General features: G+C 36.5%; 5 protein-coding genes across 5 annotated transcripts; 3 read left to right on the top strand and 2 right to left on the bottom strand.

Annotated features, from left to right (window-relative positions):
• Nucleotides 1–19090: 19090 nt before the first annotated feature.
• On the bottom strand, nt 19091–19636 carry LOC145619778 (uncharacterized). The gene has a single exon (XM_081674472.1). The coding sequence runs from the start codon at nt 19634–19636 to the stop codon at nt 19091–19093; it is 546 nt and encodes a 181-aa protein (XP_081530598.1).
• Nucleotides 19637–30704: 11068 nt separating this feature from the next.
• LOC145620583 (protein trichome birefringence-like 40) lies at nt 30705–45014 on the top strand. Its single transcript, XM_081675275.1, has 4 exons — nt 30705–31250; nt 31393–31567; nt 31724–31908; nt 44507–45014. Exons 1-4 carry the CDS (start codon nt 30727–30729, stop codon nt 45012–45014), a joined length of 1392 nt encoding a protein of 463 aa, XP_081531401.1. The 5' UTR covers nt 30705–30726.
• LOC145620584 (uncharacterized) lies at nt 36605–39259 on the top strand. The gene is made up of 5 exons (XM_081675276.1): nt 36605–36823; nt 36895–36996; nt 37087–37185; nt 37318–37368; nt 38740–39259. Exons 1-5 carry the CDS (start codon nt 36626–36628, stop codon nt 39046–39048), a joined length of 759 nt encoding a protein of 252 aa, XP_081531402.1. The 5' UTR covers nt 36605–36625; the 3' UTR covers nt 39049–39259.
• Nucleotides 45015–52024: 7010 nt separating the features above from the next.
• On the top strand, nt 52025–63682 carry LOC145619776 (protein trichome birefringence-like 40). Its single transcript, XM_081674471.1, has 4 exons — nt 52025–52563; nt 52693–52867; nt 53047–53231; nt 63178–63682. The coding sequence occupies exons 1-4, from the start codon at nt 52025–52027 to the stop codon at nt 63680–63682; spliced, it is 1404 nt and encodes a 467-aa protein (XP_081530597.1).
• LOC145620843 (RGG repeats nuclear RNA binding protein A-like) lies at nt 56653–59895 on the bottom strand. Its single transcript, XM_081675559.1, has 8 exons — nt 59792–59895; nt 58605–58864; nt 58397–58513; nt 57855–57900; nt 57359–57520; nt 57158–57265; nt 56991–57059; nt 56653–56866 (listed from the first exon to the last, which is right to left on the bottom strand). The coding sequence occupies exons 5-8, from the start codon at nt 57506–57508 to the stop codon at nt 56858–56860; spliced, it is 336 nt and encodes a 111-aa protein (XP_081531685.1). The 5' UTR covers nt 57509–57520; nt 57855–57900; nt 58397–58513; nt 58605–58864; nt 59792–59895; the 3' UTR covers nt 56653–56857.
• Nucleotides 63683–72089: the final 8407 nt, after the last annotated feature.

The following is a 72089-nucleotide window of genomic DNA, read 5'->3' as shown; positions in this document are numbered from 1 at the left end:
AAAATGAAATAAAATTACAAAAATACTTTATTAGTACTGTTTGGGGTATTTATACCCCTGACACTTGGACGAATGAGGGCATGCCACGTGTCAGAGGCTGGCAAGTCATCTCTGACCAATCTTCAGCTGACACGTGGCACTCCCAGATAAGTTCTCAGAATTGCGACCTTCAAGAGCCCAATTCCCCAAAACCCGCTCTTTTGCGGCGCAGCCCATCTGTCCTAGGTTAGAAATAAATAGGGAGATATTCCCCCATTTTGGGACATTTAGAAAATTACAATTATTTATTAGGAAATTTTGTCAACAACTACCAATTATAACCCCTGTTTTGAAAACAACTACCTTTTAAATTTTTTTTTTAAAACAATTACCACAAAAATTTTAAAAGTTAGAGTAGCACTACCACATTAGTATTTCCGGCTAGAATTTCCGGCTTGCAACTTAAAATTTTAAACTTGATCATGCTTACTTTTGCAAAATTTTGTAGGTTCCTGGGTACTCATTCGTCTTTCCCCTTTTGTCCTGAAACTTGACATACATGTACTCATGTACTTGTACAAAAATGAAGTTTCCTAACTAACACTTCATTACATGGGACACCATAGTAGTGATTATAGACAGGGCACGTACAAATTTAGTCTTGTCCTGGTTTAGAATTTTCCAAGGGATTATAAATGTTGCACAACAACCAAATGTACAGAAGAGCCATTGCCGGTTGAAACTAAAGTTAATTATTAATCATGGAAATTCTTTTGAAATCCCTCCGTGGCTCTGTCTCAAGATAATTGATAAAGTCGAACTTTGCACACATGTTGATGTACTAATTTGATCTTAACTATATATAATTAAATACTCCATTCGTTTTTAAATTAGTAGCTTATTTCTAACATTTATTACTCACATAATAAAAAGAATAAGTCTCTAAAAAAAAAAAACGGACAGACGCCGTAGGGAGTATCAATAAAAAATATAAAAAAAGTGGTATTATAAAATCATATAACTAATATATAAAGCTAAAATTTTAGTCAGGTCACGAGACAGTGACACTTGGTGTTCCAACGTTTTGCCAAGTGTCGCGCTACGTTGGCAATAGTTTAACTTTAATATGCCACATAGGATTTATTTGTACATATTTTTGTAAAATAAGATAAAAAAAAAGTTGGATAGATCCGATCCAGCAAGATAAAAAGTTATTTTAGAGTTTTGTATTCAATAAAAATTTTGGTTTAGAATTTTATTTTCAATAAAATACTAATCTTTTATATAAATGACGGATCCAGAAACGTCGTACAAAAAAAAAAAAAAAAAAAAACAGACATGTGATTACATATAATCGTTCTCGACAACCATTCTTTTTGGTTGAACATTATTAAAACCCATCAACAGACAAGACTGTCAAGTGATTATTAATCCATGACTAGAAAATTCAAATAACATATACAGTATATAAATAAAAAGTTTTATTCTAAAAATCGATAAACAACCTGTGCATCGCATGGGGAGAAAACTAGTTTTATATTAATATCTATCTTACAACAAATTTTTGATAAAATTTGTTTTTAATACGTTACCAAAAATCTATGGTCAAATTAGTATACTCGGTACGAATAGTGCAATTAAATCAAAGGTGTCAATTATTCTGAAATGGAGGAGTATAATAAAATAAGCATAATTTATATGTTCTCTTTGTCGTACATAAAAATAAGGTCCACTTTCATAATTTTGGAGTTTAGGTACTGCAGTTAGCTCATCCAAAAGAAGAACCCATAAGTGTGAAATTTAGTGGCACCACATGTTTCCCGACCCTCTATTATTTAGGGCAGCCAAAGGAGGCAAAAGTTCTAGTGTTTTGGACTGTTTGTATAAAGCTAAAGATGTATCAAAGTTCCATATATAATATGGTCATTTCCGTTTTTGATGTATATAATTATTAATTATAGATAAACTGATGTACTAAAATTAGAAGTCTTCACAAATTGAACTTAAAAAGGTTAGACCTAAGTAATACAAATTCTTAAATGGACCTGGTTCACACTAATTTATTGTGGACCACTAACATTAGAGAAACTATGATTGTTTTATTAATAAAAAAACAAAAGGTTTTGTGTGAGACCGGACTCACGTGAGACCGGGCTCAATAACAAAAGTCCAATAAAAAGGCACGGGCTAACTAAACCCGATCGCGAGGCCCGCAACACCAAAAACATGATAGTGGACTCACGTGAGTCCGTCTCACCCAAAACTTTACCAAAATATTTTATAAAAGTCACTATAATAAAATGAAGGTCACTATGTTGAAAATAAAAGTCATTTTGGTAATATATAGGCTATAAGAGGTTAATTTTTTAATAAAATATTTTATAAGGTCAATATTAATAATAAAGGTCACTATGTTAAAATTAGGGTCATAACGTCATACTTCAAGTTCACAATAGTATTAAACATTATACAACTTTTAATAAAGGTTACTATGTTAAAAATAAGGTTACTATGTTAAAAATAAAGGTCACTATGTTCAATATAATGTTAGTTGCGTGTGTATAAACCTCGGATCCACAATAATATTATTGTGAACCAGGTCCACTCAAGTATTTCTGCCTAAGTAATGCATAGATCAAAGGAGGTTTTCTTTTTTATTCCTCTATGATGTACTTTTCTAATTTGTTGTTTTGATGCAATTTCCAACATTGAATTATCCAAAATTGTTAAGCAAAAAATGACAGCTTTTTAGAAGATTTATGAAGTAATTCATCTCAAAAGATTGCATATGCACTTTTTTTTTTTTAATCCTTTTAGATGAGAAACACAATTCACCCAAACTAAAATCATCCTTAGGGTATGTTCTAAACATTCAATTTTTAATTGAGACAATCTGTTTTCATTTTACTTGTTCTAAACAGATTTTCAAATCATCTCCATCTTATATTCTTCAAATTAATTAAATGTGATCTTTTAGGATTCAAGTTGTATGCTACTTTAATTTGTAGAATTATAACCTAGTTTGATGTTCTTTTTTTTTTTTTTTGGGTGAAACCTAGTTTGATATTCTGAAAGAGGAAAAAAAAAACTAAAGCAATTTCCCACAACTATTAGGAAACAATGTGGACAATTTTGTCGTCCAATTATGGGATAGTGATAACAAGTTATGATGTATTATTATCATCTATTTGTTTGTATCTATTTTTCCTTAGGATGATAAAACAATCCCGTCGTTGTATAAATTTATACCTAGGACCACATAAATGCTTGCCAGATTAGTAGGTATAAGAAAGAGGATGAAAATAATTATAAGAGGCCAGGGGAGAAAAGACAATATATCGCCCTTAATCAAATGATGAAAGGAGGACATAGCTATTAAACGTTTTTATAAAGAAAAAAGACACCAAGGTTAAGAGAGCAATAAAATGATGTGTTGAAAATATTATTGTAAGATTCTCATCTCAACAAAAAATTAAGATATAAATGCTCTTTTTAAATGGAAGAGCTAGTGTACGTAAGGAATTAACCATAACTAACACTAGGGTTTGCTAGTAAAATTAAGAACAAAAGTCCTTTTTTTTTGAATGGAATGGAGGGTATTTCATTAAATAATAATTATCAGTCGACACTTATAATTATCCCTTAACAAATCTAAATTCTCAATGTAAGAATTAAGCACCCATTTTACTATTGACATCGCTTCCGAACTGCTCTTAAATAATTTTAGATATCTTCACATTGTTCTCGACGGAGCTCCATTGTTGTATAGTCCCAAAAGTGATAAAACTTTATTGGTCATCAAGATCTGCAAATTTGCAAGAAGAGTCTTTGTAGATCTGCACCCCTATACCAATAGACCCATAATTCCACAAACTTGCAAAACGAAATTTCAAATTAAATTTGTATCCTTGCACACACGAAAAACATGCAATACTAAACATTCTACCATTATGGAACCAACTAAACCCTATATAGAGGGACTGATTATAATAATCATACTATTGGTGAATTTTATTGGTTAAAAACTAAAGTCTTTTAATTTATTAGAAAATTACCTAAATTAATTTTGTCATAATAATTATGTAACTATTATACTAACCGAGTAAAGCCACTCTTTAGTCTTTATAAACCACAAATAAAAATATGTTTGTTTCCTTAACTACAAAAGGAAAAAAAAAAAAAAAAAAAAAAAAAGTGAGGCCAATTTACCAATAATTTAATTATATAAAATTATCGTTCCTTCATCATAATTGTCTTGACATGATTAGTTTCGTTTTCATCAAGAAGCTAGCCGCCGGGACAAAGGTCACATGCGGCTCACCATTGAGACATTCTCATTCATTCACAAATCCTTTCCTCCAAAAAAAAAAAAAAAAAAAAAAAAAGGTGAAAAAGATATCTCAATGAACCTTTTTTTAACCACTAACTATTGGTCAACGACCCAATAAATAATGAAGTAACATGTTATTGCAATAACAAATTTCCTCCTTTATAGTAGAAGTTAACACCGTTCTCATTTGACTATTTATTGTAATACTTGTATATAATAAGTAACATGTTATTGCAGTAACATATTTCCTCCTTTATAGTAGAAGTTAACACCGTTCTCATTTGACTATTTAGGGCATGTTCACATTTACTTAATTTCAGTTTAGTTCAGTTCAGTTCAGCTCTAATTTGTAACACCCCGACCCCAAACAAATTAGGGAGGGGCCTATTGTCACGAAATGCGCATCGAGGGCCAACAACTGTCCCACAGACCAACACGTGTCCTTCCGGAGCATTTTGTTCTCACTCATGCGCACCCCAGAAAAACTTCCCAGGAGGTCACCCATCCTAAGACTACTCCCAGCCAAGCACGCTTAACTATGGAGTATTCTTAGCATATGAGCTCCCTAAAAGGAAGATGCATCTTGTTGATATGAGTAGTATATCAAACTCCTTAAAAGCAATCATGAGGGGTATTACAAATTAGTCCAGTTCAGTTCAGTTTAGCTCCAATCAAATCAGTTTAGGTCAGCTTCTAATTTCATTCTCTTATAAAATATTCATTTTAGCTCCAATCAGTTCATTTCAGTTCAGCTCCAATCAGTTCAGTTCAGTTTAGTTCAGCTCATCTCCAATCATTTCAGTGCAGTTCAATTCAGTTAAGCTCAATTCAGTAAATGTTAACAGGCCCTTACTTTGTGATTTGAAATCTTGTTAGAATTATCTCGATTTTTACTTTCAAAAAATTAATTTTTTTGTACATTTTATTAGTTGAGAGGTTAAAATATGGTCAATATTGTGCCTTAATAAGCATAAAAGTCAACATGGTGTAAAATTTTTAGAACGGAGAAAATATAAGGTGTAGAATTGTCAAATTGAGTTTGCAGGTCGAGTTTGGACCATCTAGAAATGAAACAAATCGCGTTGAACGTTTGTACTACTTGATTATATTAGATTGGTTATTAAAGCTTATAAGATAAGATGTGAGTTTAAATTTTTTTTTTTTCTTTTTTTAACAACGGAGAACTATTTTATTTAGAGGACATTTGGTTGGGGGTATATATAAAAGGAAATGAATAACAATTTCCCTCATTAAGTCTTTTTTCCCATTCCCTTTACCTTTATCCATTCCCCCACACCTTTCCAAACTGATTCTCCACCCCCTCTAGGTAATTTCATTCCCATTCCTTAAGCCACCAATCCACCACCATATCACCACCCTTCTACCTACCCACACCACCGAAAACCCCAGCCACCGCCCCTCCTCCACCCCTGCAAAACCCTAAAAAAACACCCACTAACTTTAGATACCACAATAACTCAGACTCCTTGCTCAATGTTCCACCTGTTCATATTGCCTCATGGGCTCTCGTAGGCCTTATATGCCTATGCGGGGTGGTCGACGCCCTTGCCTTGGTCAACACCAAAGTGACTATGACACCCTACTATATATATTTACAATAAAATAAAATATAATTGCCTCTCAAATACTATCCTCAACTATAAAGTGAAGTCGTCCTTATATAATTGGGCTAAGAAAACGCCACATCGTTGGTCACTTTCCAAGTATAGAAAAGCCCAACAAGTCAAACGGAGGGAATGAATATGAATGTGAGATAAATAAATTGAATGACACCATTACCCAATACCCACTTTTTAGGCATCATGTCATTGCCCACTTGAATATACCATGATATATACATTCAAATACTCCACAATTCCATATGTAAACCCACTAACATAGATTGTGGTTAAATCCAGCTCAAGTAAAGAGATACTAATGAATAGTCCAACTACTCGTATTATCAAACCCCAACACTGCCTCATCATCTTCCTTATCTGTTTTCATGCGGTTTTTAACTCAAAAGTTTACTATGGAAATCCTAAGTTAAACTTAATAAGCAAAATATATGAATATCTCATTGAAAGAAATTTAATAACTCATTTATAGATCTTTTCTATTAAACTTTTGAATCAATACAAATAAGTTCAATAGGTTGCAATTTTTCTACACATAGGAGTCGACTATAGCTATGTAATAATAGGCTCACTTTTACAAAATTCGGGTAAAAGAATCGTGTCTAATCTAGTTTTGTTGATATCAATTTGACTCAATACTTGTAATTTTAAGAAATAGAATTTAGGTAATATTTATTTAGATATGTTTGGTATGGAATAATTTATACTCCCTCCATATTTTTTTCAAGTGAAACTTTTATCCCGTGCAACTGTGCAAGCATGTCAATACATAACTTTAACCAATAATACAAGTATTGTTAATTATTACAGTAATAAATAAAAATTATAACAGTTGAATATTCATCATCTATTTATTGAGATTATTCCAACAAAAAACCACAACACTTTATTTTTTTATTCCTTATATATAAATCCCTAAAACGAGTCAAAGTGCATTGGGTGAATAGTGCAAAAACTCAAAACATTCTACTTCTAAAAAACAGAGGGAGTAAGTCATTCGGCAACTATATAAGAAACTTAAAGTGTTGGATAATTTTTAAGAATGAACGTTTAATACCCATTTTGTGAGAAAGGATCTTTAAAAAAAAGAGGGTGTTTTTTGTTATGAAATGAGGGAAATGTCTTGACGCATCAGCCCTATGTATTAAAGATGCAAATAGGATGTTATTTTTGTAAATAATAGGAACTTGAGGGTGGTAAATATGATGGGAAAAAGTATTGTTTAGGGTAAAACTACCCTAGACATGTGGACCAATCAGAGAGGTCTACGCGTCAAGTCTGGACAGGTCACCATAGGCCACTCATCAGCAGACACGTGGCAACCTCAGATAAATCAGCAGAATTGTGGCCTTCAAGGCCCAATTCCCGAGAAAGCCACAATTGCGGCGCAACCCACCAAACCTAGGTCAGAGTGACTTAGGGAGGGGCACTTTTCCCAATGACCCTATAAATAGGGAGATATTCCCCCATTTTAGGGACACATTCAATCATTTATTACAACCATTTTCTCTCTCATCAGAAAACACCTGATCTCGGAATCCAAGACGATCTCACCTAAATTTCCGCACCTTTTTACTCTCTTTCAAGTTCTAACTTGATCTTCGGGACTTAGGCGGCTCCGTTGTTTTTGCAGGTACAACTCAAGCTGGACCAGTGTTCGAACTCTAACACTCCCGAGGACATCAACACCCAAAACATTTGGCGCCGTCTATGGGGAGAGTACCTCAAAGATGGTTCAAGAGTCTGTACTACTTCCTGATTCCAACAATCTACAACTGGTTATTTAACCGAGTAACTCTAATATTCCTCACCCGGAACATCAGCCGGAGGTCTTTACAGACCAAGAGGATGATGATGACCAAGTGGAAACGTATGTGGCCGAGGATGGCTCATTCATTTCCAGATACCTTCGTTCTAGAGAAATCTGGAACGACATACAAGTTAGATGGGTACAAGCAGGCCCCCTGTGCGGCCAGAAGGGGAAACCCAGACGGCCAGAGGATCAGCTCCAGTCACCCGAGACGAACTCATGAAATTCATGACTAGTTTCAAGGGTGAAATCAAGGTATGATCAAGAAAAACAAGGCTGGCTCTAGCAAGGGTCAGTTGGCTAAGAAGACTCCTCAAGCTGAGAGGAAGAAGCCGGTCAAGGACAGGCGGCCAACTCCACACCCCAAGGAGAAGGCAGCCGCAACACTTGACTGGACAAAGATCGTTCTACCAAAGGGTCCGTAGAGAAACACCCGGCAGGATCAGCCGGGTGGAAGCAAAAAATCAGCCACCAACGCTCGGCACATCATTGAGCGAAGGAGAAATCGGCAGCTTTTTGAACTCACTGTCCTTACATGAGAGCCATATAGGCGGCAAATCCATTCATACTGGCCCTCAGATGATCGGGTTTGTCTCGTATGTACCTCAGGCGCCATATGGGCAATATGACCTTCAGTTTTTGCAGCTGACCCCTTTGGAGGTCAGGCGACATACAACAATGTCCAGCCATTGGACTGGCAGCTCTGTCTGCTCAGACTTGGTGAACAGCCTTCTGCGTTCACTAGGGAAATAATCGAGGCGGCACAGCCAGCTAAGGTTAAATATGTGTTGGTGAGTACTTATGATGGTACCTCTAACCCGGAAGACCACCTCATGGCATACACCAACCTCATGTATCTGTAGGGGTTGGATGATGCCACCTGGTGCCGATGTTTCCCGGCTACATTAAAAGGCATCGCCCAACAATGGTTTGGCAACTTGCTGGCCGGTTCTATTGATAACTTCAAGAAGCTTGCCTTCTTGTTCGCTTCCAACTTCTCAATGAACATCCTTGCGAAGAAAACAAGTCTTGACTGTTTGACAGAGAGAGAGAAGGGCTTCGCTCCTATGTTAGGCGGTTCAATCTGATAAGAATTCAGATTCAAGGATTGTCTGACGAGGTAGCTTTTACAGACTTCTTCAAGGGTTTGAGAGACGGGTCGACTTTTAAGTTCGACCTCGTAAGAAAAGGGGCATTCACCCTGCAGGCGGCCTTGAGGGAGGCGGAAAGCTACATCCAAGCAACCGACCTCTACTTGCCTGGAAGCCAGTCAGACTCCAAGAAGTCTGACAAACAAAAAGACAGTCGGTCTGCTCAGTCGACAAAGAAAAAAGAAAAGAGCAAGAAGAGAAAGGAGGTATGGGCGGTTAGTGATTCTTAGTAGTCATTCCAGAAGAAAAAGAAAGAGTTTAAACCATACGTCTCCAAGTACGAGTTTAACAAGGACTGCAATCCATCATCATGGAGATTAAGGACCAGATGTCTCTCGAGAAGCCGAATCCAATGAAGAGTTCCATCCAATCAAGGAACAAAAATAAATTCTACCAATACCATGAGGAGGTTGACCATGACACCAACGACTGCTTTAGTCTTCAGCGGGCGTTGGACTGTCTGGCTGACAAAGGGATGTTAAAGTCCTATATCTCCAAGTTTAAAGGGACTAATAAGAAGAACTCGGGGCAATCGTCTAAGACTCCCCACTAGTAGCTCGGATACTGACAAGGAGTCGGTGTACACCATAGCAGGCGAGTTCTCATGTGGTGGCCCTACCATTTGGGGCACCAAGAGCCATCTTATAAAGACGGACAAAGCTGATGATGAGCAGGTGTCTGCTAGCTCCAGCTTCCCAAACGTCCTTATCACTGAGAAGGACAGGGGCAGCGTCCGCCGGCCCCATGACGATCTGGTCGTCATTGAATGTAAGGTCGCCAACCAGCTGGTTGGCCGGATCCTTATTGACACCGGCAGCTCGTCCGACATCATCAGCCTCAAGTTCTTGCAGAAGCTGAAGTATAAGCCTAGCAGCATGCACCTGGTAACCCACCCCCTGGTTGGCTTTGGAGGGGGGATGGTGTACCTAGTTGGTATGATTGATCTACCCATCTAGCTAGGAGAAAAAGGAGAAGGACGACACCTGGTCGTCAATTTCTTGGTAGTTGAGGAGCTGACTGCCTATAACATCATCCTGGGTCGTCCAACTCTCAAAGAAGCCAAGGCGGTAATTATTCCTTCCCTCATGCTGATCAAGTATGAGAAAGATGATGGTTAGGTTGGCTGCCTGAATGGGGACTAGAAGACGACTTGGGAGTGTTATCTCTCAGCCGTCAAGTCCACTATGGCCTTAGACGACCAAGGATAGGAACCAATAGACCTTGACAATGTTAAGGATGCCAACCCAGCCCCACCAGCAGCCGGAAAGAAAAGAAAAGTTGATCAGCTAGTGGAGGTGAAGAAAAGAAAAAGCAATCACTAACTGGTGAACGGTCAGATGAGCTCCATCCCCAGCCGGCTGGTGAACATATTGATATACCTTTGGATGACAGTAGTCCAGATCGTACGGTTAAGGTGGGAACGACAGCTTATGCTAAGTTGGGTGCAGACTTACACCTTCTACTGAAAGAATTCAAAGACATTTTTGCCTTTGAAGTGGATGAGATGCCAGGCGTCAGCCCGGATCTCGCTGTCCACAAACTCGTCGTGGATCCAAAAAAGAAGCTCATCCGACAAAAGAAAAGAAATCACGGTTAGGAAAGAAGTCAGGCGGCAACTGCCGAAGTAAAAAAGCTGCTAGACGCTGGGTTCACTCGGCCATGTAACTTCCCCGACTGGGTTGCGAATTTTATGCTTATAAAGAAGCCGAATGGTAACTAGCGTGTGTGTTTTGATTACAAAGACCTCAACAAGGCATGTCCAAATGACAGGTATTCGCTCCCAAAGATCGACAGTATGGTCGATTCTACAACCGGTCATGCCTTAATAAGATTTATGGATGCCTATTCCGGCTTCCATCAGATACCCCTGTGGAAAAAAGACCAAGAGAAGACGGCCTTCGTCACTAATCAGGGGTTATTCTATTATATTGTGATGTCGTTTGGCCTGAAAAATGCGCCTGCTACTTTCCAACGGATGATTAATACAGTCTTCATTAATTAAATTGGGAGGAACGTAGAAGCGTACATTGATGACATGATAGTCAAATCCAAGCAGCAGACGGATCATCTTCCTGATCTCCGAGAAACCTTCACCATACTCAGGCGGCATAAGGTCATGTTGAATCCTAAGAAATGCGTCTTGGTGTTAAGTCTGGGAAGTTTCTCGGATTCTTGATTGATCAAAAGGGGATAGAGGCTAAACCCGAGAAGATACATGCGGTTATTGACATGAAGTCACCCCTCACTGTCAAGGAAGTATAGAGATTAACCGGTAGCCTTGCAGCATCGTGAAGGTTCGTTAGCCGGTCAGGTTACAAATGCCTTTACTTTTTCCAAGCAATTAGGATGAAGACTAGATTTGAGTGGGGGGATGATGCTGAGGCGACCTTTCAGAAATTGAAAGAACACTTGCACTCTTTGCCATGGCTTATTAGCCCTTTGCCCAAAGAGACGTTGTATATGTACCTAACCGTCTCAGACCATACCCTCAATGCTGTTATCCTTGCTGAGAGAGACGACATCCAGCTCCCAGTCTATTTCATTATCCATAATGTATTCAGAAATGCTGAACTCCGGTACCCCACGGTTGAATAATTTGGCCTTCCTCTATATATGGCATTCAAGAAGATGAAACCATACTTCTTTGCACATCCGGTGGTATCTACACCGATCAACCCCTTAAGCTGCCAATGTCTTCCTTGGAGTCATCCGGTAGAATGCTGAAATGGGTTTTTGAAATCCAAAGTCTTGAGATCACTTACGAACCAAGAAAGGCAGTGAAAGGTTAGACGTTTGCCGACTTCATTGTTGAAATGACACGGCCGATTCCACCGGACAATCTTGATCAGGTTTGGAAAGTGTATGTAGATGAGAGCTCAACAAAGAACAGCTAAGGTGCAGAAATTATCTATGAGTCTCCTGAGGGGGACAAATTTGAATATGCACTACGGTTCAAGTTACAGGCCTCAAATAATGAGGCGGAATATGAAGCCCTGCTAACCGAAATCCGCATGTGTAAGGCAGCAGGAGATACAAAAATTGACACCTTCTCTGATTCACAATTGGTCGTAAGCCAGTACCAGGGGCAGTATGAAGCTATCCATCCGGCTATGATTAAATATGTTTAGGTGGTGAAAGAAATGGCCGAGACACTTAAAGTATTTTGTCTGAGTCAAGTACCGAGGTCTGACAACAACCAAGCGGATGCCTTGTCCAAATTGGCATATTCCGCCTGCCGTGATACACCTCGGTCAGTCTTTTGGGAAGTTCTTGAAAAAAGAAGCATATATGAAGAGCCCATTGGAATTTTGGACCGAAACTCTACCTGGATGGATGGCATCCGGGCTTACTTGACAGATGGCACACTTCTTGATTCACCACAGGAGGCAGCCGTCATGAAGAAACGAGCTGCAAACTTCGAGATGAGAAACGAAGATCTCTTCAAAGCAGGTTTTTTGAAACCCCTTCTGAAGTGCGTTACCCTAGAAAAGGGAAAGGAAGTTCTCGAAGAATTGCATACGAGATATTGCGCCTCTCATATAGGCGGCAAATTCTTAGCCGTCAGAGCCAGAAGGCAGGGTTACTTTTGGCCCACTCTTGAGTCAGACGCTAAAGAGATGGTGAAGAAATGCGATAAGTGCCAGAAATTTAGCAAGCTCATTCCTCGTCCAGCTACTGATTTGACGGCAATCCACAACCCAGTCCCGTTTGCTAAATTGGGCATGGACATCTTAGTTCCTTACACACCTGCGCCAAGTGGAAAACGCTATATTTTGGTGGCTGTGGATTACTTCACCAAGTGGGTGGAGGCAGAGGCGGTCAAGAACATCAGGACAAAGGATATCATCTCTTTCATTTGGAAGAACATTATCACCAGGTTAAGGGTACCTATGTCTATGGTGTTTGATAATGACCCTCAGTTTGAGACGCCTCAGCTTCAGACTTGGTTGGGAGATCAAGGGATCTCCAACTGTTTTACATCATAAGGCCGACCCCAAGCTAACGGCCTAGTTGAAGCCTTCAACAAACTTATCTCAGATGGCATCTAAAAGAAAATTGAAGGAGTCGGTGGTTTATAGGCGGAAGAATAAATTCATGTCCTATGGGCCATCCGGACAACTACAAATGGGGAAACCGGTGAAACCCCATTTCTCATGGTATATGGTGTTGAAGCTGTCTTGCCCATCGAGCATTATGAGCCGACTCTTTGAGTCATGCTTTACGATGAAGAGACAAATTGGGAGGCCATGCGGTTGGCATTGGACTCACTCCTGGAACGCTGGGGCAATGTTGCCTTACACCATGAGATCTACCGTCTGAGAAGGACAAAAGCCTACAATAAGAGAGTACACAAACGTCCTTTGAAAGTTGGGGACTTTATGCTACGGAAAATGGAGGCAACCGGTAGGGCCAATGAGCTTGGAAAGCTAACTCCTAATTGGGAAGGCCCCTACCGGATTTATGATGAAGTTAGGGATGGCACCTACTGCCTGGAAACTCCTGACAGCAGACGCCTGCCTAGAACTTGGAATGTAGACAACTTAAAAAAAGTACTACTTCTGAGAGTTGTAAATTTTTTGTAAACAAGAAATCTATCAATGAAAAATTGCTTTTTGTTTTCAATTATTTTGTTGTATTTATTGTTTGTTTTTACGCCGTCTGGGCAATGAACAGACGGACCATTCACATTTGCTAAACAAGCTAAGTTTGAAACTTAGTAGAAAAAACCCAACGTTCAAGTGACATGAGGCCAATGGCCAGATAAATAAACTAGGCACAAAAAGGCTTAGTAGTTACACAACCGGTCTAGACTAAGACGTAAGGCCTATGGCCATGTGGTTGATTATTTTATAAAATCGCCTGTTCTAGTATGAAACATGGCGTCTAGCGAAACCCCTCCGGGTGGAATCGTCATAGAGAGCACTCTATTGTTTGCTCTACGTATGCATGTAGACGGCAAAGATTGACCGACCTAATTGGTCAACTCATAGCCGTATAACCAGAATAATCTAAAGATTCGACCGAGTTTTCGAGTAGTCGGATGTCTTAGGACATCATCCGGCTATTGAAATTATCGCAAATGGTCGTTAAGTGCCTGGGTAAGAGGCAGGAATGCTTGTTTTAATAGATGGTTGTGCACTTGGTTTGGGGCAATCAACATTGTGATTGATTGGCTTACAAACATCTCATACTCCTTAAAGTATCAAACGTTTCCAAGCCAATCAATCAATCTAAGTGGAAAGCAACCACACAGCATGCAGCCGCCCAGGGGCAAGGACAGCCGGACCATTATCTACCGCATGCTTTTCATAAGTTAGGCAAAATATCAAGTATATATATATGCAAAATTCAAAATTCAAACGCAAACGCAATATACGTAAAACCGACCCAGTCGGAATACTTCATTAATTAAAATCGGCACAAATGCCGAATAATATTGTTAGCCGGATACACATCCGGTGAAATGAAAAAAGAAAACATTGTTACTTGACTCCATAGTCAGTAAAATACAAAGATACTCGGAACACAGGCCCAAAAAGAAGATAAATGGCATATTGCCGCAGAAGAAAGGGTGGCTGACTCAAAGCTGATGGGGTGGCTGCTCCGGTTGGTCTTGACCGGTTGGGAGGGCACTTGCATCTATATCAGCTTTTTGGACTTGGTCATTTTGGAGCTGATTGTTTTGCTACCCTTGTCCTTCAGCCAGCTCCCCCTCGTCATCGGAAACCTCGTAGCCAAGTTTCAAGGCTCAAGCTCTGAATGGAGGCGGAGGTTCCTCTCCCAATACTTGGGCATCGTACACCGCACTGGTGTAGTCATACCTACGTTTGAAGACCTTAAAGTCTACGTCTGGGTAAAGGAGACCCTAGGTACTCCTCAGACGGGCCTCGGTGTCCCGTTATTTTTTTGAGACCAGCCGGTTCTGCTCCTTAGAGATCTCATCTTGATGCTACCAACTGGCTGACGTCCGCTTGGAGCTTTGTGTTCTCTTGATCATCTCCATCCAATGCTTTGAGATCAGATTGTGCATTTTTCAGTTGCATCTCAAGGCCATTCGCCCGGTTGTTGGCGGCGTCATTATCAGCCGTCAGGTTCCGGATCAGCTCCTCCTGTTGCAACTCTACTATTTTAATTTCAACATCACACTTAATCTTAGTGAATTCAGCAGAGTTGAGAGCTTGAGTGGCCCTCTTTTTTGCATCATTTACCTTTTCCTGCTTCCGTCTGAAGGGGCCCCCCGTCTACCCTCAACATTACCTGAAAGGGGTCAGCCGGAAAATTGAGTACTTTGCAAAATGAAAGAAGAAAAAATGAAATGTTAAGTTGAGATCAACTTACCTCCACCAGCTGGCCCATGATCCGGTCAAAGTCTACCACCGGCAAATCAGGCACGGACTTCTTCTTAGACCGGGTGAGGGTTCTCACCATCTGTTTAGCGAACGCCTCCAGGTGAGGTGCTTCGGAGGTAGCATCTACACCATAAGAAGTACTGGGTGAGAGGGTTGCAGCATAGTTGGCACTCATTTTTCGCCGGCTGCTTACTGAACCTCCGGAGAGGCCGACCATAGTCTTGACTCGCATAAAGTCAAGCGGCCAAGGAAGTTCAATTCAGTCCTTACCTTGGGTCTAGGGCTGAGTCTGGGGTTGTGGAGTTTCACCCTCCCTAGTCGTTGCCACACCGTCAACAACAATGAGTGATTCGCCACTTATCGATACCATTGAGGAATTCAGCGCATTCTTCGCTAAACGCTCTGAGCTTCCACTAAGAGCCTTCAAAACAAAAGGAGACTTTCCCCCGGTCGTTGGATGATTCGGGTTGGCAGAAGAGGTTGTCTGGGGAGGGGTTCTTTTCCGCAGACTTAGCAGCAAGAGTTTTGTTTAACTCCTCACCCGGCCTCTTGATCAGCTTTGAGATGGAATGGGGAATAGTTTTGCCAGCACCCTGCAAAGGAAAAAGTAAAAAACGTTACAGCCGGCAAAGCTTTCGAGAAAAAAAAAATCAAGGTTAAAGAAAAGGGTCAGTCGGTCTTACCCAGCCCTTCTTGACATCTTTAGCCTCGACGACTGCTTTCTTCGCGAGCAGCTACTGTTTGCACTGCTGCGTAGCGGACTTAACCAGGGTCTTGTTTGGGTCCACCATTTTTAGCGCTTCGTGTACAAGAAGCTAGTAAAACAGTTAGTCAAAACAGTTCAAAGAATCAAAGTGCATAAACACAGACGACCAATTGCCGGATGTGTAGTGGGTCTACCCTTTGGGAACATCGTGCTAAGCCCGCAGGCGGACAAGAATCTTTTATCCTTGAAAAAATCTGAATGAGGGATCTAGGCTTTTGGCACAATTATCTGAGTCCGTCCCCCAAGGGCTCAGTTGTGGTTTCGAAGAAGCCCGGCTTCATTATTTGCTCGTAAGCTCTAGAAGACCCGGTTTCTTAGGGTCCGGTTGTGACTTAGCCTAGGAGCGGAGATCAAATAAAACTTCTCCTTCCAGCTGGTCCATTAGACACTTTGTCCAAAGTCATCAGATATTGAGGGAGGGTGGTAAGAATATACCACGCTCCATGGCTGCCTGGTGCCTTGCTCATGTAATGCATGTGAGCAAAGGCGGCAAAACTGGGTTCCAAATTCTAAAACTCGCAAGCGGCGATGTAGCTCAGAATGTTAACCCAGGAGTTTGGGGTGAGCTGCCAGATGCCCAAGTCAAACCCTTTTAATATTTTTCTAATCCCCCTATGGAGAAGGAAGCGGAGGCCGGCTGTAATTACTGCTCGTAGCAGACATATTAATTGTCAACGATTTCTATGTCGTCTTCCCAAGGCATTACCGCATCCTTAGGCAAAACCTCTATTTGCCACCCCTTTCTAAAGGGGTGTCTCTCTTTGAAAGCTTTAAGCCTCTCTCCGGCAAACGGGTCTGAAAAAGTTGATGCTTTAGCCGGCTTCTTGTAATCAGCCGCAAAATTGTCTTGATCAGAGCCGGACGCCTTTGATCCTGATCTCTCGGCGGCCTCTTCCCTGCTTGACTCATCTTCCGACTCATGAGAGGAGGCGGTATCCTCGTCGCCTGCCTCCCTTACACTGGTTTGGGGAGGAAGGAGAACCATCCTGGGAACCACTTTGCTCCTCCGAATACTCATGTTCCCCATCGGGAACAACTTCATCTGCGGGGACTTTCCTAGCGCGCCGCCTTCTCGGCTTAATAGCAGTTTTCTTAACTCTTGCCATTGTGTCCTACATAGACACAGAGAGGGAGGAATTCGGAGATGAGCAAAGCAGTTTCGACTGTCCAGAAAAGGCACCCCCGGTTCTAGATTCAGCCGCAATAGGATAGCGACTCAATGTCCTAGGCAGTGCCGTGTGTGTGTGGATGGAGAGTCCATTTTTTATTTTTAAAGGCTATGTATACAGACGGAACAAGAATGTATACAGACGGAAAAGAAGAAAAAAGTTGAAAGAGGGTACAGGCGGTTACGTTACTTTGGCTCTGGAAAATTAAATCTGAAAACTGCTTCAGACGGTGACAAAGTGTTGTCAAGCATGCACACGAAAATCATAAAAGATATGATGCAGGTGGGAGCAGAGTATCTCTCACTAGAATCTCTCTTTCTCTCTCTAAAAAATCTCAAAGTTGTGAAAATGAGAGGAGGGAGAGGGGGGGGGGGGGGGGAGGGTAAAACCCTATTTATAGAGGGGTAAAACGGGGGCATCTCTGTTACACCCCAGAAGGTGAATAGATGTTTTTACTGTTCACCCCTCACAGGGGAACACGTGTCACAGGCGCCACGCGACCCGCCACGTCACCCTTGTGAGGGGCAAATGTTTAGGGTAAAAATACCCTATATATGTGGACCAATCAGAGAGGTCCACTTGCCAAGTCTGAACAGGTCAGCATAGGCCACTCACCACCTGACACGTGGTAGCCTCAGATAAATTAGCACAATTGCGGCCTTTAAGGCTTAAATCTCGAGAAAGCCACAATTGCGGCACAGCCCACCAAACCTAGGTTAGAGTGACCTAGGGAGGGGCACTTTTCCCAATGACCCTATAAATAGGGAGATATACCCCCATTTTGGGGGCACATTCAATCATTTGTTACACCCATTTTCTCTCTTATCAGATCTCTGAATCCGAGAAAATCCCACCTAAATTTCCGCACCTTTTTACTCTCTTTCAAGTTCTAACTTGATCTTCGGAGGAGAAGCTCCAACCACCCGGATTCTCCGTTGTTTTTGCAGGTACAACTCAAGCCGGACCAGTCTTCATGCTGTAACTCTCCTGAGGGACAAAACACCCAAAACAAGTACCACTACATGGATAATGGTATATAAAAAGTACCGTTCAAACAACTTATACTTTTATGGTACATTATACATGTATAGACGTATAGTAGTACACAAAAATGTAGCACTATACCAAAACAAGATAGAAAATGTACCACCAAATCCCAAATATTCCTCCTGTGTCGTACATGCCAAATACATAGGCCCTATGCTCCTCGTTGCATAACCTACCAAAATTTGTGAATAAACTACCATACATACAAGTTTTCGGCGCTGACTATTACTTGCACATGATAATAATAATAAGGAAATTTTAACTATTGGTATATATCTCAAAAATGGCCTCTACTGACTTTTGGCACCCATCTAAAGTTTTATTTTATTTTAGTATCTAGAGTTGTTAAAAGCTGACCCGACCTGAAATACCGATCTGAACCTGATTATTAATCGACCCATCTGAACCCGAAAAAATGATGACTCGAACCAATCTGACTTGACCTAAAACCAACCTTAAACCCAAGTTAACCCAAGGTGTTTGGCCGTATGAAAAGTATGTGCCCAATGTCCTGTCATGCCACATCTGTAACATGTTTCTTTTCCTTTCGAAGGAAGTTGTTTGTGGCTTCCAGATGACTGTTCCTTCTGTTTTTCAAAATCTTTGAAATTACTGTTTCTTTGAAAATTGTTTCTGCCATGACCACGGCCACATCCGCGATAATTTCCACGGCCTCTTCCACGCGCGGCCATTGTAATTTCCATGTCCACCTCTTCGCGTAGCATATGCCTCGAGTGGATAAGAATTTGTTGCATTTTCCTCATGATGAGTGGCCAAGGACTCAGTTGGTCTCATATTATGATTATTCAATAGAAGTTCACTATTTTGTTCCGCAACAAGCAATACACTCATTAACTCATTGAACTTTTTAAAACCTCTTTCACGATACTGTTCTTGCAACAGTATGTTGTTGCATGAAAGGTAGTGAGTGTTTTTTCAATCATCTGTTCATCCGAAACTGGATTATCACAATATCTCAATATAGACACTATCTCATGTATGTTTGAATTATAATCAATTACATATTTGAAATCCTGGAACTGTAAATTTGTCCAGTCAAATAATGCCTTAGGAAGGAGCACCCTTTTGTGGTGTCCAAATCTTTCATTAAGGCAATCCCATAATTCTTTGAGATCTTTAACCATCATGTACTCAGTTTTAATGCCTTCATGTAAATGATGCCTTAAAAATACTAAGGCTTTTGCCTTATCTTGTTCAGTAACAGGTTTTACAACAGTCATTGCAGAAGTGGTAGTATCAGTTGTTTGACCAGGGGAACTTTTATTTTCTTTAACAGTGTGCTCCATCCCTTGAGCTTTCAAATTTATCATTGCATCCACTTTCCATTCTAGAAATTTCTTCCCAGATAAATCTAAAATGCTGAACTGTCTTTTCATAAGGTCTCCCATTTTAGCTACAACAATTTACGTGATAATTAGTTTATAATAATAAATTATATGTACAACTCACATGTTTAGTTCTTCTATATTTATAATTAGGTTAATAAAACGCATGATAATTAAATTTAACAATAATAAACCATGAATAATATAATCTTTTCACCCCCTTGGTTTATTATTGTGAGTAATTATAGTTACAAAAAAACAGCAAAACGACAACAATAACAATAGTAACAATGATTATAATGATAACGGTAATATTATACAATGATGATTAATAACAACAAACCAACATAATAAAATAAAAACAAGCTTTTAATATATTAAAACGACAAAATAAGTGAGTTTTACTTGTACATAATAACAAAAATTAATATTGCTATTAAAAAAACTACAAGCACCGTAATTAGAAGGAAATATTGTTTTATCTTCCTTAAATCTTCCTCAAAAGAGTGAAGTTGTGGGTGTTTTGGATCTTTTGGTTGCCGTCGTTGGGGAACATATCGGAGAAGAATGGGGTGATAAAATTTTTAGGAGATATTTGAATAAAAAGTGGGAAGGGATAAGGGATTTGTGGTGAAATCGAGGGAAAAATCCGCCTTTTATAGAGGTAGGTTTATCTGTTACTGTTCGGTACAACTGTAAAAATATATAATAGTCTAATGTTGCTGGCATAAAATTATGGTCCATGTATATATATTTTATAATTGTAAAAGGTTATCATAATGGGAATGCAAGCCATAGTGGTCCGAGAGCCCTAATATCTATAAAAGATCATGGGTTCAAAAACGGAAAGAAACACAATAAGTATGTAAAAGTAAGAAAAATAATAAGTGTAAAAGACTGCATCTTTTTGTTAATCAAGCTAATAATATGCATGCAAAGTTACTACTAAGCAATTATAATAACTAAGATAAAAATTTACGTAAAACATGAGCATGTAATATCAACATAAATCAAACAAAGAAACATTAACATGAATAAAACAAGAAACATCAACGTGACTAAAACAAAAGATGATAGTAATGAATTCACAAGAGAATTTTCACCGTTGTTTTTGAGGTATATGTACAGTGAATGTTTGAGTTTCTGGTATAGAGGATCCCAAATATGGGCAACTATAGAGCATACTCCTCGAAACATTTAGAAGTAGATAATTTTATCTGTTATAAATTTTTAGAAGTAGGTATAAATATACTTGAGTAGAAACTGGTGCTGATCAAGTGTTACATATTTACCGATAGGAAGTCTTTTAATCAGTGAAAAGAAAAGCAAAGAAGGAGTAGAATGGGATGAGTAAAAATTGTAGTGTAGTGTTGCATTGTCAATATGACTTATATAGCCAAGAGTCCTACATATGTTGCCATACAAGTTCACAAGTCTTATGTGAACATTGTAAAATCAAATTAAATAATAGGCATTTACATTATCTTCTAACATATATATATATACATATATATATACATATACATAATCTTGTCACTTCCATTGCCACTCCATCCACATGACTTGCAATCTTTCCCTTTGCGACGTTTCTCACACTTGGTATGATCACCTTAGGTACCCGGGAAATCCTACTTTAAGCTTTCTAGGTATAGAAATCTTATTTCTCTGCATAAGGACCATGAGGTCCATTACTTTATTTTTTGTATTTCTAATACATGGACCGTTGTTGATTTCTTAATCCTCTTTGGTAGCAACCCATGCCATTGCCTAAGCCCAAACTCAGCAGCCTTCCTTCTAACGTAAATAAGTGTGGCGGATAAAATTCTAGTCGGGCCGGGCCGGGCCTAAGCATAAAATCTCATGCACAATCTGTGCCAAGCTTCTAGGGCAAAAACTAATAGCCGACCCATTCAAGTAGACCATACATAACAATTATACGTCAATTCATTTTTAATCTTATTTAGGACAATAGTGATCACATTACAAATTGACTTTTAATTCTTTTAAACTTCCAATTTATCTAAAATTGTTGAACATAGTCAACCAACCTAGCCATTTCGGCTTAATCTACCTTTACTCAACATACTAACAAGTCATGATTGAGTAATAAATAAATAAATAATAACCTTGTAGAATAATCAATAAATTCATTCCACTTAAACCATTCTATTTTCAATCCTTTAATAATCCAAATGTGGTTAATAAACCAATCCAATAAAAATATGCTTGTATCAGCATTCCATATAAATAATTAATCCAATATAATTCAACATGTTTGCATCCATAATTCCATACAAACATAATCAATTCACCAAAACATGCCTCATAAACCTAAGCACATGAATTAAATCAATGTATAATCAAACAATTTCCATCCAAGTGTTCCCTAAACATGGAACTAAGTTCTTTCCTTTTGGTACCTAAACATGATTCTACTTATAACGAAGTTGACATGTACGTACCTCGTATAAACAATCCTTTGTGCCACTCTTAATCAATTAAAAGTCTCCTGGTGAATAATCACCTCCTAGAAAACAACGAATAATCACAAATTAATTCCCAAACTAATTTCCAGCAATATAACATTAATTAAAATCCCTTAAAACTTCATTAAAAACATGTTTTTATGCTTAATTAAACAATAGAAATTCAATAGGAACAAAAGCCCCAAATTAATTGAACATAAGAACCCTAAAATCCCAATTTACATAAATTAAAACCCTAGGTTTAATAATCACAAAATCTGCAAATTTATATCATAATTAAAATCTGAAATTATAAGTTTAAGCTATCAAAAACATGAATTTGATACTAAAAATATAATCTTTATACTATAAAGTCAAAACCCAAAACTAATACATTTAAATGGTACAAAGTAGATTAAACAAGGGAGGAAGAAGGGGGGAAAGGTGGTTGTAGTGGCAGGCGCCGGTTGGATGGTCGCCAGAAGGTGGCCTGGGGACAACAAATGGGGGCAGCAGCCTTCTCACGTAGGAACGAGGAGGAAATGAAAAGAAAGAAAAAAAATGAAAAGAAAAGAAAATAAAATAAAGGAAAAAGGAAATAAATAAAATTAAGGGAAAAGAAAACAACTAACCTTTTGTGTGGAGAAATTTTGGGGATGTAAGGGGTATTTATAGGAGAGAGGGTAGTAGGGCAAGTAGGAATATTGGGCTCATAAAATTAATGGGTCAATTAAGAAAGTAAAGTGGGTTTGCCTTTCTTTGTTTGGACATGAATTATAGAATGAAGGTACATATAATAATTTGTACTAAAATAATTTTCGGCCCAAATTAAAAAAAAAATTGAAACTGTTGAAATTAAATTCCGAAAAAATATCAATAAACATTATAAATAAAATAAAATTTCATTTATAAACTATTTAAAAATACAGGGGATTACAGCACGTCTTCAACTTCTTCGACCAAGTTCCATGCACCTGCGTCAAACCCCTCCTCTTCAAAAGGAATTGCCCTCAATTCTGAATCATTATCACCAATATCATCTTCAAAAAGAAAAGGAGCAAGATCACCAACATTTAAGGTAGCATGAACTCCAAAGTATCCCGATAGTTTGAGCTTGTAAGCATTTGGTCCAACCCTCTCCACAACTTCAAAGGGGCCTACGGATCTTGGCATGAGCTTGTTCTTTATCTTAGTCGGAAATCTTTCCTTCCGAAGATAGAGCCACACAAGATCTCCTACATTGAATTCCCTTGGCTTCTTGAATTTGTTTGCCTTTACCTTATAACTCTCATTTGCTTTCATTCTCAATTCTCTTCTTGACATCTTCATGAAGCTTTTTCATCATTTTAACTCTATCTTTTGCCTCAAAGCTGAACTCCTCTTAAGGAATACTAGGAAACAAGTCAAGTGGTAGGCGGGGATTGAAACCATACACTACTTCAAATGGTGTTTTCCCGGTAGCTATGTAATGAGAGCGGTTGTAAGCAAATTAAACTTGAGGAAGTTTAAGATCCCAATCTTTCATGTGCTTGCTAAAGATAGCTCGGAGAACGGTGGATATGGTACGATTAGTCACCTCGGTTTGGCCGTTGGTTTGAGGGTGACTAGAAGTACTAAACAAGAGCTTGGTTTCCACTAACTTCCACAAGTTCTTCCAAAAGTAGCTTAAGAACTTAGGATCTCAATCCGACACAATACTTTTTGGAATGCCATGAAGCTTCACCACTTCTTTAAAGAGCAAGGTAGCCACATGAGAAGCGTCATCGGTCTTGTGACAAGGAATGAAATGAGCCATCTTGCTAAAACGATCAACCACCATAAACATAGAATCATTTTTTCCTTAAAGTGCGGGGGTGAGCAACCACAAAATCCATACTAAGATCATCCCATGGGTGACTAGGAACCGAAAGAGGAGAGTAAAGTCCTTCACGGAATTGACTCTTAGCCTTGTGACAAGCCCCACAACGAGCTATTACATCTTGCACATCACCAAACATTTTAGGCCAATAGAAATGCTCTCGAAGGATGTCATATGTTTTTGCAACCCCAAAGTGTTCGGCTTGGCCTACTTGATGAGCTTCCTTAACAAGTAATCGTCGATGAGAACATTTCGGAACACAAAGCTTGTTTCCCTTGAAAAGGAAACCTTCTTGCACCATGAGAGAGCCATTGATCCCTTCCTTACACTTCTTCATCAACCCACCAAAATCCTCATCATCATCATACAACTCTTTGAGCAACTCACACTACTAGAAAACTGCCAAATAACGACGGAAATTTTCTGTCGGAAACATCCCGTTTTCCGTCGGAAAACCCTTTGTCGGAAAATGGACCTTTTCCGACGGAATTTTCGTCGGAACCACTATTACGACGGAATTCAGTCCGCCGGGAGATATTTTAAGGCCCGAAATAATCCGTCGGAAATGTACGACGGACTGTATTCCGCCGAAAATTCCCGACGAAAAATCCGTCGGAAAATGCTTTTAAAAAAACAAAAAAAAAATGGTTACCCCCAACCAACAGCCACCACCCCACGGCACCAGCCACCACCCCAGCCCACCTAACCCTTACCTTCACCCACTACCCAACACACCAAAAACTCCACCAGAACCCACCTAGCCAAACTAGACCCCCCTAACCCTACTCCCACAGCACCAGACACCACCCAACCCACCTAACTCGTACCACCACCCATACTAAACCAGAACCCACAAACCAAACCAGACCCCCTAACCCTAAACAACCAAACCGACCACCAAACCTTAGCCTAGATCTACAACCCTAACTCTCACATATTCGGCCGAACCCCCCAACCTAAGCAAACCACCACCACCGTGGCCGCCGAATACCACAATTACCACCAAAAATTAACATAAAAAAATTAAAGAAATAAAATTGAAATAAAATAAGATACAACAGGTCAAATTTGACCATGAAAACTCTAGATCTAGAGTTTTCATCGTCGAATTTGACCCGAAAACCTTTGTTTTCAACTTGAGAAGAGAGAAAAGGGGCGAAAACAGAAGAATTTGTGGTCGGTACGGTGATGTTGTTGATGTCGGTGGTGATGTCGGTGGTGCTGTCGGTAGTGATAAGCGTTGTCGGTGGCGGTGGGGGATACGAGGAAAGTAGAGGACCGAAAGAGGAACGAGAGGAGAGAAGGATAAGGAGGGAGAAGAGAACGAGAGGAAGGGATCGGAGGAGAGGAGAACATGAGAAGAGAAGGGAGGAGAGGAGAACAGGAGAAGAGAACGAGAGGAGAGAGGAGAGGAGAACAGGAGAAGAGAACGAGAGGAGAGAGGAGAGGAGAACAGGAGAAGAGAACGAGAGGAGAGAGAACGACAGAGAGATGGAGAAAGAGGGATAATGAAGAGGAAAAAGGATAAGGAGAGGAGAGAGAAGAGGAAAAGAGACGTAAAGCATGGCAGGGTTATTAGAATTTGGGATTTTTTTTTAAAAAATATATATTCCGACGGAAAATTCTGTCGTAAATTTCCGATGGACTATAAATCCGTCGGAAAATATCTTTTCCGACGGAATTTTCCATCGGAATGCACATATATTCCGACGGATTTTTATTCCGTCGGAAATTTTTGACGGATTTGCGACGGAATTGTTGAATTCGTCGGAAATTTCCGACGGATTAAAAATCCGTCGGAAATTTTGACTTTTCCGACTGAATAATGTGTCCGTTGGAACCAATCCATCGCTATTTGCCTGTTTTCTAGTAGTGTCAAACCCCAAAAATTTCGCATCAAGAATAGTGATCATACAATGCCTCATAGAAAGAGCATCGGCCACAACATTGATCTTCCCTTCTTTGTACTTAGAAGAGAAAGTGAATGATTAGAGGAATTCCACCCATCTTGCATGTCTTGTATTGAGTTTATGAGAAACATTGATGTACTTGAGAGATTCATGATCGGAATGTAGTACAAATGGTCTAGGCAAGTAATGTGACCAATGATCAAGAGCCCTCACAGTGGCATAGAACTCCTTGTCATAGGTACTATATCTCATTCTTGCCCCACTAAGCTTCTCACTAAAATAAGCAACCGGTCTCCCTCCTTGAACAAGAACCGCTCCAACTCAAACCCCACTAGCATCACATTCAACCTCAAAGGGTTGATCAAAATTTGGAAGAGCCGAGATTGGAGCCTCACACAACTTTTTCTTGAGAGTCTCAAAAGCCCTTTGAGCCGATGGTGTCAACTCAGAAGTACCTTTCTTCATGCATTCGGTTACCGGAGCCAAAATAATGCTAAAATTCTTCACAAATATTCGATAAAAAGAAGCTAGGCCATGGAAACTCCTGACTTGAGTAAAAGTGGTAGGAGTAGGCCACTAAGATTGAATGACTTCCACCTTACCAGGGTCCATTGAGATCCCTACAATAGAAATCACATAGCCAAGAAAATCAACACTATCCACCATAAAAGTAAATTTCTCCAATTTGGCAAAAAGCCTCCTACTTCTCAATGTTTCAAATACTTGCCTCAAATATTTAACATGATCAAGTTCAAATTTTCTATAAACAAGTCTGTCATCAAAATAAACAACAACAAATTTACCAATGAAGGGGCGAAGTACCTCATTCATGAGTCTCATGAAAGTGCTAGGACCATTTGAGAGTTCAAATAGCATCACAAGCCACTCATACAAGCCTAGATTTGTCTTAAAAGCAGTCTTCCACTCATCTCCTTCACGCATGCGAATTTGATGGACTGATGGTACCCCATCCTCAAATCAATCTTTGAAGATACCTTGGAACCATACAACTCATCAAGCATATTATCAAGTTGAGGAATAGGAAAACGATACTTGATGGTAATATTATTGATGGCCCTACTATCCACACACATCCTCCATGTACCATCTTTTTTGGAACCAAAAGAGCCGGAACCGAACAAGGGCTAAGGGATTCCCTCACAAATATTCTTTCTATCAACTTACCAGCTTGTCTTTGAAGCTCTCTTTCTTTGTCAAGGGTACACCAATAAGCCGGTCTATTAGGGAGTTATGATCCGGGAATAAGATCGATTTGATGCTCAATTCCCCTAATAGGTGGAAAACCGGGTGGGAGATCATCGGGAAAAACATCATGGTACTCAACCAACACTTCCTTGACAAGGGGGTGGATTGGGTTCTCTGGCTCACTCTCTTGTGTTTCCCTATGAAGAAAAACAAAGACAATTTGTCCTTGATTTATCTCCTTTCCCATCTTATTTTCCCCAATGAGAAGGTTCTATTTGATCGTGTTTTCCGTACCCAAAGGTTCTTTGTGTTTAATTGTGGGGGACAAGGGGTTGAGTACAATTTTTTTCTTATCCATCATGAATGAATAAGTGTTCTTTCTTCCATCATGCAATACGTCTCTATCAAATTGCCAAGGCCTTCTAAGTAAAACGTGACAAGCATCCATAGGCAACACATTACAAATTACCTCATCATTATATAACTTGCCAATTGAAAAAGAAAGAAGAGTTTGTTTTGTTACCTTCACCTCATTGTGATTAATAAGCCATTGAAGCTTGTATGGAGTAGGATGATCGGTAGTTTCGAGATTGAGTTTGCTCACCAATGTTGTTGAAGCCATATTAGTGCAAGAGCCACTATTAATGATAAGGTTGCAAACTCGGTCCTTGATGGTGCAACGAGTTTGAAAAATGTTTTCCCTTTGCTCTTCTGTAAAGGGGTGGAATTGGAGTGAAATGCCCTTCTCACAACAAGGAATTGACCCTTATCGGCTTCAACTAAAATCTCATCCTCCTCACTCATATATAGGGTCCCCAAAATCCTTGTTCTCATCTTTGTACTCATCATCATCCATTTCACGAATCATCATAGCTCTACTATTTGGACACTCATTAGCAAAATGTCCATAGCCTCTACACGTGTAGCAAGTCTTCCTATTGCTCATCTTGTTGTGATCATCTTTGCTAGAAGAATGCATGGGCGCCTTGCCTTTGTCATCCTTGGCAATGGGTTTGCTTGCCTCACCCTTTGGAGCAAAAGGATTCTTAAAAGTAGGTTTATGATACCCACTAGCACTACTCATCTTGTCATACTTTTCAAATTTCAAAGCCTTTTGCACAACTTGACCAAAACTTCCATGGGCATGCACAACAACCTTTTGCTCAAGCTTTCTCTCAAGACTACCAATATACCTAACCAAAATTATGCTCCGTTGCTTCTTCAATTTCAATCATGATAGATAGTTTTTCAAACTCCCTAGTATAATTCTCTACCGACATAGTTCCTTGCTTAAGAGAATTCAATTTAAGATAAGCATCTTGCAAATAATCTCTAGGTACAAAAGCCTTATTAATATATTTCTTTAGTTTCTCCCAAGAAGTGATTTTTTATTTTCCATCTTTTCTCCTACGATTCTTTAAGTTCTCGTACCACAAAGAAGCATGTTTTTTCAGCTTAAGGATGGCCAATTTGAAACGTTTTTCATCACTATAACCTTATATTGAAATACTCTCTCCATAGTACTAACCCAATCAAGAAATTCATTAGGATCTAGATTACCTTCAAAATCCAGAAATTCCAACTTGATGTCTCGATCACGGTTGTCGTCATGGTGTCGTTGGTGGTGTTCCCTTCTCCGGTGAGGAGAATGAGAACCATCTTCTCCACTTGGGTTTCTTCTTCTTCTAGGACTTCTTCTATTCTCCAAGACCTCAAGAAGTCTATCAACCTACCTCTCTAGAGCATCCAATCTAGAGTGTTCATTGTAACTTTCTTCATCTTCATAGTAGTACCTATCACCCATGTTTCTAGATAAAAAGCTTGTATAAAATTTCAAATTTTGTGGGGAAAAGATGAGAACTTTTGAGAGGGGGAAAAGAAAATTCAAAAGGTAGGATCTCTCTAGGCTAATAACTTAGGCTCTTGATACCAAATGATATGAAATAACCAAGAAAAACCAAGATCAGGGGAGGAGAAATCTCGTTACAACAAGTCAAACCAACAAAATAAGATAAACCTATCTCAAAATCACCAAGAAATAAAATGAAATAGGGGTTCTTAATCAAAGCTAACAAGTAAAGTTAGGATTAAGGTGTAATCACAAATATTACAAGGTAGAAATCACAAAGGAAGCAAATAATCTCAAAGATTATGGGTAGATAGAGAAAGTCTCATTGATTACAAAATTAAGCAAAGATCAACATAAATTAATTGTAAAAACGTTCTAAAAGGAGCTTAAATAGTTCGTACAAAGCTGACTGAAAACGGGAGAAGGTCCGGCCGAACACTGGGTAGGTTTGGTCGGACTGTTGGGTAGGTTCGGCAGAACCATAGGGTTGGTTTGGTCGAACTTTCCTGCTCCTAGTTCGGTCGAACTTTTGGAGTTCGATCACTCCTGCAAAATTGCTGAAATTTGGTTTAAAACTGCCTAGGAGGTTTGGTCGGACACTCCTTAGTTCAGCCGCACCACCTTAGTTCTTCTAGTCTTCAAGTTTGATGATATTCAAACCCGAGAGGTGACCACCAAGGAGCTTGCCCTACTACGTGTCACAACATGTGGCACGTTTTCAACTTCTTCGACAAAGTTCCATGCACCCGCGTCAGCCGCGACATGCAGGTGCTCTTTTGTACCTTGCTTTTACTCGACCATATATTTCTTATGCGATATATCAGGTATTCCTTTTTATGCATGATCTAGGGAGCCGCATTATGTGTTATGTTCAGATACCATATACTACTATCATGGGTTACATTCATATTTGTATGCTCCTTTCGACTGATTACTTATTTTGATGCTGATTGAGGATTGGAGGTTGTCCCAACACTCATCGTCGCTCAACTTCAGAATATCGTGGCGTTGCAAATGTTGTCTTTAAGGCTTGTTGGCATTGTAATCGTTTAAGCTATATTGACCTCTTCATAAGACTACTATTATTTATTATGATAATGTTAGTGTCATATATCTATCGTTCTAGCAAAGTAGGTCAACACCAACCGCACCAAACAACATGTAGAAATTGAAATTCATTTTGTTCAAGAAAAGGTTGCTATTGTTTATATTCAGGTTCTCCATGTTCTTAACATGTATTAGATTTCACATATCTTCACGAATGACCTTTCACGAGACTTGTTTTTAGATTTCACAGATCCTGCGTTTGCATTAACGTACGACCCCCCTGCTACGACTGTGGGGTTCTGATATATATCATAGAAAAATAAAATTTGTCGTACATTTAGCTTATATTCGTATACTTATCATTGTAACCCTATATATATATTGATCAATGGCAATCACTCCAATTTCAAAAGTTTTTACGACAACTGGGAGTATGATGTATTCGATTGTTATTAAAGACCTTTAGTTTGAACCTAGAAAAAATCGTAAACCACAATTCTGAAAATTGTCATCAAAATACTTTTAATTTATGATGACAAAGCACCAACAATGAATTTACCGATGTCTTTCTTTTTACTTTTCCTGCGAGGTAGTAGCTGCATAATGAATACCACACTGCACAATACAACATAATTGTCAGCCAGAAATTGAATTGACGTTGATTCTTCTCACTTAGTGTACAATCCACTACCTGCCCAAAAGTGCATGGCCCAATTTTCAACACCTACTTCATATATAATAACGCATAATGCGTTACCAAAAGTCTAAAACTACTACCAAATAAAAAGATTCTAATCTAATTTATTATGGAGTTAAATTCCTACATCAATAGTACATGGAAACTCTGTTCCGTTGGTAGTTTTCTTGGTTGCTTGATTGTTCTCTTTCTTTATAACCAAAGTTTAAGCATTTCAGCTGCTAGAAACACCGTGTTATACTTTGTTCCGTACGATGATTCTGTACCTATACCGGCCAAGGTTTTGAAGCCTCCCAAACATCACGTGAGTATAACCAATAAAACCTCCCCGATTTATAATAGAAGTCTCGTGTCACCTAAAAACCTTGTCCATGCTACTAAAATTATGTTGAATCGCAATGAGAAACGACCGGTGTCAACTCTATTAAACAATATAACGATGCCAAACAAGACGAGTGTACACGAATGCAACATGTTTGATGGTAGATGGGTTTACAAGCCGGATGAGAATCCAGATTATGATACCAATTCTTGTCCATTCGTTGAGGAGAAGATGAGTTGTCGAAAGAACGGAAGGCCGGATTTCGAGTATGAGAAATGGAGATGGGAAGCCAAAGACTGCAATATACCATTGTAAGTATATATAATGGAATAATTAAGGCTAATTACTTGTAACTAAAGTTTTCTTGTACTAATATATATGTAATCGTACAAATATGCATGTTTTAATATTCATTAATTAATCATTATTTACTATGTCATTAATTATTTGTAGGTTTAATGGAAGAGACATGCTAGAAAGGCTAAGAAATAGAAGGGTAATTATTGTTGGTGACTCTTTAAACAGAAACATGTGGGAATCCCTCACTTGCCTTTTATATACATCTATTCCTTCTTCTAGAGTTGAAGTTCAAGCTGAGAGTCCAATGTATAAGGTGATGAAGGCTAAGGTAAACACAAATCGCGCTTACTGTGAAATGGTCTAGGGCGATCTCTTTGGCCAATTCGGACAGATCTCTGTTACGACTTTATAGTAATTCATTTTTTTTTTTATTAAGGAGTATTGGTCATGCAAGTTTGTTTATTTATGTCGCGTTTGATTGCAGGACTATAATACCATTGTTGAGTTCTATTGGAGCCCATTTCTAATTGAATTCGACGAAAATCATAAGAGTAGGAAGAAGGTTCTTGTGTTGGACAAGGTTTCATCTAATTCAAAACAATGGCGAGGGGCTGATGTTATGGTGTTTAATTCAGGGCATTGGTGGAGTCATACCGGAAAATTTAAAATGTGAGTAGCTAAAGATATCTTTTTATTGGCTTATTTTGTCTTGATGCAAACAGTTATTGATATTGTTTTAGTTTTTTAAGTAAGTAATTGAAAATGTTTACATTAAAGTAATTAATACCTAAGGCAACAACATAACAATTTATATTATTCCATCTTAAGCTATTTCACTTCTACATTACTTAATTAATTGAAAGTATTTTAGAACGGGGTTGCCCCAGTTGATCTTCATGATTAACATAGTATGACAATCTAGTGCTTACTCAACAGCCAGCTCATCCATTTGCTTTGTCAGCTGTTTAATCATCACAAACACATGGCCTAGATCCTAACTCCGTTTATCAACGCTAACAATAGTGTCCATTGTCCAAGCTACTTCCTCCATTAAAGCTTAACACAAACACCACCTTCTTCATCATGTCCACCGACACCATCATCTCCCTCCATAAAATTGTCCACCGGCACCACCACCTTCGGCGGCTCTGCCGCCAAATTAAACGAAAACCCTATTAACACTACTAGAATTTATATAATTAACGACAATTCAATAACGACGAACTCAAAATCTCGTCGTTGTAAGCACTATTTATCCACTTTATAACAATGACCAAAAATGTTTCTCGTGAATGACAAAGTGATTGCCGTACTTAGATATTAATAATAAGATATGTCCGTCGTTAATAATTTGGAAAAAGAAAAAAAAAATTAAAAAAAAAGTAGTTTGTCGTTAAAAAGTGACGCGGCAATAAATTTCAGAAAACCGCTAAATTGAAACTTTTTCTATCTTTATACTGCAAAAAAATTTCACGCAAAACCCTTTATTTTCCTGCCTCTTTTTGTTTTTTTTTTTGGATTTCTAATTAGTTCGAAACACTTTCCACACAAAATTCACTGAAAATCAACGCTCAAGCAAATTCACTGAAAATCAACGCTCAAAGCAAATCGATCACTCAAAACAACGATCAAAGCAAATTCACTCAAAATCAAGAAATTCAAGACCTTTGTTCGTAATTATTGGTGAAACGGCTCATCAATTTTCCAAATTTGAAGCTAAAAAAGGGTTAATTTCAGACTTTCGGTAAGTTTATGTCTTTGTTTTGAATTGGGGTTTATTTCAGAATCAATTCTTGTTAATTTCAGATTGGGGTTTATTTCAAAATTGGGGTTTATTTCAGAATCGGGGTTTGAATTGGGGTGATTTCAGAATTGGGGTTTGAATCAATTCTTGTTAATCTGTTGATAATTAGGAGTTTTTCTATAGATAATGTGTATAAATTGGGTTTGAATCAATTATGGCTATGATAAATCTGAATAACTGATTTGATTAAGTTTGTTCTTATGTTTTGTTGATAATCATGTTCGTTTCCCCCTTTTCATTTTATTCTCAATTGAATTATGTTATTTGCCTTTTGGTTTGATAAATTATGTTAATAAGTACTTTGATTTTATTTTTCTGAACTTTTTAATTGTTTGCATGTTCACTTTCCAACTTCCTGATGATTCAATGTATGTATATGGATTTATTTTTTTCATGTTTTCTATAATATTGTGCAATGTCGAATGAATTTCTGGGTGTTTTGGTTGTATATTTATAGTATTAGTTAAAAAAAAATTCACAAGATTTGTTAATTTGAATTTCTGATATGTATTGTAAAAGGACAGCTTTGTTAATTTGGGTGTTTTAATGAATTTTGTATGTTAAGTTATTGAAAAAGGACATGGGTATGGGCGTATAGCTTGAGTACTGTAGAATCGGAAGGTATTAAAACTTTTATAACACCTTGTCTCCCACTGCCCTCCAATCTTCTCACTGGCACACCACATAGCTTCCCCATCAATAGTCCTAGCATCCACCCCAATCCCACATCCTATCTCTTTCAACACTCCCACATCAACATTAATTTTGATAATACCTGTGGGCGGTGTACTCCAGCAATCTTTGCCTCTAATAGTGGTCTCAGCTGGGCGCGAATCTCACCATCCATTTCAATCATGAGCTTTCCTACATACTCCAACACCTCACTAGCGCTCTTCCATTCATTCTCAAACAAACCCCAGTTTCTGGCACCACATAAGACCCCAACAAATCACCATTACCCACCTTTTCTCCTGCACACCCAACCCCTTAAAAGACTGCAGCACCCAGTCTACAAAAGACCTCCAGTTACCTTCCACAGCCTATCTAAAACCACTTGCTTCCCAGACATCCAAGGCACGCAGACAGCAGAAAATAGCATGGCAAACACTCTCATATGTCTCCTCATAAATCCTGCAGTTAGGCGAAATGCTAGAAACACTTTTGTTCAGTCCCTTATTTGTTGGTAACACTTCGTGACACGCCCTCCAGAAAAAGGTTTTAATTCTAGGGATGACCTGCATACTCCACACTCCTCTCATTTCACCAAAATATGAGCAGCTACCCCCCTCCTCCTCCCCTCCATGTATCAAATTAAACACTCACTTAACTACTCTTGATTCTAATTTCTCTTTTAGTGATATTGTTTTATATTTTGATTAGCTTCAGAGTAGTTGCAAAGTTGTAGGTCTTTTTGTAATTTCTAGGAAATCAATAATGATGTCTCAAACACTTAAAGTAGGTAAATAGACATATTTTTGAGATAAAATTAAATGATTGAATAATGGTTCTATTTATATGGAAGAAAGTTTTATCTTTATTACAAAGATTGTAAAATAAAAAAAATGATATGTAAACTAATGTTTCATTTACTAGACCTATAATTTACTAAGCTATAATTACTACGACGAAACATAATCAAGTATGTAAACACAATCAGACACTTAGTTTTGTTTCTACTTTTATTTTTTTTTTAAAGATAGTTTTGTTTCTACTTAGTTCCATCTATATTTGAGATTATTGTGTTTTATCTTTTTTTTTTTTTTTTTTTTTTTTTTTTTTTTTTTTTTTCGCTTATAGAAAATGACTCCTAGTAAGGATTGGATGACCATTGAGGATTATGTTAATGACCCATTATATGTGGAGGGAGTAGATAATTTTTTAGACTATGCATTTCAAAAGTTAAAAACTTCGACAATACGTTGTCCTTGTTGTCAATGTATGAATGGGGAGTCAGGTAATCGTCTACTAGTTTTTGGAGTTGTTAAAAGGTATACCTTTTGGTATCATCATGGAGAAGAGTTAGATGAGACTCAACTCGATTCTGATGATGAGGCTGATGGGAGAGATCATGAAGACCATGATGAAATGCTTAGCATCTTGCAGGATCTTCATCCAGAGTACCATGATGGGAGTTCACCCATTGGTGTTAATAATGTTGAGGAGCCAAATGCCGACACTAAGAAATTCTATAGTTTGCTGAAAGATTCACAAGATCCAGTATATGAAGGTTGCAAGAGTTCTAGAATGTCAGCACTCTTAAAACTCCTTCATATAAAGACTCTTGGTCGCTGGAGTAATGAATCGTTTACCATGCTATTAGATTTCCTTAAGAAAGAGCTTTTGCCCGAAGGATCAAATTTGCCCGATTCTTACTATGAGTCAAAGAAGATCATGAAAGATTTGGGGCTTTCTTATGAGAGAATTGATGCTTGTGTCAATGATTGCATGTTATATTGGAAGGATAATGAAAAGTTGGATGCATGCAATGTGTGTGGTGCTTCAAGATGGAAATCTAACAAACATAATGGGGAGGACAAATGTAAGAAAAATGGTAAGAGAATAACTCATAAAACACTGCGATACTTTCCTCTAAAACCAAGGCTTCAAAGACTATTCATGTGCTCTAAAACTGCTTCTTTGATGACTTGGTATCATGGTAAAAAGAAGAAAGATGGTACGATGAGACATCCTGTAGATGGATCGGCTTGGGAATCATTTGACAAAGAGTTTCCTGACTTTGCATCAGATCCTCGAAATGTTAGGTTAGGGCTTGCAAGTGATGGTTTTCAACCCTTTGCAAATTCAAAAACCAACTATAGTATTTGGCCAGTGGTTCTTATTCCCTATAACTTACCCCCTGAACTTTGTATGAAGCAGTCAAATATGATTCTGTCAATGCTTATTCCTGGTCCTAAAGGTCCGGGTAACGCAATTGACGTATATCTGCAACCCTTAATCGAGGAATTGAATGACTTATGGGCCACTGGGGTAAATACTTTTGATGCAGCAACTCAACATCATTTTCAACTGCGTGCAGCTTTGATGTGGACCATTAATGATTTTCCAGCGTATGCAATGTTATCTGGATGGAGTACTAAGGGGTATTTAGCATGTCCTTGCTGTCTTAAAGATACCTGGTCGAAGAGGCTATCTCATGGGGGCAAAGAATGCTTTATGGGCCATCGAGTGTATTTGCCAAATAATCATAGATGGCGAAAGGATAAGGCTTCATTTGATGGAACAGTTGAGCAGGGTTTACCTCCAAAGCCTTGTTCAATCGACGAAATTCTTCATGAGCTAGAGGATCTCGAAAATATCATACTGTCTAATGATCCACGAGTGAAGACAAAGATATCTCATGAGCTTAGGGGAGACAACTGGAATAAGAAAAGCATTTTCTTTAAGCTTCCATATTGGAGGACACATTTATTACGACATAATTTGGATGTGATGCAGTCACGGTAAGGATTAAGGACAATAATTTTGATGCTTTGACTTTTGTTTGCCAAGTTCTGTTTTATTTATATATTCTGAACACTTCATAACATTATCTTTTCTTAGGATGTTTTCACAAATGAAAACATGGAAACTTATAAGGAGCATGTTCTTGGGCATATGAAAGAGTTGTGGACAAATTGGAGAGGAGATCTATTAAGGTATAATGTTACAAAGAAAAAACTATCTTTAGAAGCTGCTGCTAAAGGTAATCCACCTAAGGGACTTGATAAGCAAGAGTGGAGCTGGCTCATAAAGGAAATTTTTTCAAAGGATGACTTCAAGGTATTTTTTACTTGAGCAGATAGTATGGATATATGTATTGAATTTTTTTGAGATGATAATTTTTTTTTCAGAAAAGAAGTGAAAGAAACTCTGTTAACCGAAGTAAATATCCTAAAGCGTTAATGCCACGTACTGGGAGCAAGCCTATTAGGCAAATCATTTGGGACGATCTGGTATATAATTAGTTTGGTAGTTTATATTCTAATTTGATTTCAAAATGTCAGATATTCTTGGGATAACAATAATGTGACATGTCATGATAGGGAGGAAGTAAAGGGAATAAACCTACTTTGGTTGATGTGTTTTATACCACTCGCAAAAAAGGCAATAGCCTTCCAAACGCGGAGACAATCCAGAAACATGTATGTACTTTATTTACTTTGGTTAACTTTTTTTTTCTTTTTTTTCCTTTCTTTTTTTTCCTTTTTTTTTTTTTTTTTTTTTATGTTTCTTCTTCTGTAATATTAATTTGGTCATGCTTATATATGCTGTAGGCTGAAATTCAAGAAACAATGGAAAAAGATCCATCACTTTCCTATGTCCAGGTAACTATAACTCTCTTTTGCTGTGAGTTATTAAACGTTGTGGACTACTTCAGGCTATTTTCCCTCTCCCCGTAGTGCTTGCTGATTTTGCTGTTCTGTTTTTTTTATTTTGCTGTTCTGCTGTTCTGATTTTGTTAATCTGTTGTTTTGATTTTGCTGTTCCGATTTTGCTGATCTGCTATTCTGATTTTGCTGTCCTGCTGTTCTGATTTTGCTGTTCTGCTATTCTGATTTTGCTGTCCTGCTGTTCTGATTTTGCTGTCCTGCTGTTCCGATTTTGCTGATCTGCTATTCTGATTTTGCTGTCCTGCTGTTCTGATTTTGCTGTTCTGCTATTCTGATTTTGCTGTTCTGCTGCTTGTACTTCTGTCCCCTTGAGTTTGTTCTTTCTTCTAGCATAAACCTGAAGTGGTGGCTGACCTGAATGAGGCGGTTGACCCGAATGAAGGGCTGGGTTACTTGGGTCCATGACATACACTCCCCTGAATTGCAAACTGAAAAAGGCATATTAAACTAGCAAATTGGCAATTTTTGGCTCTCTTGAGAATTAGATAGCATATTGTAAACCCGTACCAAATCTCATACCAGAAAATTAGGTAGCATCGGAAATAATGTCTCATATTTGATTTATTTGAGTTTCGTTATATGTTTTATTAGTTTTGGAGTGGTGAATGTGTTTTAATATCTTGTGCATTGTAGACTTGTAGCCGGAGACTTGAAGAACAGGTCAACTTTTATGGACTGTTGTCAAAAAACAAGAACAAACAAACAAAAACAATCCATGGACACTAATTATTTCCACACAATTTGTGTTCGTACTGTCATTTACTCATTTGTAACTTGTTAACATCAATATACCGTACAATAGCTTTTAAACCTATGCAACTTATGTGTAATAAACTAATAATGTACTTTGTTATGCCTAAACTTTTAGTTAATGCTTGGAAATTATTTTGGGACTCCTTTGATAAATTTGACACACCTTTATTTGAGATGATCATTATAGAGCACAAACTCCATCTAGAGCTAGGTACTGACTATTTCTCTCACACCAATCCCTTTTGTGATAAACTTTTTGTTTGAATCCTAGATTATTGTTCTAAACTTCTATAGTGGATGTAATTTTTCCTAATTCTTATCAGACTTAAATATCAGATTAGTAAGATAAGCAGATGTCAGAGAGGAATTTGTCTGACTTTTAAAATTAAAGGAAATGATAATAATTTTTTATCATGTAGATTTTCCATATGAATATATTAAATGATTTATATATGCCTATTGAGCAGACACTTTATTTTCCATGCATTTTAATTTCTCTATAATTAATTTTGTGTTCGGTAACATACTTTAATTTCTTTCTTTGAAACTTAGGTAGCACAAAAGGTTTTTAAATCCAAGTCTCGAGATCGTGTTGTTGGTTTAGGAGGAGGAATAACTTTAAAAGATATGATTGGACCACAACCAAGTAGAGAAGAGCTTCAAATTGAGTTGACTGCAACCCAAAAAAAAAATGAAGATCTTACAAATCATGTGGAGACTATTCAAGAAGAAAACACCGAACTTAAGAGTCGCATGGGTTTGGTTGAAGCTGAAATGAAGATGTTGAAAGATACATTGATAAAACAATTCAATGCTTCGTTTTCGAATAATGGTTCCAACACACAAACTCCGAGTACCTGATTATGCGTGCAGAGCTTTGATGGTTAAGCCCATAGATTTAAATTTCAATCATTGTTTAGTTTGTTTAAGAATTAATAAATACTTTTAGCATTAAGGTTTACTTTAGAATTTTGACATGGAGTTTTTATTTATTAATTGTGTAGTATGGATCATACTAATTTTGTATGACAATATTTTTACTTGAAATAAAAATTGTTCATGATTGCAGATATTATGTATATACTAACTAATTATTTCATCATAAAAATACAGATTCAAATAATTGTTATAGGCTAGGGCATGCAGCTCTTGTACTATATATCCATTTATAACGACAAACATTTACCGTCGTTGTTTCACAAAATTTTGAATAATTAGATGATTTTCATATGATTTAACGAGGGATAATGTGGTCGTTATTGAATAAAAGTTTGTCGTTTAATGATATTTAATTACGACAACAAGGTGCATCGTCGTTAATAAATAACGATGAAAAGATTTTTTGTCGTTCTTAAGTAACGACAAATATGAACATTGTCGTTAGTTACTAACGACGAACATCGTTGTTATAACCAATAACGAGGGAACCTGTTACATCAACTTGACGATGAAATTTTTTTTGTCGTTAATAATTTTAACGACCACTTTTTAGGCTTATAACGACAAATTTGTTTGTCGTTAAAAACCCTTTTTTTAGTAGTGTAACAAAGAGTGAAATTATGGGCTTGGTTAACCCCAAAGGGTAGGGAAGACCATTTCACCTTGAAATTAATCATCGACATTGTTGAGACATGAGATAGAGGAGAGAGAAGGAGCTATTTTGTGATTTGGGGCTTTGCTCAACGGATGTTTTACGCTTAGCTTGTTGTTAACGCTGAACGCCATCAAACACAATAATGCACAGCTAGCACTATGAACATATCATTACATGTACAGTAACATTACTATCCTTAACTTATTGAATGAAAAGACACCATCACCCCTATAATTTACAAATTATGTTGATCATGAAGATCAACGAGGAATTTCCCTTTTAGAACTTGCTTTGGTAGTGACAGATGTAGCAAAACTTAGAAGTTACCACATGCATGCAAAATCAATCGTCATATCTTTTCCGGTTATTTTATAATCTCATACATATAATTATATATATCGAGGTTTATTAGTCCTTGGGAACAATATATAAGTAATGATGCAAGCTTTTCGATCTCATGTTTCATTCTAGCAAACTCTCAAGAATACATATATATGTACAGATGTACTCCATCCGTACGTGCCTAGACTTTAATAGGAAGTACATTGTTGGCAAACTTATTAAGCTATCTTAACCACCGACCTTCCCCATAATTTTTACTCTATGCCACTCACTTTATTACGTTCAATGTGTTTAGGTATGTAAATTTAAGTAGATGTAGGAAAAAAATGGATAGAGTAAAAAAAAAATAGGTGCCTATAATAAAAGAAAAGTTGAGAATAATAAAAAAGACAGTGTTGTGAGTGAAAGTACTTATGTAAGAGACCTAGTAAATGGGACCTAAAGTGTAAATAGTGTGGGTTAAATGTTAAGGGTTTTAAAAGATATTTGCCTAAATTAGAATAAAATAAAATAGAGTAAATTTTTTATTTATAGACCCCAAAACGAAAAGTGAATCGAACTTTCAGAATACCGGGGCACATGATTTATCTACATTCTTCGTATGCTTACTCCCCTTTTCTTCTTCTATTACAATATCTGCCTTTATTTATTTTACGGAGTATACAAAAATTTCCTTAAAAGAGTATACTTTATGTGATCAAGTTTAACTTTCAAAAACCCTAAAAAATATATTTATGTATTTTATTAAAATATCACAATACTACAATATTTTCACTTTCCTAAATAAGTTTCAAAAACCCTAAAAAAGTTATAAAACAGATGTAATATAGTTCCATATTTGAATTATTTGATAATGCATGCATAAAATAATATGTTAGCTTTTGTCAAAAAAAATAAATAAAAAAATAAAAACAAAAAATAAATAAATAATAAAATAAATAAATAAATAAATAAATAAATAAAATGTTAAAAAATATGGACTAAAATTAAAGTGGATAGTTTATTGTCTCATTAACGGGGATACAAAATCATGATGTGAAACCTTATTTTGGGTGGATTTTAATATGGAGCATACTCATTCTTTCATCAACTCTATGTAATAAGTGTGTCGTCGCATTTTGCTAGTTACCGGCAGAGTACATTTCAACGTCATCGTCATTACATTTTGTACACATCTTTAATCATAAGAAAAGTCTATACATTCCTTGAATCTTTTGTAGAATGAAAAATATAAAGACAAATAAATCCTTTGAATTTAAATCTTACGTAAATGTTTGTAGTTGTCAAGTCGGGACCTAAATTTTGTAACATATATACTTATTGCGTTAGTAATTAATGTAACCACTTTAACTTTATCTTACTATCACACTCTCGCTAGTACACACTTTTATTATATCATTTTTTTGACACCATATTATTCATTATAAAGTAATAGTACGTAATGCTTCCTTTATTTCTAAACAATCGCAACACTTATTTCAATAATATGTTTCGAATACTCGTAACACTTTCTATTCTACTTATCTTGTAGTTTTGAAAGACTTTTAGAATATTTAAATAAAACACAATTAATTAAGAAGACTCTTGTTTAATTTAGAATATCAAATTATTTAAATTTTAACTAACATATAAAGAAAGATTATAACAATTCACTTAGTAAAATGTATATTTACATACATGTCAAAAAGAAATGATAAGGATTTAATTTAATTAAGGGTATTGCAGTATTGATCGATGGATGCAGGAAAAATTAACCTTGAGTATTTAGTTTAATGTCTAAGAGAGTTAATATTAACCTTGTGTGTTTAGATTAAAGTCTAAGAGATTATATAATATTACCATAGTATATTCAAACAAATATTTCTTAAAAAGAGAGAAAAAGAGAGGGGTGGTATCGATTAATTCTTTACATCAAGCAGTCATATTGATAAGGCCGGTAAAATGAATAAAATTGAAATTTTGTAAGAAACCACCTTCTAAACACCAAAAACAGTGAGAATCCACCTTTAAAAAGAATGTTGTAGTAAAAACCATCTTATGAATTATTTTTTGTTGCAATATACCACCTACGGCTGCAATTCATTATGTAATTCATAAACTCCATAATTGATTAATGAGCATGTGGTCATTTCTTGTATATATGTTGGTGGTAAAGTGCAACAAAGTTGGTCTTTGGGTAATCAACTAATCAATGTCAGAGTTAATGGTCAACAATCAACATCACATATGTGGTAAATTGCAACAAAGTAGTAGTATTTATAAAGTAGTTGATTACAACATTTTTTTAATGGTGGTTTCTCAAAATATTTAGTTTTTATAATGCGATATATATTAAAAATGTCCAACAAATTTTTTTTAAAAAAAAATGACGGAGACTGTGTCATTTTTTTTTAAAATGACACCATAACATGATGATGTGTTATGTTGTGATTGGTCTATTTTTTATTTATTTTAAATGCCTAAATGTACTATTATGTATTTATAATTGTAAATTCATGTATTTTTTTTTAAAGAATACATAATTATTGTTTTTTACAATCTATTTTTATCTTTTTAAAATTATTTTTGAAAATTAAATTATAACTAATATTTAGAAATAAAAAAAAAAATCGTCTTTGTTCTTCATTATTCTTCATTCATGATTTTAATTTGAAAACCCCCCAATTCTTAATCTATTCAAAACTTAAACCAAAATCCCGTCCAATGATTACATTTATTGGGTTTCGAATTGAATCTGCTTCATTGATTCGTATACATATTTCGTTGGCCGATTGATAATTTTGATTTATGTAAAAATAATGTTGTTTGATAGATTTGAGGATGAAAATAGGCTGGAGTGGGTATTATGATGATCTAAAACACATATCTTTCAATTATTTTGACAATCAATGGATAGGGAGGGTGTGCTCTGCGATTTACAGTTTGATTTTTTTTCGCAAGCCTATTTGATCCAGAATCGAGATCTGTGATTTTTTTTTTTAAATCTATTTGTGGTTAGGTAATTACCTATATTAGTAAAGTAATTACCTTTATTTAATTAGTAAATTACCTGTATATAGTTAGGACATTTAATTGCCTTGTATTTAGTATTTTTCACAAAAAAAATTTATTATGGTGACTATGAAACATAAAGGAGCATGGAAGTTGGTGTGATGTTGCTTGTTTAAGCATAAAGGCTGAACAAAAATAAATGAATGCATTATGATGATCATGAAACATTAAGGAATGTGGAAGCTGGGGCGATGATATTTACTTATTAAAGCACATAATTACGCCTTCTTTGGCAAAAGTAGTGGTAGCGGGTAGCTTTTAGCGATCTAGTAGCGAATAACTGTTAAGGTAGCAAGTAGCTGTCAATTAGTAATGGGTAGAGATTAGCTGTCAAAGTAACGATTGATAGTATGAATGTTTGGTAAAAGTAGCGGTTATGATACTTAATATATCAAAATTTAATTATATAAATGTTAGTTGAAAAGTAATAAAAATTTGTCAAACACTACCCGCTACTTCTAAACGCTACTATTATTAACGTTTGAGAAAAGCTACCTAAACACTACCTCTATCACTAACCGCTAATAGAATCGCTATCTTGCTAAACACTCTCAATTTTTTTTTATTAGTGTTTTGACTAGTCAAAACGCTAATCGCTACCTAAATCTCTACCACTAAACAGGGCCATAAAATACATTACTCTAAATAGAGTTTTTTTTTTTTTTAATTTTTATTTGCATCATTTAATTAGTTCTAGTAATATGACTAATATCTCAAGTCTCTAGTTCATTACTCTAGATAGAGTTTCGCTCTGTACATTATCTAGTTCTAGTAACATCTCATGTCTCTAGTACATACATTACTCTAAATAGAGTTTTTTTCTGTGCATCATAGCCATCATTTATGTAAAAGCTTTAAAGCATTTATGATACATGACTCGATGTACAAGTATTTTAAACCACACAAATTAATTGGAAAAAGTTTAAACTATTATAAAACGGAAGTATCCATTAATTACTTTGTACAACTCAAGTATATAGCTATCTACTTCCTCCGTTCTATTAATATTGCAACAAGGAGGAAATTATGCATTCCAAAGCACATTATATATATGCTAGATATCTATAATTGTGTAAGAGTAAAAATTATAAAAAGTTGATATTGTGAAAGTATTTTATGAGACGAATCCAATAAGATCCCACGTGACCATATTTTGCTTAACGTATAAATCTATATTATATGGTCAAACAAGAGTGATGAATAGTACAAAAAGTCCATTATTGTAATATTAATAGAACGGAGGAAGTATGTAACAATTTTAAACCGTCCCTTGCTAGTCTTCTAGGTTTCGATAAGTAAATAGTAATCTAACATGTGCAAATACATATTCAGGTGGGATTTAGTTGAATACAAAGGACAACTAGTGGAGGAAATGCCAGTAGAATTGGCATACGATTTGGGCATGAAAACATGGGCGAAATGGATTGAAGAAAACGTCGACCCCAAGAAAACAAGTGTGTTCTTTAGGAGCATTTCAGCAGAACACGATGGAAAACATTGGTGTTACAACTTAACTACACCTATGAAGGATAATGAAGCCTTTAAATCCTCCTTTCCGATATCACTAATCAATGTTATCGAAAACACGATCAAATCATTGAATAAAACACAAGTGAAGTACTTGAACATCACCAAGCTTACGGAGTATAGAATTGATGCACATCCATCCGTGTATAGGAGCAGCTGGAAATGGAAGGTGTACACCACCAAATATAAGAGGTTTCTTCCGTCCTACGCCGATTGTAGTCATTGGTGCCTTCCTGGATTACCCGATACTTGGAATCGATTACTTTATGCTTCTCTTTTTTTTGATACTTCAAAGAACATCTCAAGCTCGTAACAGATTTTCATTCACTCTAATTGTTAATATTGTCATCTATTATTTTCTATAATTTCACACATTGACGGGGTGATAAGCCAATTAAGCATGATATGTACACGATTGAAAATTCTGTATAAATCCTTTTTTTGTTACAACCTTAGCCAAGACTTTGTTTTCATTGTAATTAACTTTAGGCACTTTTCATTTTTTTTTTTTTTTTTTTTGGTGAAATAGGCACTTTTCATTATATATCAAAACAAATCTGAGTGGCAGTGTTTGTGTCAATTTCTCAAAGTGATGTACACCGGTCGAAATTTGCATGAGGGTTAGGGCTTGTTCATATTTACTGAACTGAACTGAACTGAACTGATTGGAGCTGAACTGAACTGAACTGATTGGAGCTGAACTGAACTGAACTGAACTGATTGGAACTGAACTGAACTGAACTGAATTGAGCTGAAATTAATATTTTATGTGAGAGGGAAATTAAGAGCTGAACTGAACTGAACTGAACTGAACTGAACTGAATGGAGCTGAACTGAACTGAACTGAACTGAACTGAACTGATTGGAGCTGAACTGAACTGAACTGAACTGAAATTAAGTAAATGTGAACAGACCCTTAGTTTATCTTATGAACTTGGAAATTAGTTATGATTGTTTACATTTTGTTGTATGGCGGTTGTGACATATCCCTTATACTACCTCCGTTAATTTTTAGTTACAACAAAGTGGTATAATTTGTGAGATAATATAAAAAATTCCTGTGTTACAAATAAAAATAAAAGGAGGTAGTAAATAAGTTGTTAATGAACTTATGCAATGGTGTGTCACCTGATCCTGATGTAACCGAGCTTTCTTTTCTATCTTGGCTATGATAGAGTAAGTTTGTAGGATTTTGTTACTTGCATAATCACCTAGCTAATTTTGACTGGTCGATTGTTAACAAATCACATGACACACTTTGCACGCCCAACCTTTAGTAGCATAATTGAGGGAAATTTTAACATATTATGAGTGATTATTGATAAGGAAAACGATCCCGACCTTTAGATAGCCTAATTGGGGGAAATTTAAGTGATGAGGTCCTAGGATATTGCATTGAGTTTTGGAAGAGCTTGTATAATTAGACCTCCATTTTTTTGGAAGAGCTTGGATAGTTAGACCTCCTCCATTCAAGGTAAAGGCCTAGTTGGGCCATTTGTGTTGTATCTTACAAGTGTTATATATGTAATTGATAGATTTTTATTTTAGGAATCAATTTGATGAATATTCAATTCATTTTTATAGTTTCTTCTTTTCCTTCCAGATTTTAGAAAATCTTGTACATATTTTAAACATTTTCTCCTGTTAAGTGTTAATGCACTAGCGTTATCTGAACTTTATTTGTTCTCAATTAACTTTGAAATAAATGTATAAAATTATTATTAATTAAATAAAAACAATTTTCTAATACGTACACTTATGCATGATTTATTGTTCAAAATGTTGAAATTCACAATTTGATTTGGAAACTGAATTAGAGAATCAATCAGTTATGGATTTGGATTTATCTTTGAGGAAAGATAGTGGAAAAAAGATTGCCAAGGATGATACTGTTGCCGAAAATAAGATGGATAATTCTTTGGTAGGTAAATCTTTTTCTAATGAGTCTATCCATAATTCCATCTCAGCATCTCAAGCGAATTTCCTTCGAAATAAGAAAAATATCGACCCTTTGGATCCGCTTAATATTGATAGGGGAAGCCCTGCTTCGAGTCCTTTCAATAATCCTTTGTTTACTGTGAATGTTAAAGTAGCCTCACAAACTCCTTCAGCTCTCAAAGAACACAATCATGAATTTTCCACAAGTGCCAATTACTCTGGAAACAATAGCTCCCCCAGCATACACAGCGTTCGTAGATTACAGGATGGAGGGACCGACTTGTGTCAAAGTTCATCCAGTAGCGAACAAAGCCGAAACTCCAAGTGAATTCATTCCTGCCACCGAACCACAACCCGCCGGAGATGATAGTAACAGTGTACATACCTCTTAGAATGAAAGGCCCTATGTACGCACTGAGAGAGGCGTACCTGGGTCTTCTACCTAAGGTTTATTTGAGCCCTTATGACCGTTTCCCAAAATTTTCAATGTTTGATATGTCTATAAAAATTATGATATGGAATGTTCAGGGAGTAGGAAGCAAATTAGCTGCTATCAAGGAGCTAATTAGAATCAATGATCCTACTATGTTAGCTTTCGTTGAAATACACTCAAGTGGTGAGCAAGCTCAGAAAGTTTGTGATAGAATTGGATTCTCCGGCCAAACCAGGGGTGATGCTAAGGGGTTTAGCAGAGGTATTTGGCTATTTTGGAAATATGAAGATATTGATGTTGCAGTCTTAATTGGATAATCACTCCCAACATATAACTGTTGAAATTGCTAAAAGGGGGGAGGATCCTTGGGTTTTCTCGGCTATTTATGCTAGTTCCGACTCGACTCTTCGTAAGGACCTTTGGCAAAAGTTAGAGAACCTGAAGAATTCAATTAACAGTCCCTGGCTATTGGGTTGTGATTTTAACGACACTCTAAGCATGTCTAAGAGGTCGGGAGTAGGTGGTTCGCAGATGGCAAAGAGGTGTTTCGAGTTTAGTAAGTGGGTGGATGAGATACAATTGATTGATTTGGGTTGTTCAGGGCCTTAGCACACTTGGAGTTGGGGTCTTTCGGCTGCGACCTTTAAGTCAGCAACGCTAGATAGAGGTCTAGCTAATGAAGATTGGAGGTTGAAGTTCCCTGAGGGTGCAGTTCGTAATCTTCCTCGCTTTACCTCAGATCATTGTACAATATTAATAAGTAATTCAGGTTTTGCCCCAATCCCAAGAGCTTTAAAGCCATTTCGTTTTCAGGCAGCCTAGATTCACCATGATCAATTTGATAATTCCGTGTCAATAATTGGAAGAACGATGTTCCCTTAATCCCTTTTTTACCCAATTTTGCTGATTTGTTGAATGATTAGAATCGAGATCAGAGGTATTCCGCAACATTTTTAAGAAAAAAAGCAGAGCTCATGGCTAGACTTGAGGGGATTCGGAGTTCTTTGTCTTCTGGAGGGTCGCGCCATCTCATCAAATTAGAGGAAAAACTGAAAATTGAGATGAACAAAATCTTGGATGAAGAAGAGACTTTTTGGTTCCAAAAGTCGAGAGTTGATGCGCTTTGTGACAGAGATAGGAATACCCGGTACTTTCATCCTATTATGACTATTAGGCGCAAGAGAAATCGGATCGAGACTTTGAAGGGAGGTGATGATAATTGGATAACTGAGCCTGAGCAAGTAAAACAACTTGTTTTAAAGTATTGACAGAATCTTTTTACTGAAGAGGATCCTTCGAACAGAGGTACTGGTTTACTGCTTGACTATTTCCCTACTATTGCACAGGATGATTGGGAGACCATCACTCGACCTTATGCTTAATGTGAGGTTGTTGCTGCTCTTAATAGTATGAATCCGTACAAGGCTCCGGGCCCTGACGGTTTCCAACCTCTTTTTTACCAACGATATTGGGACTTGGTTAACCTGAGTTTGGTAAAGATGGTCATGGATGTGCTTGAAGGTAGATATTTTCCGGATGGTTTTAATGATGCTTTCCTTGTGGTCATTCCTAAAAGTGATGTTCCTCAAAGGGCTAATCATTTAGGTCGATTGGGTTGTGTAACATTACTTATAAGGTGGTTACAAAGGTGATTGTGAATCGGCTTAACCCATTTCTTCCAACCTTGATTTCACCTACGCAATGTAGCTTTGTGTAGAAGAGACAAATTACCGATAACATCATAATTGTGCAAGAAATGTTACATTTTATGCGAAGAAAACAAGGTCAAGTGGGATATATGGCGGTAAAGATTGATTTTGAGAAAGCTTATGATAGATTAAGGTGGAGCTTCATACGTGAATCTTTACTTAAGTTAAGATTGCCGCAACATATGATCGAGTTGGTAATGTTGTGCATCAATTCGGCTAAGTTGACTGTACTTTGGAATGATGAACGAACTACGAAGTTTCAACCATCACGAGGAATTCGACAAGGAGATCCTTAATCTCCTTATATTTATTTGATATGTATGGAAAGATTAGCGCATCTAATTGATAGAGAGCTTAAGTTAGGGACTTGGAAATCAATAACAGCAAGCTGAGGTGGGCTTCCCGTGATGAACTTAGCCTTTGCTGATGACCTGATATTGTTCGGAGAGGCAACCATGGAACAAGAAATAGTGATGAAACAATGTCTCAACATGTTTTCAAATCTTCGGGTAATAAAGTAAGCACCGATAAGTCCCGAGTTTATTTTTCTCCTAACACGAATCTGAATCTAGAGATGCCATTTGTGGACTCCTAGAGATAAATGGAGAGCACGAATGATTTTGGTGCGTACCTTGGTGTACCAACGATTAATGGGAGAGTTACAAAGGCGAGCTACCAATATTTGATTGATAAAATTGATTAGAATTTGAATGGTTGGCAAGCTAAAACTCTCTCTTTGGCTAGTAGAACAACATTGGCGCAAGCTTCTTTGTCTTCCATTCCATACTATACAATGTAATCCACCAGACTTCCTAAAAGGACGTGTGACGATTTAGACAAGAAGACTAGAAATTTCGTCTGGGGTAGCACGGATGAGAAGCGAAAAACCCATCTGGTTTCTTGGAACAAAGTCACCAGACCAAAGAGTGAGGGGGACTTGGTTTGCGTTCTATGAGGCAATCGAACTCTGATTTTTTATCCAAGGTTGGTTGGAGGGTGCTTACGGAACCCGATGCATTGTGGTCACGAATACTAAGACATAAGTATTGTGACGGGTGTTGTGACATTGATGACATGTTTAAGCCAAAGGCCGATTATTCGAATCTATGGAAGGGTATTGTCGAGAATATTGATGTTCTTAAGAAGGGGATATGTGTGGCAGTTGGCAATGGAAAGGCAACTAAATTCTAGCAACACATGTGGGCTAGTTCGAAGCCTTTGATTGCTCAAATAATTGTTGATCCTCATGCTCAGTGGCTAGAATATAAGGTCCATGACATGTGGGATGCGAATCGTGGCAGGAAGATTGAACTTTTTGCGGATTATCTTCCTGATGATGTTCTTCAGCAGATTCAGGCCTTTGAACTTATTAAAGATGGAGATGTAGTAGATAATATACACTAGAATGGCAGCCCGAAGGGTGGTTTCTCTATGACATCTACGATGAAAATAATTCGAAGAGTTGATGAGGCAGTGGTGAATCAAAGGAAAAGGAAGTGTATATGGAATTTGGAAGCCCCCAACGCATCCGATTCTTTTTTTGGCTAGCTTATCAGGAAAAACTCATGACTAATGCGACGAGATTTTTAAGACACTTGACCTAGGACCCTCGTTGCTTGATGTGTAGCCATGTTGAAGAAAATATAGAGCATATACTGCGGTTTTGTCCTGCTTCAAAGGTTGTGTGGGGTATACTTGGTGGTCGATTTGAGGGGTAGCAACATTTTAGTTTACAAGAATGGACCCTGTACAATATTAATTACAAGAGGGAGATTAATTGTGAAGATTGGCCCCTAATTTCCTCTGTTTTGTGTTCGTGGCTTTGAAGGTGGAGGAACGAAAAGAGTTTTAATCGTGAATGTGAAATTCCTTTGGGTCAAGCAGCATTTATTTTGGTTCGGTTAGGGGATAGCATATGAAAGGGATCTCACCAATAGACTGAGCAGATCGACTAAGAGAAGGAAAACTGAGATATTTGTTAGGTGGGATGCTCCTCCTTTGGGGTGGGTTTGCCTTCACACTGAAGGGGATGCAAAGGGCAATCCAAGTCCTGCTGGAGCAAGCTGGTGGTATCATTCGGGGTCCAGGAGGTGAGATCTTCGAAGCTTACGTAATGAAGTGTGGCTCTTGTACTTGTACTAGACTTGAGTTATTAGATGTGCTCCGGGGCCTTGCCATTGCCTGGAATGGAGGTCACCGAAATATTATGCTAAGGGTAGACTCTCAGGTTGTGGTCTGTATGTTGGTGGATCCTACTCCCACCAACTTTCCTTTTATTCATCTTATCCGGAAGTGTAAGTCCCTAATCAAAAGAAGTGGTTGGGAAGTCATCATCGAGCACTGTTTCAGAGAAGCTAATCGGGCTGCGGATTGGTTAACTAATTATGGAGTTCTCTCGAAACAGATTTTGGTGATTTTTGAGGCGATCCTGGTGGATCTTCGAACCGTTTTATTGGAGGACTTGCGCGGAGTGGTTTTCCCAAGACAAGTTCGGGCTAATAATGAGTAGTTGTTTCTTGTTTTAGTTTGTTTAGTAGTTAGTTGTTTCATTTTATGTTCTTTTCCTTTTAGTTTGTTTTTTTGGCTTCACAAAAAAAAAAAAAAAAAAAAAAAAAAAAAAAAAAAAAAAAAAGTTTAAAATGTTACACGATCACATTAATCCATTGATCGTGGTATAATTATTATTAAAGGAATATTGCACCTATGTGAAAAGGGGGAAAGATGATTACTTGTTTCATGGAGAATGATATTGAGCTTGAATCTGCTAATAATAAAATCGTTGTTTTTTTCGGTTATATTCTTAAATTAATTTTTATAATTGAATAATGAACATTTGTTATGAGACGTAGAAAGTATAATATAAAATCAATTGTAAATTACAATTTGGATCATATCTTCAAAGCAAGCTAACTCGTTGACTTGGTAATTTTCAAAAATGCTTTAACTTCGAAGAATTCAAGCTTCCAATTCCGAATAATATAATATGTATTCTTAATGACAAAACTTGTCAGTGTATATGTCTTACCATCTACTTCTTGGCTATTCAAGCATCTTCATAATGACAAGTAGATAATTAGTAGACGATATTTCGTCAACATTAGTTTTAACTCTTCTACTTTAATAATTAGTATATAAATACAGTCCCTTGACTGACTCGTACATATATACCTTCTTCACCTAATATATACTTTGCCTACTATATAAATCTACAAACCACCCCATTTTAAACTATAGAAAAAAAAAATGATGAATCTTATAGAGTTAAGTACCAATAAAACATGGAAATTATACATAATTGGAAGCTTATTTGGATGTTTGTTTCTCCTCATTTTTCTAAACCAAAACAACCAAAGTTTTAGCTTTTCCAATGCTCGTAACACCGTGCAATTTCCTTCATATGATGAAGCTTTTGCACCCATGTCTTCCTTCATTTCCGAGCCTCCAAAACCATCTATCTTTATACCTCCTATAGCTAGCTTCATCAACAATTTTAGCTCAATTCCACAAGAGGTACAGATGAAGTCATCAACTGAAATCAATTACGTCGAAAACTCGAATATTTTTGTAAATAAAACACAAGACGTAACAAATAAGACTTATTTTGGTACGAAAAGTTGCAATATGTTTGAAGGGCGTTGGGTGTACAAACCGGACGAGAATCCTAGTTATGATTCGAATTTGTGTCCGTTTATTGAAGAGAAAATGAGTTGCCGAAAAAACGGGAGGCCGGATTTCGAGTATGAGAGGTGGAGATGGGAAGCTAACGATTGTGATATACCATTGTAAGTATGTGAATTATTAGTAAAATTTTTAGGTTAATTTTGTAACATTTTACTCTTCTGAAGTCTTGTTATAATTATTTTTCAAATGCATGCATGAATATTAATGTTATTATTTTATTTTTTGTCTAGATTTAATGGAAGAGATATGCTCGAAAAGCTTAGGAACAAGAGGGTGATAATTGTTGGAGATTCACTTAATAGAAATATGTGGGAGTCTCTTGCTTGCCTTATATATTCATCTGTTCCTAACTCGAGAGCTGAAGTTTATAATAAAAATTCACAATTTTATTGGCTGAAAGCAAAGGTAAATAAGAATTAAATAGTTTTATATAACTCCGTCATACTTTACTTGTTTCAATTACCTAACATAATTTGCATATTTTTAGTTAAATGAGCGAGACAAGTAAAATGAGACGGAAGTATTATGGTTTGTCCATTAGAGGTTGATGCTCATGTTATTCAATTTATGTTTCGTTATTGAAGGATTATAATACGATAATCGAGTTCCATTGGAGTCCATTCCTAATCGAATATGATGTAAACCATAGAAGTGGTAAAAGAGTTCTTATCCTTGATAAGCTTTCGCCCAATTTCAAGCAATGGCAAGGAGCGGATGTTATGGTATTCAACTCTGGGCATTGGTGGACTCACAAAGGAAAATTTCAAAAGTATGTAACTATAACCTTTATTACATTCATAATTTATTTTACTATAAGCCGCATTGAATTTATAAGTATATTGCTTTGTTTTATAAATAGTATTCAGAGCCTCAGAGGTACTAAAACTAAAATTGATCTGACCAATTCGATTCGAATCAACCCAAAATATTCAATAAAGATTTCAACTCATATAGATACTACAATTTAGAATCAGTAAAATATAAAATTGGTTCGACCCCACCCAGCCTAACTGAACTCAACCAAGTTATTCGAATTTACACCCGTACCTTTATTTATAATGCTACAATAATGAACACTATTTGTTATATTTTGTAACTTTATCTTGTGATGTGTAGGAAGATGGAGATAATTGATATTGCTACTATGGTAGGACAAATAGAACTCGATAAATGTAAATGGATTAAATTAACATATTTGGATAAAAAATTAATAAAGACATAAATTTTTAGTTCATGCTATGCAATCCAATAAAACTTTGGAATTGTCACCGCCTTCAGTTTACATAAGCAAATGTCATTATGTGAGTGGGAAAAATTGTGTAGGTGGAGGCAATAAATACTCCGTATGATGTTGGTGCTTAGCCTTTTCAAAGTTATAGTAAAAGAAAGCCTTGGCTTTTTCATATTCAAATCGTGAAATAAAATTGAACAACTTTATACTAAAGAGTATCATTTTATGATTCATCAACCTAAAAAGTTGACTATCAAGAATAATGTATTTAGATATTTCTTAAATTGCCTAAAGACAATTTTATACACTCCGAGTAATATATACGGAGTAGGTAAATTGAGTAGGAGTAAACACTTTATCTACATAATTCCAAAAAACTACAATTCAAAAATGGTTGAAAAAGCTAATTAATGTACGTGGTTGAATAAAAGATTCATCTGACAGGTACACATATGTAATTAACTAATGATTTACATGAAAAATAAATTATTACGGAGTATGTTAGAGATAAATATAAGAAAAATGATATACTTAGTCCTTAGAACTACAAATAAACATTAAATTAACACTTCAAAATCGTAAAAAGTTAAGAAATCATAAAAATATAAACACTAGTAAGTTTGAGTAAATATTAAAAACCTCTCTTATTCCGCACAATCACCCCCACTTATTCGACCAAATGCCATTAATCGATCACATGAGTAAATGACATATCAATTTAAAAGTGACGATAAATTGGTATAAAAAATTAGCATATTATGACTGAGTAATGTCTACTATATAAGTCTATATTATTCGATCTCTGCTATCTCTGCTAACAATAAATTTTTATTATATTTTCTTTTTCTGTTTCCGTAATCCCAAAAACATTTAAGAAGATGTGGTAATGTCGTGCAGTATAATAAATCGGAGCATTGTTTGAGCTTATAACTAATACTCTCTCCCTCCTCTTTTGATAGTCTTTTATGAACATTTTTCACAGTAATTAATAAATACAAATAAGATTAGTAAAATTACATTGAAAAAAATAAATTAACATTGGGTATACAAAAAAGTAGAGCGAAAGTAATAAAAGTATATGGAAAAACAAAATTTTCATGAAAAAATTAAATTTGTATATATATTGTTGCAAATTTGAGGAAATTTTAATATAAAAAAATTAATATTAATGATTGTTGTAAAAAACAAATGGAGTGAATATTTTGAGACTAAAATTTACCTATAAAAATTATCAAAAGGGTATGGAGGGAGTATATGTCTTAAATTACGTAGCACATAGTTGTAACATCGTCCGTAAATATAGAAAAGGCAGTAAATAAAGGACAAATAAATGGATTTGTCTTTGGAAATTGGAATCTTCACTAAATCATGTGCAATAGAAATTTTATTCTGTCCAAGATATTAAAGACAGACACAAGTGGGCACTTATTTGCAACATAAAGTTAGGTACTTCGAAAGTTGTACTTTAAATTTCATAAGAATCTCACTTATCGAAATATAACCAAATTTTATTCAGTACTCCGTAGTTCTTAAGAAAGTGTTGTTAAGCTTGTTCTAATTCAATCCATCAACAAAGAAAGAAAAGAGTTGACTCAATTGTTTTAGTGTTCAGGAAACTAGAAAAATTTATCATCTAAGCCATTTATTGTGTTTTTGTTTTGATTATAGTACATGTCAACTTTGAACGTCAACATATGTGATGCATAATTATGTTTAATGAAATTATAAAATTTGATATTCTAAAGGACTTACTAATGAGACAATTTAAATACCGTAGCATTACATATGTTTTATCTTATACATTTATAATAACTAGTCGTTGGAGCACGCGCGTTGCGCGTGCCCCCGACGGCAAGATTAGTAAAATTCGTTGTTGTGTTCGATTTTTGTGATATTCGTAGCAAGGATACAAGAATTTACAAGTACTAACAAGAAGTGATAAAGTTTGTACGGGGATATATTTATGGATAAACAATTTTAATAAGTTATCTACAATTTGTTAGAATTTAAAGATTTTTTTTTTTAAAAAAAAAACCGATTAATTTAGATATTATTTTAAAACGCTATATGGTTTCTTATTGAGTAACTTAATAATTTTCAAACAGCTCTATCTTAAATGATTGTGATAATAAGGAACAATAATAAGGAAATACAATTTTAAAGGCTAAAGTTATATAAAATGGATTAAATGCAAAACTTAAGAAAAAATTATGTATTTCTTTGTTATTAGTCTACATAATTGGTGTGATCTACACTTCTTCAAAGCTGTTTTTGTATTTGTATATTATTTCTTCGAGTTGCACAATGAATTTTAGTTTTTTTTTTATTCTCGATATTTGTTTTGCCTGAGTGAATATACAATCTAATTTGGGCAAAAGTAACTGTCTTGGCAAAAAACGTAATGTTTTTCTATAATGTGTAAAATGAATTTTCTTTCGCTCTCTTCCTGACCTCCTCTCTCTCTCTCTCTCTCTCTCTCTCTCTATCTCTCTCCTCCCTTTTGATCTCTTTTCATCCTGCCTTCTCTCTTTCTCTCTTTTCCCTTGGCCTTGTCTCCTTGTTCATTTTTTTAATAGCTTTGAAAATTATAAACTGTAGTTACTCCTCTCAATCATTCCTTCTTTTTTATTGGTCGAAACTCTTTCTCTCCTACTTTCATTTTTGTTCTTTCCTAATCCATCTTGTCCCTGTTCCTTATTTAAAAAGGCTTTGAAAATTATAAGTTGCACTTGTTCTCCCAATCCAAATCCTCCGGCTTCTTTATCTTTCCCAGCTTTTCTTTATAATTCTCTTTTTCTTTCGGCCTCCTTCCCCTTTCTCTCTGTCTCTAGTCCCCTTTATATCTTATTGCTCTATGGCTATCTCTTTTGAACTTTCTCTCCCACTTCTGGGCCTGTTTCTCTTACTTTCTTCCTCTTAGGCCATCTTTCTTTCTCTTTCTCTTTTCTATTAACTCCTCTCTCATGGCCTTTATTTCTTTCACTTTCTCCTAGACCTCCCCTCTCTCGTCCTCCCTTTTGTTATCTCCTCAGCCCCCTCTGTCTCTTTTTCGGCCCACTGTTAGTGCGGTCACTGAAGCCACCTTGCTCACCACGTCCACCACGCCCTTGCCCCCTTCTAGCAGAACTCCGACGATGGAAAGTTGACTTGAAGATTTCATGTACCTAGACAGCCTGCTCAAAAAAAACAACAACTATGAATCTAAAGATACTCAGGAAGGCAAGTTAAAAGATTCATTGACCAACTACCATGAAGAATTAAAAGAAATGACTATCAATCTCATTAGCTTGTACATACCACAAATTTACGGCTCTTTTCCTTCTTCTCAAGGCTTCCATCTTTCCGCGGCTTTTCCTCCTCAGATATCTGGAATAGAAATTTAAGCAACGTTCATTTAAAAGATCTAAATTAAGTCATACAAGTTATTAAGTTCTGAACGCGAACAATTAAAACTCCCAACTCACCAGATTGACATCACTCTCAGTAACCTCTCCATTGTCTTCTGTCTTTGAAGTCTCTGATGCTTGATTCTTGGGACTATTTTTCATCTTTTGCTTGTCCTTAGCAGGTTTCTACACAACATTGTAAAATAACAAATACTCAAAATTGAACTCCATGTCTCCACATAGAGATACCGAAAATCAAAATGAGAATTAAACTCTCACCCATATCTCATCAATAGCAACAGGCTTTTTCTCAATCAGTTGCATTCCCTCCAATTCCTTGTCAATAGTCACTTTCCTCAATTCTGTCTTCTGCGAATTCAGCGCCTGTCTCTTCTCTAAGAGCAGCTTTTCATATTCATCCAGAGTCATGAGTGCAGCTTCCTAAATGACAGTAATTGTGAAAGAGGAAAATTGATTAGAATCTAAGCCATAGAAACATGCCATCTTACTGAGGTAACAGAACATATACCTTCATTTCTTCCTCTTTCTTTTTTTTTTGAGAGAATTTGATTTCATGGCTATATTCATTTTTCATACATTATTTTTTCTCTGATTTCCATCTAATTTAACATTTTACCAGAATAAAGAAGTGTAAATTGTAATACTTTAGTATCTGATCTTTTAGTTACTATCATTATTTTTTTAATAATCAGTAATTGTGGGATGAGTAAAGTCACAAATCGACCATGATGCAATAATATCTGAGTTTCTTCACCTCAAACTCGAATCCACCAAACCTTGCTCCGTCATACTCCTTCCGCCTGTTTTAGAAAGAAACAGAGAAACTGGAGGATGAGAAAAAAAAACACACACACAGTCAACATTCATAAAAAGGTTAGAACCAATTAGAACAAGAAAGAGAAAGGGGAGATAGAATTGTACCTGGAGATTAACAATTCTGTTACAAATCAGACAATAATGCTACTAACACAAAAAATCAACCCAAAAAAACGATAAATCACTCAAATTCAACCTAAATAAAACCACCACACAATCGAAGAAGGCACTAAAATTCAACCCAAAAAACGAAAATAAATAGAACAAATAATAACCCTTAAAATCGTCAAAAAACAAGAAATTTTTAATTTACTTACAATCTCAATAGCTAGATGAATCTATTAAAAAATATACTCTAGATACTACACTTAATTAATATGATAAAACAAAGTTTTAAAATACATGCAACAGACATACTATATCAATAACCACAGTGTCAAAATAACAAAAAATAATCAGTATACAAGAAGATGGACATGCCTGTTCCATCAGACTGAGAGTTTCAGGGTCTCTTGGTGGCCAGGTAAGCTCTTGATCTTCATCCACCACATGTTTGAGGATTGATTTCAAAACATCGGTAGCTGACTCAATTTTTTCCTTCACAAAAAGAATTAAGAACATAAGATCAAGCACTGAACAAGGTGACTGGATTGAATGGAAGGTTATCCCAATTAAAACAAGACAGTACATTGGTTTTGTGAACAAGACGGTCTGCTGTACTCATTAGCGTTGCTGCCAATTCTTCATAATCTTTCAGCATGCCAACAAATCCGGGTCATTTTTAATGGAAATAAGAATCCACAACTTAGTATTCAACGGAAAAATAATGATAACAGTGAAGAAACCATGCTTTATCATCCTTTGATTTGCAGGTATCAGTTCTGGCAGCAAGCCGAATCCAGAAACCTTCACTGAAAGCCAGAACATTTCAGCAACGAGCTGTAGTAGCTGTTACAAATAGAACCAATATCAGCTAGTGAGAAAACTGTCAACAGAACCAAAAATCTTGAACTGGTTGAATTTAAACAATTGCTTAAAAAAAATTTGCTAATAAAACATTTTTGTTCAAACAATGATTTCTAAAGTACACTTGCACCAAAGAAGTGAAAGAACCTTGATCAACACTCACAAAAGCTCTATCAAAAGGGGGCTTATCCGCTAAATTCATACGCAGGCAAACCGAAAACCAATCGACCAAAATAAAGCCCAAAAATCAAAAACAAATCGATCAAATGAACCTCAATAATAATGAAGCAATTTCGCACAAATACACCCACAATACTACTCCGTAAAATCTCCCTATCTCTTATTACTAATTCAACAAAGTAATGCTTATTATGTTCAAACAATACTACTCCCTCCCTTATTATGTTCCTTATTTCCTAAGGATGTCTTCATGTTCTTATCGGTCTCATCATCATCTTGAACTATAGTTTTCGAATCATTGAATGCTGAAAACCAAGTAACAAATAAGATTAAGCAGTTAATCATAGAGTTGTCAAAATTAATTATGAACTTCAACAAAGAGATTAAGTGTGATCAAGTGATCTTACGATTTAAGTATGTTAATGCCACGATATATAAGATGTTGAAGACAACAGCATACCCCAAAAGAGCACCAATACTAATCCAATACCAATATTCTTCTTTAAAGTAGCCTTTTGATGCAAGGATTACTCTACCGATAGTTGGTTCATTTATTCTAGGATCTATATTAGGCTGCATTGATACAAAGCATGGTTAATACTACTCTGATAGTGTATTTAGTTGAGCACAAAAAATTACTACTCCGTAAAATCTCCATATCTATAACTAACAATTTATCGAAATTGAGAAGGGAGGGAAACATTCAAGAGGGGAAGAGAGCGCACTTACAGTGCTCCATCTTTTGTCAAGAAATTCGTTAAGAACCAAAGCATGTTGCCCATACATCATAGGAGAAATATAGTAGCCCCATATCATCCAAGGAGCAACATCATCTATAAAAGCGCAATACATGAATGATATGAATGTTCATCTTATTAGATATTAAAATTCAACATTTTGTGTGATGCATGGGATAATTAAAAGATAGGATAGCAAAAGAAATTTGTAATATTCTAATTTTTATCAAACACTATATATTGAAAGGTATTGTAAAGATCTTCTAATAATTGAGCCTGCATTAACACCGTACCCACGCACCACCACTGCCAACCTTCCACACCCACCTCTAACCACGCACCACCACTGCCAACATCCAACCCAAAACCACCTCTACCTACGCACCACCACCGCCAATCTTAACCCAAACAACCAGAAACTAAACCAAAATACAAAATTTAAATCAAAATTAACAATAACCCCACAAAATTACTCACTAAAAACAAACCACAAAATCAAACCCAAAATCAAAATTAGCAAAAATCAAAACGAAAATAAATCTGAAATTTAACAAAAATAAAACTGAAATTTAACAAAAACAAAACCCAAAAATCAACAAAAAAGAGAAACAAAAATTAAACCCAAAACGAAGATAAATAAAAAAAAATTATCAAACATTCGAATATGAGAATTCGGGAAAAAAAAAATCAAACCAAATTCGAAAAAATCAAACAAGAAAAAAATATAAAAACGAAAACATACCTCAAACCTTGAATGAACTTTGAATTTCACCTCGAATTTGGATTATAAAGCCAAATTCGACCATGAAAAGTCTAGATCTAGCCTTTTCATGGTCGAATTTGACCCTAAAAACCATTAACTTGTTTAAGCATGAGCTTGTGACGGTGGGGATCGTGGCGGTGCAGTGGACTCGTGCTTGTGACGGTGGTTGTAATGGAGGTGACGGTTGAAGGTCACCTACCTAATGGAAACACTACATACACTTACGTTATTCTTCCATATCTCAGTATATAGAGCAGCAAAATCAGAGAATAAATTCAAAATAACAAATACAAATCAAATTAAATCTTTTATTTAGACAGATCTCCGCAAAATTGAACATCTAAACCCTAAAAACCAGGAAAAAAAACAAATAAAAAAAAAATAAAGAAAACACACAAACCTGAGCAGCTTGGTAAGCATTCAAATTCAGCTTGGTGATTGCTGAATTTCGATTAATAATCTGAGAGCATCGATCACTGGTGTCTAAGGTTTCTCTCTCTAGGTTTTTGAGAGAGAGCGAAGGAAGTCGGTGAAAGGAGAGTTGAGGAAATGAGAAAATATCATCGGTCACTGCAACAAAAGCCAGGAAGACCACTTGCCCTGTTCAATACAGATGGCAAAAGCAAAGGGCTTAAGCAAGGGCAAAGTTGGCATTTAATTTAATTTAAGGGCACCTATGTCATAACACCAAAAAACACTATTCATAAGGAATAGTAGCAAAGTTTGCATTTTTATAATGGTTATGGATTTAGAAATTTTTATTATTTAATTTTGTGAATATTTGCAAAATTCCAAACAAACTGTCAAAACGAAATGGAGGGAGTATCCTACAATACAATTTAAATTTCGATTTTAAAATTGTCTTTGAATGGTTACACTTTCGACTGTTATTAATTTCATGATAGTTTGTATACCTACGTGTAATTGAAAATAGATTTGGAAAAATTAAAAAGAATAATCTCACTTTTGACACATCTTCTCAAAACAATCCCATCTTTGCGTATTCCATAATTAATCCCACCTTAACACCTCATATCCTCAAAACAAGCCTTTCTACCTTAACCTGTTTTACAGGTTAAATTTTTTTTTGAATTTTTTTTTCCACCTCACCCCCTACATTCAACCACCATGACCACCTACCAGCCACCACTACTGAGCTGACCACCTTCCCACCATAACCACCAAACTAACCGCCTGAGATGCAACCCCAGCCCCGCCACCTGAGCCACGCCCACCCAAATCCCACAAGTCTCATGAAGACCAAGCAACAAGGTTTGAATCGAACTCCTCGTTCCCAACCATCACCATTGATTTTGTTTCAGTCAAGCTCCAAGGTCAAGATCCGAGGTTTTGTCTTTGTTGTATTCCCGTGGATCGTTGCTCAATTTTCCGAGCATTTCAGCGGTGGAATTTGTCAATATTCGGTGATTCACCCCTCACCCCACCTCTGAACTAAAATAGCCCGCTCAAATCGTTATTACTCGGGTGAATAAAGAAGACGATTGAGATAGTTGTTGGAGACGCGGGCGAGTAAAGAAATTCACTGGGAGTTGAGGGAACTGAGTCGACTCAAGGCACTCGCTACTGAGTTGATTCCCCTGAATTTCCAATTCTTTTAAAGAGATCAACTCGGAAAAGCTAGTTGGGATGGGACCCATGACTCCATGAGAGCAATGATGTCGAGAACGAGCTCTTGGAGGTGGGTGAGTCAGGAATAGGACCGGAGAAACGATGTGGTGGTGAATTGGGTGGGAAGGAATCAAGGAGGGTGGCTGGCCGGCTAGGTCTGGTTATTCTGGCGGAAAGCTGGGTCTGGCTAGTGGGCGGTGGCTGGTCCGGTGAGGGAGAGGAAGAGGGGGCTCTGGCAGGGGAAGGAAGAAGAAGAGGGTTATTTTTTTTTTTTTTTTTTTGTAATTCTTTAATTTTTAAAATTATTCTTTAAAATTTTCAAACCCAATTAAAAGGTAACATGTGTCAAATTACCTTTTAAAACAGGTTATCAATTCAAACAACGGGTCATTATATGAAAAAGGTTAATTTTGGGAAGATGCGGTTACAAGGTGAGATTATTTCTAGCATTCAAAAAGGTGGGATTATTTTGAGCAGATGGGCGAAAGGTGGGATTATTCTTTTCAATTTTTCCAATAGATTTATACTCCAAGTATTTATAAAAGTCTGAACACTAAGTAGATTTTCGGCCATATGGTTGATACATAAACTAACATAAGTAGTTTATTTGATAATTATACCTTTTTATTATAATTTAATGGTAGGGAAAATATGTCACATTGGGAGCAATCACGAGGGAATTCCTAATCATGAATAATGTATATTAATTTATTTTTAATAAGGTTAGCAAAAAACAACATTAGAAGATCAGATCCTTCTCATGAGGAAAACATTTAATGTATGTGAAACAACGGTAACAAATAAACTAGAATTGTTACGTGCAATAATTTTGAAAATAAACTTGGTAGAATAGACTATGTACCTTTTACTTGTGTATATTTTGTATGGTAAAGGTAAAGGTAAAGGTAAAGATAAGAGAAACATGAGGAGAAATCACATGTCAAAAGTACAAAGTAATATCATATAATTCCTGTATATTTATGCAGGTGGGATCTAATACAATACAAAGGACAATTATACGACGCAATGTCTGTAGAGCAAGCATACGAAAGAGGCATGAAAACATGGGCAAAATGGGTAAGAAAACACGTAAACCCGAACAAAACAACTGTGTTCTTTAGGAGCATTTCAGCACAACACAATGGAAGGAAAGGATGCTATAATGCTACCCAACCTACCATGGACGAGTCCCTAATAAACCATTTTCCGAAATCGTTAATCGATGTCATTGAGAAGGTGATCAAAGGGATGACCAAATCAAAAGTAAAATACTTAAACATCACAAAACTTTCCGAGTATAGAATTGATTCACATCCTTCAGTGTATAGAAGTAGTTGGAAATGGAAGATTTATACAACAAAGTATAAGAAGATGATTCCATCTTTTGCGGATTGTAGTCATTGGTGCCTTCCTGGATTACCTGATACATGGAATCGCTTGTTGTATGCTTCACTATTCTTTGATACTTCAAGGAATGTGCCAACTTTCTAACGTAATTTATTTTTCAAGATTTCATTGGCTTTTTAAAGATGTTTAAATTGAAAATGTTTACCAGAAATTCTTAAAATTTAAGAATTTAATTTGTTACCTCAATTTTTATTTGTATTGAAGGATTACATTACTAAGAGTCTCACTCTTGCCCTCCCCTTCTCATGTCCTTCTAGGTATAATATTCTTCATCATTTATGGCAGAAATGGTGTAATTTTTGCATTTATATTGTTTTTATTTAAACATATACAATTAGTTTCACAAAGTGTGCATCATGCAGCGGATGTACGATCCGCATGGTGCATCTGCTCCAAAACTACAAAAAGACGGAATGTACATGAGATTTTTGTGTAATAATTTTTTATATATATATTTTTAAAATTAATTATGTATATATGGAAATAGATAATAGTAATTATTATTTTTTACCATATTAATTATGTTGGGGTTTGGTGAGTCCGACTCACCGCGGAAAAAACCCGAGCTAAGGATCACGCTAGCAATAATTAAAATCATAAAAGCATAACTAAATAAACATAAAGGGTGGAATATAATAGGAATTATACCTTTGTCGCATGCTTCGCCCGGCCAATTAGGCTCTTACTTGAAAAGCTAGCCCCGAAATTACGCAGCCTTCGACGAAGATCCACCAGCAACACGACCAGCGACTTATGGTCTATTGTCTTGGGGTTAGCAGGACCCGACCAAGCCCGAATATTATGTGAGTTCAAGGGTTTTTGCAATGGCAATGCCCTATTCAACTCCTACTCAAGCATCATTGCCAGTACCCCAAGTTGGGTATTTATAGGGAATGATGAGAGTATGAAACTCTCTCCTATCAATGTGGGACTATGAGATTTTCACATTTTATTTTAAAGCTAAAATAAAATAATTAAGCAAACTAGTAATAAATCAACAAGTGTCATGCATACATGAAGGAGTTGGTGAGGACCACTTGGAGAGGGGGAGAGGGGACCAAACTTGCTCCCCACTCTCTCCCTCACCTTGCGCCACTTGGCAACTCCCACCACGCTACCCAAGTGGGCTTCCCCTTGCTGCTGCCTTGCTATCGGCCCAGCTAGCTAGCTCCGTACTTAATGTGCGGGCTGCTGCTAGCCCTCTCGGCCAGCACACCCACGTACATGCGTGCGGGCTGCTACTGCCGAGGGCTGCTGCTAGCATGCCGCACACCTAGTGTGGACTGCTAGCTGCAGCATGCTATCACTCCACGCACTAGGCGCGGGCTGCTAGCCACAGCTTGCTAGCAAGCCCCGCACTTGGTGCGGGCTTCTAGCTTGGCTATACCCCCTAGCACTCGGGGTTCCGATGCTAGGGGTATTTTGGTCATTGTTTATTTATTACAGTTTTTCCGTCTCGTCTTCTTATTGTTTATTTTCTACTCGACTTTCGACGCTCGGTTTCGACACTCTAAGCTCGAATTTCCGACGTTTAAATATTTATTACTCGATCGACTCATTAATTCATTCTGAATTAATTCGTCGTGTGGGCTCGTTGGTTACTTGGGTGTGACCCGAAGGGTTCAGTCAACGTTGAGTGATTGATGACTTGATAATTAAAGTTTTTGGGTAATCTTAAGCACGGAGGCTAAGTACATCATACTTTACTATGCAACGATTATTACAACGTTGAGTGATTTTGATATGACAAGGCATGCTTCAACATTGTGTTAAAAATTTTATGACAAAAGGTTCCTATGGAAAGGATTATTATTTGTCTATTTATCTGTGATGTGTATTAAAGTGACACTAAGTCTAAGCTACGAAGGCTAAGTGTATGGTAAATATTTTAAGAAGAGTCAAATGATGATGACTCTTAATTAGGCTGGGTAGGCTAATAATGTAGGGATCAAGCCCCCAAGTCTAGTTCTTAATGGATAGGCATGAGCATCGAAAATCCCTTGATATGATAAATTATGAATGTAAATATGAATGCATTTTTATTACGGCTGCACCTCATTATGAGGTTGCCTACTTATCCGTTAGGAATCAGACCGAACGTAGCTCTAGCTGAACCTCGCACAAGTGTGTGTATACCTCAAAGAGGTCTTTTTAAGGGTTGTAACGTGGTTAGGCTAAAGGTTGAAGAAGAAGGGGATAAAGGCTTAAGACCCTAGATAAGCCCCCAAGGTGTGCAACATTGCTTTCGAACCTTTGTAATTTTATGCTTGAGGTTTCTCATTGTTTATATTTTGCTCTCTCTATTGTTTATATTTTTGCTATCTCTCTTTTTTTTTGCTTTTCATTTTTTAATAGGTGTGGGCAATCCCGATCATACGGTCTATCACTAAGATCGCAATCTGAGACGTGTTCATATCAAAGACATTTTCATGTCAAAGACATTGGAACACTTGCCCTTTTGCACACTTTTATCATTTTTTCGCTTCTTTTGCTATTTCAATCTTTTGAAATTTTTGTAACAAATGCTCAACCTTTTGTTCTTTTGGAAATTCCATAAATTGCACACCATCCCATCCCAAGGATTTAGGTAGATATGGGTTGAAAATTGAAGGTTTATCATTAGACAAGGTTCACAGTGGTTTATCAAAAAAAGATTATATACTACCTCTGATTCGTATTATATGCAACTTTGGAATTTTTTATATCTCACAAATAATACACCAAAATTGCATATAATACGAACCGGAGGTAGTATTTGAATGGTAAAAGGTAATATAATATGGCTACAAAGGGTGCCTCAAATCATAAGTATACCTTGTGCTTAGTTAGCCAAGGATTATTTTTTTTTTTTTATGCAATGATAATGTACAAGAAAAGAAATTCTCATTTTATTAAAAATGGAAAGGAAAAAGGAAAAAGCCTACAAAATAAATCTAAGGAAAGTGAAAGGTGCATATGCTAGACTTATTGGGGAAAGGAAGAATAAAAAAGAAATAAAAAAATAGGTCACGAAATCTTGTCGTCGAAGCTCTATCTTGTGCTTTATCATTACTCAATCTTCTTGTCATTTAGAGGTATGGGAAGCTTATTATTATCAATTAGATATTGCATGACTTCTTTTATTTTCCAACACCTCTCAATAGTATGACCCTTACCTTGATGGTACTTGCAATATATATTTGGATCCCAAGTTCCCAACTAGGTAGTCTCTTCACAAGTGGGGGGATCTTGAATAAGTCCAATGGGAGTAATGAGTCCCTTGGCATGGAGTCGATCGAAGGCGGTATCATAGATCATCCCAATAGGATTGATTTATTTCCTTAGTTTCTTTTTAGGTCTTTGATTGTCCATGGCTAAGATTTCATTAAGGTCAAAAGCACCAACATTGTTGCTAGAGTAGGTGTTTTCGGAAGATGAAGGATGGTCGTTCTTCTTTCCTTTCCGACCACTGTTGTTATTGTTACTAATCTTGGTCTTCTTGTTGCTCAGAGGAACATGAAGGAGATTTGAATCAATGAGGTCTTGAACGCGATACATGAGGGCGAAACATTCTTCGATAGTGTGGCCACGGCCTCTATGATATTAGCAACAAGATTTTGGGTCCCAACTGGAAGACCGTCTCTCAGGTACGGGATCTGGAATTGGACCAATAGGTTGAATGAGACCTTGGCCTTGGCGGTAATTGAAAGCTTCATTATAAGTCATTCCTATTGGTGTGTATTCATCAATAGTCCGTCTTGCCTGCGGCATAGGAGCATCGAGTTTTTTTATTAAATTCTTGACGGGAGGGAAAGGAAAATAGTGATCCTCCTTTTTATCTTTTCGGTCTTGACAATGAGAATTTTGTTCGATAACTATTACGCAATTTTCTAGTCCTTTTATCGCACCCATAAGAATGACAACAGTATTTTGTAGTTCATGAATGTCATATTCTAAACTTGAAGAGTTTTCCCCGGTATTACTTAAGAAAATTTTGTCTTCACTAGACATTGTACGTTACAAACCTTTTTCTCCTATCAAAGAGTGATACTTTAACAAAGTGTTGTCTTAGTTAAACGCTTTCTCTCCTTGGTCAAGCGTTGCGGAAAAGGGAAGTTAGGGGTAAGTTTTTATTTAACTTAAGCTCTATTCAACATGCAACAGATTAGAAGAGATCATGGTAGAATGAGGGGAATGAAGCATTATTTTTGGGAGATGATGTAGATGGAGATTAATTAGAAATAGAATGGACCCTCCAACTCAAATGACGGAAAAAACAACTCATGCATGTACCTAAGACATGGTCATGGTGACATATACATAAAGTGTGTGCTTATTAGTGAATGTAGGTGGCATGTTAAGACTCTTGTCATGACCATGTGACTAGACTATGTAACTAGACTCGAACAAAGACTAAGTTAAGACTTCACGTATGTGCACTAAATTAGACAGGCTGTAGTACTTCAGTCATAACTTTTGATCTGTGACTCTAATTGGGACAAAATCAACGCTTATGAAAGATAAAATTCGGGGCTACAGATCCATAAGTTGTATGACTCGTAGTTCTTCGTAGAACTCCGGTTATGGTCAATACAGGTTGACGCTTGTGCAGTATACGGGAATAAAAATTTGGGTTGACTCAAAGGAACTATGACTCGATTTTAGACATATTTATTAGCTCAAATTAATTAATTAATTAATTAAACAAAGTCCTTTAGTCATTGATTAATTTTAATAAGCATATTTATAATCAAAAGTCAAACCAAACGGTTAGTTTAATCACATAGTAAGTATGCACAAGTAAGAGATGCATAAATAGTCAAGTTGTCACAATATGGTGCAATGAGTTTGCAACCTAACAATGGCTCTAGTTCTCTAAAGTTATAGGATAAGGGTTAGTCAAGGAGGGTCCATAGTTATGAGTCTGGATGCATCGCGCAGAAGCCTTACCTTTGGAAGGGTTGGCGTGTCTGGATGCACCTTGCAATTTAAACTTGCTTCCACGGTTTGGTGAATTCACAAACTCGGATGTACCCGTCGTTGCCAAGAGTGTTCGATTGGGTAGATGAAGCGTGAATCACTGAATCCCCAGAGGGTTATGACCATATGTAGAACACATATGGGTTCAGAAAAGAGGGAAAGACTCAATCAGGAAATAAACCGAGCAAACTGTACTAGAACTAGTCGAAACAAGAAGGTAGATTTCTGGCTCGGTATTGGAAGAACTCGGCGCGCTGTCGCCAGGGGATAGGGCCATCGCCAATTTCTCAATGCTAGTTCCTACATGCCTCAGCAGCATTTTGTTCTTGAACTTTTCAGTATTTCGCAGCGTTATTTCGATTCTAGTTGTTAAAAGATATTTCCCAAATTTCCTATGTGTAAAAATCCTATGTTTTTGATGCATTACGGATGGTCTTTCCGATATGGCCCTTTTCTATACTTATGCCAATAATGTTAATCAAATTACACACATGAAATACTTAGAACTTTTCGAGTCTCATCCACTCATTCTAAATCATTGCCAAAATAAATTTTAGGAATTAAAATAGAAATCCTCCCTAGTGGAGTCGCCAAAAACTGTAGGGAATATTTTAAGCATCCCAAATTTGAACCCCACTGTGATCATACACTTAAGCATGGTAGCGTCCAAAGGAAAAAAGCTAGAGTAAAAGAGTCGCTAACAAGTTTTAGGAACTTGTAAACCGTGCACAGGGTAAAGATTACACCCCTTCACGATCCATGAGATCGCTAACTCCATAGGTCTGGAACCATGACTGGATATTCGAGGATGAGGGTACGAATCCAGTCTAAAGGAGAAAGAATCCGCCCTAAAATAGGCCTCTACTTTATTCTTCTCGTATTCATGTGCGTTTTCTGACTAACATGCAAACATTAGATTAATCCTAAACCTGTTTAACCTATGTTGGTTGAATATTAATGCACAAACAAATCTATTATTGGTGATCACTTGAATTAAAATCACATTAGCGTAAACAAAATTATTAATTATCTTATTAGGCATGATTTCAAGTAAAAATTCCCTTTAAACCTGCATAAAAGGCGTGATCAAGAAATAACAACAATATACATCAAGCAACAAATAATAAGCATAATTATCATCATAATCATAATCATAAAGCTTAATAATATAGAAAGATCCTAGGAGTTATACTAACAAGATTAACGACAAATCCTAGAATGTCACTAAACAATAAATATCAAAGCTTATCCCTAACATGGCACTAACATGATATTAGAAAGAATAAAAGGCAAGCCTGGCCTAAACATGAGACTAGAAAGCAATAATAACATCCTAACATGATACTAGGAATTAATAAAACAATCTAAACATGATTCTTATATCAAAAAAATAATTAAGTAATCAAATCACTTACTTTATTGCCCCATACCTCTTTCTAATAACAAAATACACACGTTAATAAACTTCAATAAAATATTAAATTTAACAATTAAATTAAAGAATTGAAAAGAGTTTAGAAATTGGATTTGTGGTCCAAACTCTCATAAAATATCAACCTTTCACATCTAGGGCGAAGGGAATTTCGAACTTGGCTACGTGTGTCTAGAACTAATGTATGTAGTATGGTGTTTTGTAAAATTTAGTTTAGAAAAGCTAGATGATTTTGAAAACGAGGAATATTGACTCTATTTATAGAGAAAATAGTTCAGAAATCGAAAGAAAAGATATCGAATTCCATTCGGAAAAAAAGACCTCCTGTTGCCAGACGACAGGGACCAGCGCCAGGTGACAAAGTCTGTCGTTTAGCACTAAGACAGTTTTTTGCGAATTTTGTTTTTATTATATCTTTTGATTTAGAAGTCCAAATAAGTCATATAATATGTCGTTAGAAAGCTCTTGAAGTCTTATTTCCAACTCAATTAAAATCAGATTAAAAGATTTTGTATATAAAATGAAATTGCCGAAATAGTGGAAAAGTGTTAGTTTTGAATAGAATTTTGTATTTCTTTCATATCTCTTTCGTTATAGCTCGGAATTGATATTATAATATATCATTGAAAAGATAATTTCAAGATCTATAAGATTTGGATACAGATTATGAGGCACAAAAATAATATTTAATTGTCTTTGAACTTCTTTTAATTTGAATAGAATTAGGACTTAAAAAAAGGATAGTTTGAAAAAAGGAAAGTTTTTATTCAACTTCAAATTCTTTAATCTTATCTTTTCGAAAAGAATAATTAAGATCTTTTAGAATCTTATAAAATCTTATAATTAAGATCTTTTATAATCTTATAAAATCTTCTAATTAATCCTAATTAGTTTAGGAATGGGATAAAATCTTTGAACCCTCCTCGTGATCATTGGGTTGTAGGTAAGATACGGTTTGGGCTCAATTTAGTGTTTTGGCCATAACTTCCTCATTATTCATCATAATTGGGCTTATAATATATCGTTGGAAAGGTCTTTTCAATCCCTATCCAACTACACTATTATTGGACCCATATCATGGACCTAACTAAATTGGACTGGCTATTTTCAAAAATAGAGTACATTTTCAAAAACAGAAAGAAGGAATTTTAATAAAAATAACCGCATCAATAGATTTTTCACACTTTCACTTCATTCGATAATCAAACGACGTGAAAGGTATTAATCACTGGGTTTGGTTTTGGGGAGACACATTTGGGTGTCTACAAGCCTGTTAACCGGTCATTTGAAAGTTGATACATAAGATCTCTGATTTATGTTGCTAGGCTGTAAAAGATGATGTCCAACCCCATTACGCTGTAGCTAAAGATATATCACGAAAGACACTCCAAGCTATCTTCACAGAAGAACACAACAAGCTACGATCAAAAGGGGAAGAGTGGATGAAGAAGACAGCAGAATCATGTAATCTTGTAGCAACACTCATTGCAACAGTAATTTTTACAGCGGCTTTCACCTTTCCTGGTGGTAATGATGACAAAGATGAATCACCAATACTACTAAATAAAATTTCATTCAAGGTCTTTGCAATATCGCATGCAGTTTCATTGTTTACATCTGCAACCTCCATTCTAATGTTTCTATCAATCTTTACGTCGCGGTATGCAAAAAAGGACTTTCTTAAGGTGCTACCTTTCAAGCTCATGGTTGGCCTCACATCTTTGTTGGTGTCTATCGCAACTATGATGGTTGCTTTCACTGATAAGTTCTTTATCGCACCGATTGCTCTACTAGCTGGCTGCTATCCCAGTTTTGCTATTTGGTTTGCAGCAATATCCTCTATTGTGGGATATATATTATATATACTACCTCTGTTTCATATTATTTGTAATTTTGGGCATTATTTGTGAGACATAAAATATTCCAAAGTTGCGATTAATATAAAACGGAGGTAGTATATAGTTCAACTTATCGTTCATGGACCTTGTTTCAGCCGAGTAAACTAAAACTAAGTTGGAAGTTGTTTTACTTGGGGTTGTTGCACATAATCATGTCAGATAATGGCTTGCTAAAGCTATACTTCGTATTTGTAACAATATT

Source organism: Chenopodium album, chromosome 27 (assembly GCF_948465745.1).
Source record: "Chenopodium album chromosome 27, dcCheAlbu1.1, whole genome shotgun sequence".
NCBI classification, from domain to species: Eukaryota; Viridiplantae; Streptophyta; class Magnoliopsida; order Caryophyllales; family Amaranthaceae; genus Chenopodium; species Chenopodium album.
Note: the sequence above shows the minus strand (reverse complement) of the source record. Positions and strands in the feature narration are given on the sequence as shown.

What these genes read in the sequence shown, in the direction of transcription:
- LOC145619778 (XM_081674472.1), bottom strand. Translation starts at nt 19,636, where the DNA reads ATGAAAAGACAGTTCAGCATTTTAGATTTATCTGGGAAGAAATTTCTA.
- LOC145619776 (XM_081674471.1), top strand. Translation starts at nt 52,025, where the DNA reads ATGATGAATCTTATAGAGTTAAGTACCAATAAAACATGGAAATTATAC. An exon ending in TTTATTGGCTGAAAGCAAAG is followed by an intron (nt 52,868 to 53,046) that starts GTAAATAAGAAT and finishes TCGTTATTGAAG; the next exon opens with GATTATAATACGATAATCGA. An exon ending in CACAAAGGAAAATTTCAAAA is followed by an intron (nt 53,232 to 63,177) that starts GTATGTAACTAT and finishes ATATTTATGCAG; the next exon opens with GTGGGATCTAATACAATACA.
- LOC145620584 (XM_081675276.1), top strand. Translation starts at nt 36,626, where the DNA reads ATGGAAACTTATAAGGAGCATGTTCTTGGGCATATGAAAGAGTTGTGG. An exon ending in TTTCAAAGGATGACTTCAAG is followed by an intron (nt 36,824 to 36,894) that starts GTATTTTTTACT and finishes TTTTTTTTTCAG; the next exon opens with AAAAGAAGTGAAAGAAACTC. An exon ending in AAATCATTTGGGACGATCTG is followed by an intron (nt 36,997 to 37,086) that starts GTATATAATTAG and finishes ATGTCATGATAG; the next exon opens with GGAGGAAGTAAAGGGAATAA.
- LOC145620583 (XM_081675275.1), top strand. Translation starts at nt 30,727, where the DNA reads ATGGAGTTAAATTCCTACATCAATAGTACATGGAAACTCTGTTCCGTT. An exon ending in AAAGACTGCAATATACCATT is followed by an intron (nt 31,251 to 31,392) that starts GTAAGTATATAT and finishes AATTATTTGTAG; the next exon opens with GTTTAATGGAAGAGACATGC. An exon ending in ATAAGGTGATGAAGGCTAAG is followed by an intron (nt 31,568 to 31,723) that starts GTAAACACAAAT and finishes GTTTGATTGCAG; the next exon opens with GACTATAATACCATTGTTGA.
- LOC145620843 (XM_081675559.1), bottom strand. Translation starts at nt 57,508, where the DNA reads ATGACTCTGGATGAATATGAAAAGCTGCTCTTAGAGAAGAGACAGGCG. An exon ending in TTGCTATTGATGAGATATGG is followed by an intron (nt 57,266 to 57,358) that starts GTGAGAGTTTAA and finishes AATGTTGTGTAG; the next exon opens with AAACCTGCTAAGGACAAGCA. An exon ending in CTGAGAGTGATGTCAATCTG is followed by an intron (nt 57,060 to 57,157) that starts GTGAGTTGGGAG and finishes TTTCTATTCCAG; the next exon opens with ATATCTGAGGAGGAAAAGCC.